We start from the raw sequence: 72,089 nt of genomic DNA, 5'->3' as shown, positions 1-72,089 counted from the left end.
GGCCACAAGAATATATCGTAAGAACTCAGCTGGTTATGGCAAAGTCACTACCTGATGTAGTTAGTGCCCTGAACTCCCAAGTTGGGTAACTGCCGTGTGCTTGCTTACCTTGACCTTGATGTACTCCCTAGGCTGATTCCCTGCCAGTCTCCACCCTCCTGAATGCTCACCAGAGATTCTTTGCTTGTGTTTCCTGCATTTGGTGTAAACAGCTTAGATGCAAGAATGTAGAACATTCAGTAGCAAACTTCTGTCCTCCGGGGTTCTTCCACTGTGCTGTAAGCCTGTATTTAAGATTTCCTCCCTTCTTCAATAAACAGCATTTGGCATCCTCTGGCACAAATGACTCGCTGTCTTTTGTCTTTGTTTTTTTGATCCACAGCCCCTCGTTCGGACATGGTAAACGGGTGGTGGTAGCGCAACAACCTGAAGGGATCAAGAAAGCCAAATTCCAAGGAGCTTTTGGTGTTACTTGGCTTGTTATATATCAGCAATCTTCTGTTATGAAAATCATGTGTGCCTTCATAGTTTTCCCAATTGACTTTTCCCTAAGAAGGGCAAACAGTATGTACTGATACTCTCTGGACATACACATTCCAGGTATTTGGAGAACAGCCTCAGGAAAGGCTTCCTCTGGAATCAGACATCTTCTTTAGCCACTTTCAATGACTAACAGTAATAACAGTGTTAGTTATTATGTGGTGCTCTTATCCCACAAGGAACACGTCCCGAACATGACAAATCCACAGAAGAGTTTTTATTAAAGAGGATATAAATGTGAATGTGACAGGCCTGTGTGAAACACACACGGGAGTGAGGAGAGAAGAAGAGGAGAGAAGAGAGACCTGTGCAAAATGGCGCCGGCTTTTTAAAGAGTGAGCTGCGCATGCGTACAGGACCGCATGTGGGTACTCCACACATGCGCGTAGATTACCTGGCCATGCGCGTGTGCTTTATGCAACCATGTAAAGCCACAGACTCCTAGTCACTCGAGATGTTCTCACCTGGAAATGGCTATTTTGAATCGGAAATAACTAGGCGGTCCACCGGGAAAGCCCAACCGTGTGGACATGTTGTGATTTCCTATCAAACAGTCCACATGCAAGTCTCCTGATTTAAGATAAATACCACCTATGCCAGGTGGACGCTAAGTAATAGTTTTATACAATTTAGCTCAGATCCTCCTTTCTTACAGCTTTAATAACTTTATAGACTTTTAATTCCTAACTAACCACTTCTAGGAATATATAGAGAACATTCTACGCTGACAGCTATGCTCAGCCAGAACCTCAGTTCAAACCTCCCTGTAATTATGGTCATTGGCAGCATCCGGCCAGGTGCATCCCCCAGACGGAGGAAAGTACCTTATCAGAGATACCTCTGTACTCTCTAAGAACAGACTTAAGCATCCAGACTACCCATTTGAGAAAGTCTTATTCCTTTATTCTGGCCTGAATGGCCTCCCCATGAACAGCCCTATAGGATCTGCTGATATATCTGGAGATGGCTGTTCATGGGGAGGCTGCTCTTCTTCCAATTGGTGTAGGTGGAGCTTGTACCTCTAAGTGCTGCTTGTTTTATGGGGGATGGGTGGCCAGGGGGAGGATGATGGTGTTGAAGCATTTTGATGAAAGAAGCATGCCTTTAATCCCAGCACTCGGGAGGCAGAGGCAGGCGGATCTCTGTGAGTTTGAGGCCAGCCTGGGCTACAGAGTGAGTTCCAGGAAAGGCGCAAAGCTACACAGAGAAACCCTGTTTTGAAAAACCAAAATAAATAAATAAATAAATTTTAAAAAAGTTTCTAGGAAAGGAGACAGTGTTAAAGGGGAATCTGCCTTTGCATTACTTTTAGAAAAAAGTCCCAGAAGATTAGAATGTGACCTACTATGGCCAAAATAAACTGGATTCTCTTGTGTTTGCAATTGCTATTGAATTAATTGTAATAAATCATGAATAGAGTTGCCTGATGAAGGGATCCACATTGTTTCTACAATGTGCATTGCTGAGACTGCATATTGTGAATCAGAATGTTAAGTCTAGAGATAACGTTGTAAGGCAATGTAAATCATGCATAATTCTAGCTATAATGTATGGAAGCACCCAGGTGAATAAAAATCAGTGAAGCATCTGCTGTGGATATCACTCTGTATAAATAAAATGCTGTTTGGCCAGTGGCCAGGCAGGAAGTATAGGCGGGACAAGAGAGAAGCAAATTCTGGGAGGTGGAAGGCTGGAGCGGAGAGGCTGGCAGCCGCCGCCATGACAAGGGAGATGTAAGGGAATGGTAAGCCACGAGCCATGTGGCAAAGTATAGATTAATAGAAATGAGTTAATTTAAGATAGAAGAAGTAGATAACAAGAAGCCAGCCACGGCCATACACTTTGTAAACAATGTAAGTTTCTGTGTGTTTACTTGGTTGGTTCTGAGCATCTATGGGCCTGGCGGATGAGAGAGATTTGTCCTGACTGTGGGCCAGGCAGGAAAACTCTAACTACAAGCATCTTTAAAAACCAGGGTGCCCTTACAATATTTTGTGGCATCTATAAATACTATTTGTGCAGAGGGCATCAGCTGAAGCCTGGCACTTCTAGGAAATAAAATAGCATGTTTTGATGCAAAAATCAATAAGTTTACTGGAAGGAAAATGATTACCAATTTGAAAGAGATATATAGCAAAATCCACTAAGTCATCTGAAGTATTTAATAAAATTTTATAACTTTTTTTGTCATAAGGAATACAAGTTTAAAGAGTTAATCCAATTTTAACTTTTGTAAATAGATCTTTCAGCATTTTCCAATTTTCAGAAGAAAGTAGAATATTACTCATAATTTATACTAATAGCAAGAGGTGTCCTAGACACAAAGTAATGGTTATGGATCCTGAGATAGAAGGCTAACGTCACCTCAGCCCACCTGAGAGTGAGAGCAGAGATCCTGAGGGTCCAGGACACAAAATAATGGTTAGAAAACTTTGTTAAAAACACAACTGCCACACACTCCGGAGTGAACGTAGAGATCCCGAGGGTCCTAGACACAAAGTGAAAGTTTTAGATCTGAAGCAAGAAGGGAAAGAGCCAACCTCCCAGAGTGGAAGTAGATTTCCTGAGGGTCCCCAATGCAAAGTTACAGATTGACATGGAACATTGGAATACCAGCCTCAGAGAGAAATATGAGATGACAAACTTTTTTAGAACAAACAGTTCAAGGGGATGGTGAGGGCTCCAGAGGCGGGAGTCTGCCAGGGGCCTCTGTGTTGGACTTTTTTTATAGACTCCTGGGATCCTCCTTGCTCAGACCCCTTCTCATCCTTGATTGGTCTTGTCCAGCATAGTCTCCCTTGGTTGGGCTCTTTTCTCCCTGCCCACCATTTTGTAGCACTTGCAATCTCCTAGGGGTAAGGCAACCCCCGGAGCAAGGAGTAGCCTTTTTTCAAAGGAGATAGATCTTGTTTCCCACACCAGCCCAAGTCCCTTTCATTACCACCTTTCAGAGACTGACACCCACTGACTGCTTTGACTACATCCTGCTGAGAGGCGGTGGTGTTTTAGGGTGCCAACCAGAAGGAAGACAGTCTTAGAGCTCACTTGGCTATATAGATTTGGGGTGCCAGAAAGCCATTCCTTCAGTGGCAGTATGCTGTGGGGGTCAGGTACCATGTATAACCCATAAGGAGTGAGACCATTAGACTGTTGTCACCTGCAGCTAAGAACATGATCAGAACAACACTGGGGACAGCTTTTCCCTTACTAGAGAACAGGCATGAAAAACATCTAGAAAACCCCTTTGTAGGCTTTGTTATAAGCATCTGATAGGCTCATGCTTTCCCTGCCATCTTTGTCCATTGCAAGGTTCACACAATGGAGAAGGCTATTACTGTAGATGAATTTCTAAATGGTCTTATTAAATAAAAACCATGGAGCCAGAAATTGGGGTTAAAGCCTTAGAGAGATCAGGGAAATACAGAAAGCCACCAGCTAACCTCACCTCACCAAGTCCATAGCTTCCAAGGAGCGCGACTTCCTGTCTACCCAGGCTTATATGCTTTGCTTTTCTGCTCTCTCATTGGCTCTTAGCCCAGATACCTCACTTCCTCTTCCTTCACAGCTCTGTCACTGTCTGTCTGGCGGGCTTGGGTGACAGAGTGGGTTTTGCAGGGTCCAATGGGTGGTAGGAGTGGTGGCATGGCCTGCCTGCAGGACTCTTACCTACTGGCTGCCTTCTGGGGCTGAGATGGGAGAGGGAGGAGACCAGGATGTGTCCTGGGGCCTAGGGCTTAAAGATTGAGGCAGTTCATCTGAGAGACCAGTCACTCACCTCTTTCTCCAAATGGTGCAGGTGGCACATGTGTCTCTAGGGGCTGCTGATTTTGAAAGGGATGGTTGGTGTTTTCCCCAATTTCTTTAAGAGAGTTTTTAAAAATTTCTTCTTTAAGGACTCCTGTCATCTTCATAAAGTTTTTTTAAGGTTGTTTTCTGATGCTTCAGCTGCATTGGAATATTCAGGGCTTGATGCAGTAGGTTAAGTAGGCTCTGGTGGTGACACATTGCTTTGGCTGTTGTTGATTGTGTTCTTATACTTAGATTTAGGCATCTGGATTTGGGGGTGATTATAGGTCTAGATCCTGATCTCTGAGTTTGTTTTTGTTGGATGTGTGTTTTGTTCCTTGATTTTTGTTTCCTTTTTGTCTTCTAGTCTTTGTGGCCTGGATTTCTAGTGGCCAGCTTGACCTCTGATCTAGTAGGTCTTTGCTTAAGTTGGTAGGTGGCCTTCTGGTGGTTATCTTGGCCTTTGGTGCAGCACAGCAGGTGGGGGTCTCTGTTCTGACTGTTCTTTGGAGCCACTGAAATATGTTCTTCAGACTGTGTGATCTACACCAAGCAGTGGGATTTCCTCTGAGTTGGGGACAGGGCCCTGCAGTGGTGCTGGTGATGAAGTAGGAGGCGGAGGGCCATAGGATGGGTCCTGGGGAACAGAATCTGGAAAGTGGTGTAAGTCGGCTGGCAAGCAGATCACTCACCTGTTCTTCTGACTGGTGTGCACTGTATCTGAACCAGTGACCTCTGCCAGAGTTAGGGAGAAGGGCTGGTAACAAGGAGAAGGATGAGCTGGGAGGGTTGGGCAGCGGAATGGGTCTTGGGGGAACAGAATCCAGGAAGTGGGTAGTCCAACTGGCAGGCAGGTCACTCACCCACTCCTCAGACTGTTTAGGTCTACTCCCTAGTAGTGGAATCTTACCAGTGTCAATGTTTGTCGCCGCATGGGTGGAGCCATGGAAAGAAGACTCAGAGGCATCTTAAGAATGAATCTAGCCTTTCATGGTTGCAGGGGGTCCAGCCTCAAAGGATTGAAGCCCTTTCCCTTCACCCAGGGCATTTTTATTTTTCTCTCTATTTACAGTTTAGCCAGTTGACTTCCCTGTGCTCAAAACAACCTGAAAGGAGCTCCCAAAGGTACAATGCCAAGTGCAAATTCCTCGATTTCTCAGGTACCCCGGTTTTCTGGGTTTCCTGAACCAAGTTTTGCATAGGCTTTGTATCCTTAAGAGACTCTCAGACAAGATTCACATAGAGTGGCTAGAGAAACAAAAGGCATTAGTTAAACAACGGATGGATTAGGGCTAGGTGCTATGTTCTGGAGCCAGGCCATGTGTTGCTCAGTAGGAATGCAGCCACATACCAGTGTAGTGGATAGCCATCCCAGCATTGGCCTGGAAGTTCCAACCCCCAATGAGGCTTCGGTAATGGTCACGCCCACAAGGCGGGGCAGAGGAGGAAGCAGAAGACCCAGGATCTGGAGGAGGTCTCTCTCTTGGTTCTGGGACCCTGGACGCTGGAGGTAGACTGAGCAGAGTTCTCCAGAGAACACCGCCGGACTGCGCCATACCTTTGCCAGACCCTGCAACCTACCCCTTCATTTGTAAGTTACCCCACAAAATAAACCTCCCTTTTAAGTACGTGGAGTGGCCTTAATAATTTCACCAATATCTGGTTATCAACATGGGACAAATTCCAAAGGCCCAGGCGGCTCCCTCCCTCAGCCTCCTCCCTAGCTGGCGGGCACCTAAACTCGCCTGCAAAGTTCCATTTAACCAGGGGACGCCTACATGGTTCCATTCCCGAAAAAGGAAGCAGCTAGTCCGGTCTTAGTTCCCTAGCTTAGCCCCTAGACCAGCGAAAACCGCTGTGAGTGAGGCCTTCCCACTCCTCCCTGAGTGCTGGCTCCCCGCCATCTTGGCTCCTGCCTTCAGCTGCCGCCAGCCAAGGTTGCCAGCAGGCCCTGCTTTGGAGCTATACCAATGCCTCCTGCTGGCTGAAAAGTGCTACTGCACCCCCCAAAACCACAGAAAGGTAAGCTTCTTTCAAGTAAAAGTACTTGATAATTTTACACCTTAAAACTGACTAACAAATTTTGAGTAATTCTTGTAATATGGCTGACAACATTACCTCACAAGAATTTAAAAACCTTTTTGCCTGTATGATGAATGACATTTTCCTGGAAATATACGACCTCCCTAAGACATATATGGCCTGTACCATTTTGACATTCATTGTAATGATTCACACAGTGTTCAAACACTGGTTTAATAATAAGAACAAAGATGAGTCATTATTGGGACTAATACAGGCTTTAAAAGATAGCAATGAAGGCTTACAGAAAAAAATTCTCTTTCTGGAATCTTCTAACCAGGATTTACAGGCTTTAAAAGTTAGCAATGAAGGCTTACAGAAAAAGATTCTGTCTATGGAATCTGCTGACCAGGACATACATAAAAAGATTCTCTTTCTGGAATCTGCTAACCAGGATTTACAGGCTTTAAAAGTTAGCAATGAAGGCTTACAGAAAAAGATTCTGTCTATGGAATCTGCTGACCAGGACTTACATAAAAAGATTCTCTTTCTGGAATCTGCTAACCAGGAATTACAGGTTTTAAAAGATAGCAATGAAGGCTTACATAAAAAGATTCTCTCTCTGGAATCTGCTAACCAGGATTTACAGGTTTTAAAAGATAGCAATGAAGGCTTACAGAAAAAGATTCTTTCTCTGGAATCTGCTGGCCAGAATTTATAAAACAAGCTTGTACCCAAAATTGCTTTTATTGATAATAAATATGAGTATTTAATGGATAGAACACTAACTCTCCAGAGTGAAGTTGTAGCTACTCAGACAATATATAAGGAAGAAAAATTATCATTACTTGATAAGATAAGGTCCATGGAATTATGTGTTTCAGAAGAACATAAAAACTTCCATGATTCCATGAAAAATCTGGAATCCCTTACAAGAGAGGAGGTTTACTCCCTGGAACAGACCCTAGGTGCTCATTTGCAAGCCCTGGAGGAAACTCTCAATAAACATGACAAGGGACCTAATAAGCAGAAGGGCAAGACCATACAGGTTGTAACATCTCCAAATGGCTCTCATACAATGGCTTATCTTGTTATCATCCATGAGAAGCCAGCAGATGACACACACCCCGGACCATATACGACATATACATTACAATTTCAACAAGGGACTTTAAAAATATAAAGGAAGCAGTAGTTACATATGGGATACACTCCACATATGTAAAACAGATGTTAAATTTGTGGTCTACCTCACATAGAATCATTCCAGATGACTGGCATCAGTTAATTTCAGCTGTTCTAGAATATAGCCAGCAGTTACAGTGGAAAGGCTGGTTGAGAGAAGAGGCAAGAAATTTAGAACAACAAGGTAAACTCAGAGGTTTTGAGATCTCCCAAGATCAAATACTTGGTGAGGGATGTTTCGCTGACAGGAATGTACAAGCCATTTATGATGAGCATACAATATCCCTATGCCTTACAGCAGCTCTAAATGCTTGGGAAAAAATTCCAGAACCTGGAAAAGCAACTGAGGTATACACAAAGATATTTCAGGGACCACATGAACCCTTCACTGATTTTTTACAAAGGCTAAACACAGCTATAACAAAAGCTGTATCAGATAAAGAATTAAGAAAAGTATTAACTGAGTTCTTGGCATTCGACAATGCTACTGCAGAATGCAAAGAATACTTCACCATTAAAGATCTTTAATGTAATCATTTACATTTTATTCAGTGAGATAAACTGTAACTGTGCAACAGGCTGAACTGTATGCCAAAACCCTGTAATACAGAGGAAATGCCTAGAAAGTTCATATGAAAGATCTGTGACAGTGTGTCATTAGCTATTTCCTCCCAACAGTAAGTGGCACCTCCCATGTATCAAATGTACTCTTTGATGGGAGGAGATACAAGAGGTCAGGTCTAAATGAAGTCAAGATTCCATTTTCTCTGCTGGCAAAACCAGATGTCATTCTCTAATTCAGTCTAAGAGGGAGATATAATCTAACTGGGTTCTGTTTTTTAAATCTTCCTAGCAATATCCCATGGTACAAGATGGATATTCTGACAGCTATACCTAAAACTGTGATTTTGACCACTGAGACCTTAATCACTTCATTCAGTTAGGGAACATGGGCAGTTAGAATTGAGGATGTGTTACAATTATGAGAGTCTATTTTCCATAAAGAAAGAGGTATTATAAGTGGCAAATACACAGACTTTGCCTCTGCATTCAGGAGAGTGGGGCATTGTCCCCTGGACATCTCAGCTCCCATCCAAATTAAGATATTCAAGCCTTGTCCTTATTGGGCTTAAATGCAATCTCTCTCACAAGTAGTAGTGGGGGGGATATACCTGGAAAATCCATTCTGCATTCCTTACCCATTCCCCTAACCCTGATTCTTCCTTCCTTAAGGCATTCTAAGGTTTTATCTCCTGAAATAATAGGCCGACTTTGTGTTCTATCCCAGATAGGGAGGCTTTTATAATGAAATATTTCTTGTCTGAAGTGACCCAATCTAGTTGCCCTAAAATCTCTAGGCTTTTACTGATTTCCTCTAGTAGGTCGTTACTATAAGTAAAGGCTATAATTGTGGGAGAATCTTAATCCACTGTTTCTCAGAGACAAGTCTGGGATACCTGTAGCTAAATGTTTTTCTGTGTCCTGCCTGGTCTGCAGCTGGCTCAGACCCAAGTAAACACACAGAGGTGTATATTAATTAAAACTGCTTGGCCATTAGCTCAGGCTTACCACTGACTACACTTTTACACTTAAATTCAGCCCATTTCTGTTAGTCTGTATGTTGCCACATGTTCTGTGACTTTACCTGTGTGCCATTACATGCTGCTCCCTGGACAGTGGGCTGGCATCTCCTGACTCAGCCTTCCTCTTCCCAGAATTCTCCTAGTCTGCTTATCCTACCTATACTTCCTGCCTGGCTACTAGCCGATCAGCATTTTATTAAACCAGTGTACAAAAGCATTATCCCACAGCAGATTTCTCTGGGACTGCTGAAAAACTGTCACTTGAGTACACTTAGGGTAAAATGATGGATCTAGAACCTAGAAATATTTCACTGAAGGGTAAATATGGTAGGTACTACTCCCAGGTAAACAAAGGTCTGGGTGTGCCAAAGAGGTTTCTAGAATTAAACTATTAGTCCTATGGTGCTTTTGGGTTCACTACTCAATCCATACTATAAGGTGAGATTGGTTTAGGGAGGTAGGTAGGCCTACAAGGCAACCCTCAGCAGTTGGGTTTATCTATTTGGAAATTCTATTCAAATCTCACAGGTGCAGGGCATAGTCTTGGGTCAGTGCTCCATATTACAATGGACCTTACATAGATGATCAGGTTCATGAACCCTACACATGGGTAAGTCTGACTGGAAGTGGAGTTTACAATCTGTTAAGTATTCCTGGCCAAGGGCACTTACCATATTGATGATAATACAGTTTTGGTTTCTAACATAAATATCTGATAGGGAAGGATTAAAAGGAAGGCTTTTATCTGGGCGTGGGACAAGATAATAGAGCATAACTGAGAAAGATTACCCTTTGTACAGGCTTAGGGTAGTTTCTGTCCCATTTCAGTCAGGAAATCCATACCAGCTGTCTTGATGGACACAGAAGTAGCCAGGAAGACAAGATAAGGATCCACCCAGTTTGGCTTTGAAGAAGGGGTCACCTTGAGGACTTTGATCAGGACAGAATTGGGGACAATCCATCTTTCTTCCTTCAAGGGCTCCCTGTCTAAGTCCTAGCAAAACTTGGTACAACTGGGTAAATGGGTGATGCAGGATACTAGCTGGGTAGTCTTGGGATCATGTAGAAGGTCCCTTGAAAGAAAAGACTTGACATACAAAGCCTCAAAACGAGTTAGTGCTAATGGGCCCAGGGTACTCCTCAGCCACACCAAAGCTAAGGGCAACAACTTTGTTCAGGGAATTTGGACCTTTTGCATTAATTGAGTGAGATGTGTTTTGAGTAGGCCACCCTCCACCTTCTCAGAAGACTGGGGATGCCAGGCACGGCGGGGAGGTTCACTTGTACCCCCAGAGCTCAAGAGACTCCTCTGGTGACTTTTGTTTTGACCCACTATCAGTCTATATGCTTCTAAGTATTGTGAGTCTAAGAATAATTTCATTTAAGACTGTCTTTGTCACCTTCTGTACCCTTTCAGTTTGGCAAGGGAAGTGAGAGGGCTTGCAGAGGAAGAGTACCTTGGTGATCCTGACTAAAGAAAGCCACAGAAATCACACCACACAACAGATATCACACAAGAATCTTATTGGGGGTGGGCAAAAGGGTGCCTCTGAGTGGGAATGTGTGTGTGTGTGTGTGTGTGTGTGTGTGTGTGTGTGTGTGTGTGACAGAGAGACAGAGAGAGAGAGAGAGAGAGAGAGAGAGAGAGAGAGAGAGAGAGAGAGAGAGAGAGAGAGAGAGACAGAGAGAGAGAGAGAGACAGAGAGAGAGAGAGAGAAAAGTGATGACACAGATTTTAGGGTATGGAGCATGCACATAGGGGAAAATATGCGACAGTGGTGATGGTGGAAATGTGTCCCCGAATCAAAGTGGGAGAATCAGAGCAGAAATAGAAGTGGGATGGGAAGGGATCCTTGGCCTTTAAAGAAAACACTTGTTGCACACATTACAATTAATAAACCAGAATCTAGCTTGTACTTCCTGGTTAATTTGGGGGTGGTCCTGAAGGTAGGAAAAGAGTTGCTCACAGGGTATCTGACAATTTTCCCCCCTTTATTATATTTGAAGGTCCCCTGGGAGACCATTTCTCATGATCTCCTCTGGGAGTCTTGAGGCTAAGCTTCCTTGTAGAAACAGATCAAATCCTTTTGTTTTAGAGTTTGGAGAAGGAAAGACAGAGAAGCCTTGGGTGGGGGTGACCCTTTTCCATGCACAATTCTCTAGCCTGGAGGAGAAACTCCGGTGTACAAAGGGAAACAGCTCGTGTCATCTAGTCTGTCCCAGAAGGATGCTGGACTGGGTAGTGAGACTTCCACACCTATCCACGACTCAACTAACATCTCACTTCTTTGATTATAGGTGCTCCTGCATCTCTATGCTCCATCTTACCTCCTTTAGAGATGTGTCCGCATATCCCAGCAGTCTCCAGGGAGCTCAGGCAAAGCTTCCTAGACTCCTCCAGAGGTACTAAGAATACTACATTTGCAAGGGGGAAATAGTCCTCCTATACAAGTCAACAGGTTGTCTCCATTTGCATACACACTCATGAGGCTCCTTGCTTGCAGGAGCCTGGGCCCACACTACTCCTCAAACCAAAACATTTGCCACCTGGAAGAAAAGGCTCCAAAAGAAAACAATAAAAAAAAAACTTCCTTTGGCTCCTGAAATGTCCATTTTAGAAAGGAAAACCCAGGGGCCATCAAACATAATCTCTCCCAGCCACTCCAGTGAATAACTACCAGAATGTGATAGCTACTATAATCCTCCAGACATCAGAATTCGGGTGCAGCATGTGATGGTTGAAGTAAAAAGGAGTCAGGAAGAGAAGAGACTAGTAATGGAGAGACTGAGCCAAGAGAAACAGGGACTGTGGAAAGGGCAGTTGGGTTTGTCTGGGTGGGATATCAGAAGGTATTTAATGAAAAGGTGTGTAACATTCATTGATCTTGCTCAGGTTTCCACAGTCATCCAAAAATCATGGAAACCAAGAGGTTGACTGGACCTTTTGGGGTGAGATAAACCTCTCCTACCTGAGGGGTGTGGCCTTCTGTATGGCAGGCAGGCAATACTTCTTAACTATAGCTAGTTGTGAGATGTAACAGAGGAAGATTTTGAGGATGCTGTTCTTATTCAGTCTAGGTTAGTAGAAGCCATGTACAAATATACTAATCTGTAAAACTCAAGAAGGCCAAGTTATAACGAGCTCTACCTTTTATAATCTAAGCCTCTCTAGAGAGACAAAAGCTTCAAAAATTAGACCAGAGACCCCCAAACTCTTTTCCCACATTATAAAGGTTATTTTCAAAAACTGGGAGAGACCTTGAGAGCCAAAAGGGCTAAACTGGAAGAAGAAAGAGAAACAGAGCTCAATACAGGGCATGTCAATTGCGTGATGGATTAATCTTAGGAAGTCCTACATCGCCATCTAGTGGCCATCTGCTTTAGTGTAAAGGAGCCAACACAGCTTCAGTCTCCTGCTATTGTCCTCAGTCAAGAAGACATTTCATTGAGATTGTCTGAAGCTCCTAGGTGATAAGCTTCCCCCAGGACCGTGTCTAATATGAAAAGTGAAGCACCATTGGAAGAGAGAATGTCCCTCTCTCCTCTGTGAGGGAAGACCAGTCTCCATCCAAGGACTTTACTCTTTGGTTAAACAAGAAAAGGAAAAATGCCCTTGACTTTGTTCCTGGACTATGAGGATCCTAGTGAAGCCAGAAGCCCTTCTCCCTTTGAGGACTAGTGAGTCCCCGAGGAGAGGCTCCTGTGTTGTCTATTTCTGTTCATAAGCCTTTGGTAGCCCTCAGTGTAGCTGGGACCAAAATGACATTCCTTGTTGACATGGGAGAGATTATTTCTTCCCTGACGACATTCTCTTGTTAGATAGATAGATAGATAGATAGATAGATAGATAGATGATAGATAGATAGATAGATAGATAGATAGATAGATAGATAGAGACTGAGATTGGTGTGGGCTTTTGCAACCTCAAAGCTTACTTCCAGTGACACACTTCCTACAACAAGGCCACACCTCCTAATCCTTCCCACACAGTTCCACTAACTGAGGAACAATCATTCAAACATATGAGACTATGGGACATTCTCATTCAAACCACATTTCCACTCCCTGGCCACATAGGCCCGTAGCCACATCATAAAGCAAAATGCCTACCTCAAAAGTCCCCAAAGTCTTTTCTGAGACTCAAGACTATTCTAAAATCAAATCAAAAGGCAGATCACCTACTTCCATCATGTGGAATCGCCACTACAAAAGGGAAAAAAGGGGACATGGTGAAGAAACACTGGACAAAGCAAAAACCAAAAACTGTCAGGACAAACTCCAAATCCTACAACTCCATATCTGATGTCAAAGGGTTTACTAGATGGCCCTTTGCTTCCAGTTTTGTTGACTATAACATACTTCTCTCTCTTAGGATGGTTTCACGCCCTGTCTGAAGCTCTCCTCAGCAGGTTTCCCATGACTCTGGCATTTCCAACATATTGGGGTCTCCTGTGCAATCCAGGCTTCACTGTTAAAGCGTCATGCCATGGCTTCTCCAGGCTTCTATGCAGGGACTCCCCTGTCATATTCATGGCCTTGGTGGCTTTCCTTAACTGTAGAGAAAGATTGTACAATTCCTTTCCTATGTCCTTCTTGAGTTATATCCAGAACCACATGGCCAAAGCTGCCAAGTTTTTCTGCTTGCTGGGGCTGGAACCTGGCTCCTTCCTTGATTTACATTTGTATCAGCTTTGTGTTGTTGATGGTTTCCTTTGCACTTAATCTTTCCTTTAATTCCTTTTCACAAGTTGGAAGCTTAGCTGGGTTAGGTCTTGACTTGAGGGCACTACTCCTTTTATTCCATTTGGAATCAGGCCTTTATTTAAATTTTTTTTTAAATCCTCTTGAGCACAGGATTTGGCTTCAACATTACATTACCTGGTGCTCTTTTTCTTCTCAAACTGTATATTTTATACGACTCTTTGTCCCACTTGCTCCTTTTCATTGTAGACCTGCATTAGAGTGATCACTAATATCAGTACTAGGCCATCTTGAGATCTCATCTGCCAATGACATTAGTCAGAAACTCTTCAATTTAGCCTCCATCAGATTTTTAGGACAAGAGAAAAAAAACAGCTATTTTTTTTTTTGCCAAAATATCACAAGAATGGTCTCTAGGCCACTTGCTAGTATCCTTTCTTCCTCTCTGAACCCTCTTGATCCAGGCCTATATAGTCCACTCATCCTCAGCACTGTTTTCCATGTTCCAACTAGGATGGTCCATGAAGCTTCACTTAAAGTGTCCAAGTTCTTTTCTAGTCCAAAGTGCCAGAGTCTTCCATATTCCTCCAACAAATAGCATGGTCATGGGAAGAGACACCATGACCAAGGCAACTCTTATAAATAAAAAAATTTAATTGGAGGTTTGCTTACACTTAGTTTTAGAAAGTGTCTTAGGGTTACTATTGCTGTGATGAAACATCATAACCAAAAGCAACTTGGGGAAGAAAGGGTTTATTTCATTCATAGTTTCATTGAGGGAAGGAACCCAAACATGGCAAGGACCTGGAGGCAGGAGCTGATGCTGAAGTCATGGAGGAGTGCTGCTCACTGGTTTCCTCAGCCTTCTTTCTTATAGAACCCAGGACCATCATCCCATCACCTGGGTCCACAATGTACACTGGACTTCCCCAATTAATCACTAATTAAGAAAATGTCCTACAGCTGGATTTTTTTGAGGGGTGGTGGTTGAGACAGGGTTTCTCTGTCCTGGAACTTGCTTTGTAGACCAGGTTGTCCTCAAACTCACAGAGATCCACCTGCCTCTGCCTCCTGAGTCTACAGCTGGATCTTATGGAGGTATTTTCTCAATGAGGCTCCTCCTTTCAGACAACTCTAGCTTGTGTCAAGTTGACATAAAACTTGCCAGGGCAGAAGGCAGAAGGTTAGTACATGATTATCGTGGTAGGAAACAGATAGCCATGGCACTGGAGCAGCAGTTGAGGGATTTACATCTTAATCCACAGATAAGTGTGTGGGGGGAGCACTCCAACAAGGCCATATCTCCTCCAATCAGTTCACACCCAATTGTTGTGGAATATTAATTTAAGATATGTTACATTTGTTTATTCTGTGGAGCATTTGTTTTAATGATGCTAAAATGTGTTGCATTCTTTTATGTTGCATTTGTTTAACTCTGTGAAGCTGTGTTACTTTGCCTGTCTAAAACACCTGATTGGTCTAATAAAGAGCTGAATGGCCAATAGCAAGGCAGGAGAAAGGATAGGTGGGCTTGGCAGGCAGAGAAAATAAATAGGAGGAGATATCTAGGAGAAAAAGAAAAAGAGGAGAAGGAGAGGACTCCAGGGGTCAGCCATCCAGCCTTACAGCAAGCCACAGAGTAAGAAAGAAAGATAGACAGAAATAGAAAAAGGCAAAGGCCTAGAAGCAAAAGATAGATGGGATAATTTAAGAAATGCTGGCAATAAACAAGCCAAGCTAAGGCCAGGCATTTACAAGAAAGAATAAGTCTTCATGTGTTTGGAAGCTAAAGAGCAAAAAGAGTCAAAGACTAAAAAACAGACAACACCCAATCCTTCCTAAACAGTTCCACTAACTGGGGACCAACCATTCAAATATATGAGATTATAGGGATCATTCTCATTCAAACCACCACACCCTATCTAAGGTCAGCATGGTTAAACTTCAGACTCACATTTGAAACCCTGAAGGCTTATATGACATTCTGAAAAGCAAATGTCCCAGTTCTGTACTACATGGAACCTCAAAGTCTCTGTTTATAGTCTTTACTATAGACTACTACACCACTCAAAATTTCTGCCAATGTCTGTGATAACTCTATTCCCGGATGTTCACAAATAACCACTTATATCACAGTTGCTTCTGGAACCCCAACAGATTTCATTGAAGGTCTTAATACCATTTAAAGCTCAAAGAATGATATGATATATACCATACTGATAAATCATCATGTTCTGTTTAAGGTGGCTCTGAAAGTGGACTAGACCTTCCCAGCATTTCAGACTCAAACTTGTTTATTTCAAATGTTTTCCAAAACACCCTATTCTGGGACAGGTTGGCTCTCTAACTCTGTAACAGGGAAAGGAAAACAGAAACCATCTAAGGGCATTAAAAACATTCAACACTTAGACAGCTTGGGAGAAAAACCCCTTTCAACGAAGATTACTATTGCTTATTCGTTCCATAGTATAAAAATGCCTGTGGTGGGAAACAGAAGCCAAAAGCTCATCCATGGAGAGATTGTCCTGTTCTACCCTGGGATTTCAGTCAGGAACACCAGCTGACTACTTGAATATGGTTTTCACAGTTGATTTCTGTTGGATGTATTAAGTGCTTAAGCTTGATTTAATAAGATTTTGCCTGCTATATGTTACTTGCTCCTTGTTCTTTTATTTTTGCTTGCTATATGCATAACAAATTCACTCATTTGAAACAAAGTTTGGATACCATAGGTCACCCTCTGGACTGTACAGAGTAAGTGGAAAGGAAGGTTTACAGCTTCTCATTGATCACTGAACTCCTGTAACTCCCTATGCCATGTGACTATCTTGGCAGTAAAGAAGTCAGATGGATCCTAAAAAATGTTCCATAACTTGAAGATCATGAATGAGACTATGGTCTTGGTATACCCCATAGTTTCCAATCCTTAACCTTCTTGAGACAGATATCCCCATATGCCCCCTGGTTCTTGATGTTAGGCTAGAAGGATACTTTCTTTTTATTTCTATCCAGCTAGACTCAAAGTTCCTACTTACCTTATAAAGGCAGGACCCTTCACTGAGCAATTTGCCTAGACTGTCTTACTTCAACACTTGTCTTACTTTAAATTCTGCCCAAACTAAGTAGCCTTCTTCAATACATAGATGATTTGCTAATCTGTAGCTCAGACCAAACAAAATGCTGTCTTAATTCTTCAAAAACTTACCCCATGTGTATGTGAGGCTTTGCCTTCAAAGGCCCCCCTCTTCTTCTGCTGCCCATTTAGCATAGAAAAAACTATGCCAGAAGAAGATTGGCAAATAAATTTTACTCATCTGTCCCAAGCAAAGGACCCACATATCTACTAGTTCTAGCAGATACCATCACCTAACAGCTACAGACATTTCAGATAACGCCAAAAGAATTTTAGAGGTGTTCCACATTTTTCATAGAACACATTACTTCTCATTTTGGGCTCCTCTAGTTCCTATGGTCTGATAACAGCCTGGCTTTCACTTCCAATATTAATAAGAGAGTAAATGAACCACATTTTCTTAATCCATTCTTCAGTTGATGGGCATCTAGGTTGTTTCCAGGTTCTGGCTATTATGGATAATGCTGATATGAACAATGTTGAACATATATCTTTGTTGTATGATGGAGCATTCCTTGGGTATATGCCCAAGAGTGGTATGGCTGGGTCTTGAGGTAGATCAATTCCCAATTTTCTGAGAAACCGCCATACTGATTTCCACGTGGTTGTACAAGTTTGCACTCCCACCAACAATGGAGGAGTGTTCCCTTTGCTCCACATCCTCTCCAACATAGACTGTCATTAGTGTTTTTGAACATGGCCATTCTGACAGGTGTAAGGTGTTATCTCAGAGTTGTTTTGATTTGCATTTCTCTGATGATTAAGGATGGTTAGCATTTCTTTAAATGTCTTTCAGCAAATTGAGATTCTTCTTTTGAAAATTCTCTGTTTAGCTTTTTAGCCCACTTTTTAATTGGATTGTTCAGTATTTTGATGTCTAGTTTCTTGAGTTCTTTATATACTTTGGAGATCAGTCCTCTGTCAGATGTGGGGTTGGTGAAGGTCTTTTCCCATCCTGTAGGCTGTCTTTTTGTCTTATTGACCGTGTCTTTTGCCCTATAAAAGCTTCTCAGTTTCAAGAGGTCCCATTTATTAATTGTTGTGCTCAGTTTCTGTGCTGCTGGGTGTTATTATTAGGAAGTGATCTTCTGTGCCAATGCATTCAAGAGTACTTCCTGCTTTCAATGAAAATGAATATACCACATACCCAAACTTATGGAACCCTATGAAAGCAGTGCCAAGAGGGAAATTCATAGCACTAAATGCCCACATAAAGAAGTTGGAGAAATATCACACTAGTGACTTAACAGCACACCTGAAAGCTCTAGAACAAGAAGAAGCAAAGTTACCCAGGAGGAATAGATGCCAGGAAATAATCAAATTGAGAGCTGAAATCAATAAAATAGAAACAAAGAGAACAATGCAAAGAATCAATGAAACAAAGAGTTGGTTCTTTGAGAAGATCAACAAGATAGACAAGCCCTTATCCAAACTAACCAAAAGGCAGAGAGAGAGCATCCAAATTAGCAAAATCAGAAATGAAAAGGGTGACATAACAACTAACACTGAGGAAATCCAGAAAATCATCAGGTCATACTTCAAAAACCTCTACTCCACAAAACTGGAAAATCAAAAAGAAATGAATAATATTCTGGATGGGTACCACATACCTAAGTAAAATAAAGACCAGATAAACTAAATAGACCAATAGCCCCTAAGGAAATAGAATCAGTCATTACAAGTTTCCCAACCAAAAAAAAAAAAAAAAAAAAAAAAGCCCAGGACCAGATGGTTTCAGTGCAGAATTCTACCAGATCTTCAAAGAAGTGATAATACCAATACTCTTTACATTGTTCCACAGAATAGAAATAGAAGTGACATTACCAAACTCCTTCTATGAGGCTACAATTACCATGAGTCCCAACCCAAGCAAAGATGCAACAAAGAAAGAGAACTACAGACCAATCTCCCTCATGAACATTGATGCAAAAATACTCAATAAAATACTGGCAAACAGACTCTAAGAACACATCAAAACAATTATCCACCATGATCAAGTAGGCTTCATCCCAGGGATGCAATGGTGGTTCAACATACAAAAGTCCGTCAATGTAATACACCATATACACAAACTCCAAGAATAAAACCACATGATCATCTCACTAGATGCTGAAAAGGCATTTGACAAAATCCAACACCCCTTCATGATAAAGGTCCTGGAGAGGTCAGGAATAAAAGAAACATACCTAAACATAATGAAGGCAATTTACAGCAATCCAACAGCCAACATCAAATTAAATGGAGAGAAACTCCAAGCGATTCCACTAAAATCAGAAACAAGGCAAGGCTGTTCCCTCTCCCCATACTTATTCAATATAGTATAGTACTTGAAGTTCTAGCCAGAGCAATAAAACAACATAAGGAGATCAAGGGGATACAAATTGGAAAGGAAGAAGTCAAGCCTTCACTATTTGCAGATGACATGATAGTATACATGAGTGACCCCAAAAATTCAACCAAGGAACTGATACAGCTTATAAACACCTTCAGCAACATAGCAGGATACAAGATCAACTCAAAAACATCAGTAGCCCTCCTATATACAATAGACAAACAGGCTGGGAAGGAAATCAGAGATATATCACACTTTACAATAGCCACAAATGATATAAAATACCCTGGGGTTACTCTAACTAATCATGTGAAGGACCTATATGACAAGAACTTTAAGTCCCTGAAAAAAGAAATTGAAGAAGATGTCAGAAAATGGAAAGATCTCCCATGCTCATGGATAGGCAGGATTAACATAGTAAAAATGGCAATCTTACCAAAAGCAATCTTGCTGTGGGATGTTCTGTATGTCAAATGTGTTGTTTTGATTGGTTAATAACTAAAACAATGATTGGCCAGTAGCCAGGCTGGAAGTATAGGCAGGACAAGGAGAGAGGAGAATTCTGGGAAGTGTAAGGCTGAGGCAGAGAGACACTGCTAGCCTCTGCCATGACAAGCGACATGTAAGGTACCAGCAAGCCACAAACCATGTGGCAACCTATAGACTAACAGAAATAGGTTAATTTAAGATAGAAGAACTAGATAGCAAGAAGCCTGAGCCATTAGGGCAAACAGTTTAAACAATATAAGCATCTGTGTGTTTATTTTATAAGTGGGCTGTTGGACTGCATGGCTTGTCAGGACCTGGAGAGAAAACTCCAGCTCCAAATGACGCCCAACGGCTTGAGTTTCCACCTTAAACCTGAGAATATTTAATAATCAATTCAAAACAAGCTAAAAACAGCTTCCTAATTGTCTCTCTCAAGTTGGCGGGTACCTGGCATGAATATTTGACCAGCAGTATGGCAGGAATGAGGCGTGCTCAAGAGGGAATGAGGCATCTGCAAGTGGCACATTACTCTTCATGGTGGATTTAGCCTTTCCTAGTACAAGAAAAAAAAGAGGTTTGTGGGCTACACACTGCTTTGATAAAAGCATGGCCTCACTGTTTCTAAGAGTCGATGGCTCCCTGAGCTGGTGATAAACATACCACCACCATGTTTGGAAGCTGAGGTGGGCGGAGCCACCAGCCATAGGGGCCATTTTGGTCTTCCACAATAAGGCAGATTCAGATGAAACAAGACTTTAAATGTTTTACAATGTGTGTGAAAATGTACATAGGCTTGGAAGAGAAAGAAAAAGGAGTATATACTGTTATATAAATAAATAGTTTTTAAAAATAGAGTCTTTAAACAGACAGTAAAGGTAGTATAAAAAATAAGCCACATAAAGATGGATATTACACCAAGAATCTGGATTGTGTTGTCTTTGGGATTTTTTAACCGGAGAGAGATATTTGATTGTAAAGGCAGCTGAGTTAAACCAATATGTATATTTTAAAGTTACCTTGACTTCAAAATCTGGCTGTAAGGATATGTTGCTTTGGAAAGGAGGCTCTGTTTTTGTTTCCACAGAAAGCAAAAGGCTATGGATTTGTTCCAGATTAAGATACATCAGGTTTGACCAACTAAGACCAACTGAAAGGTCTCTGATGACACCATGGCCCAGATGATCCAACATCCAGAGCAGTTTCAAGGCAACTGGCTCAGACGATACATTCTTGTGGACTACTCCATAATTCTAAAATTTTCTTTGTGTCCCCATAAGATATAGTGCCCCCATCCAGCAGGAAGTAGTAAGAGAAGCTATGCCCAAATTCCCCAATATTCCAAGGTGGCTTTGGAGATGTAATTGGCTCACTCCTTCTCTAAACCCAGGCATATTGCTAAAAGAAATGTTTAAGAGATTCTTGTGTCCCAAATCAGAAAAACCCTCTGGTGTGGGACAGAGAAAAAAACATTTTTATTTAAAACAGATTGATTATAAATGCAATCTCTTTCTAAAAAAGAAAAGGGGATAGTTTAGATATGATAGGATGAAAGGGTAGATTAATGAACCTACTTTAAAGAGCAACAACTTGTTTGAAATGTTTTACATTGGTATAGATTTTAGTTTATTGATAGAAGTTTAAACTTAATTTTGTTATACTGTATATATATTTCTACTCTCATTTGAGGTATTATGTTTATGTAACTCATTTAGATTGTAATGTATAATTAAGAAATACAGGTCAACTAGTCTTCTATGATAGTTAAACTTATAGTCATGTTAAGTGTTCTAGGTATACATAGACACATTTCAGATAGACAGGTAATCTTCAAACACTTCAAAGACCTACATTATATGGCATTTAAAATATTTTTAAAAATTTAGACTTTCTGGATAGTGAGACATGTCTTCTCCTGGAAGCACTGATTTACTTCAGAGAGGAGGATGGTCATCAACGATACTCTATATGGAGTTTATCTTCACCTTGGCAAAAATAGCCATTTGGGCAAGAAACTGTTCTTGCCTGGACTGCTTGATTGACTGGACATGCAGGACCCATAGAAAGGTGACCACTGAATTTTGCTTGGCAAAGTGGTCCTTCAGGTTCCTGCTTCACAGAGAAAACTGCCAGACATTCTACAGAACACTGAGAAAAGTGACTGAGAGACTCTAGACCTGTGAGGCTGAAGACAGATGCCCCAACTTTACAGAAGAACTTTGGATGACTGTCCAGGCTGCCAGCTGTCTCTGTCTACTTTTGCAAGACTCCGGAAAGTTGCTTGCATCCTTCTCCCATTTCTCAGGTAGTATTATATCCTTCTGAGGTCTTTGATGTAGTTGAAAACTAGAGATAGTTATAATTTTCCTTAGTTATGATAAAAGATAAGTTAGATATGAAACCTTAGACTCACAAATATAAGATAGATAGGATATCTTCTTTAATTTGCCAAATAGACTAGTTATTATAAATAGACTAGATAGTATAATTGTAATTCTTGCTTGATAATTGTTTTGTTATCTGTAATTTTACTATGTGAAAGCTAAATCCTTTGTTTTTTAAAAAAAGAAAAGGGGAAGTGCTGTGGGATGTTCTGTATGTCAAATGTGTTGCTCTGATTGGTTAATAAATAAAACACTGATTGGCCAGTAGCCAGGCAGGAAATATAGGCAGGACAAGGAGAGAGGAGAATTCTGGGAAGTGTAAGGCTGAGGCAGAGAGAGACATTGCTAGCCTCTGCCATGATAAGCGACATGTAAGGTACCAGCAAGCCACAAACCATGTGGCAACCTATAGACTAACAGAAATAGGTTAATTTAAGATAGAAGAACTAGATAGCAAGAAGCCTGAGCCATTGGGGCAAACAGTTTAAACAATATAAGCATCTGTGTGTTTATTTTGTAAGTGGGCTGTTGGACTGCATGGCTAGGCGGGACCCAGAGAGAAAACTCCAGGTACATAATCTACAGATTCAATGCAATCCCCATCAAAATCCCAACACAATTCTTCACAGACCTGGAAGGAACAATACTCAACTTCATATGGACAAACAAAAATCCCAGGATAGCCAAAGGAATCCTGTACAATAAAACAACCTTTGGAGGGATCATGATCCCTGACCTCAAGCTCTACTATAGAGCTACAGTAAGAAAAACATCTTGGTACTGGCATAAAAATTGACATGTGGACCGATAGAATTGAGTTGAAGACCGTGACATTAATCCGCACACCTATGAACATATAATTTATGACAAAGAAGCCAAAACTGTACAATGGAAAAAAGAAAGCATCTTCAACAAATGGTGCTGGCATAACTGGATGTCAATATATAAAAGATTACAAATAGACCCATATCTGTCACCATGCACAAAACTCAAGTCCAAGTGGATCAAAGACCTCAACATAAATCTAGTTACACTAAACTTAATAGAAGAGAAAGTAGGAAGTACTCTTGAATGAATTGGCACAGGAGATCACTTCCTAAATATAACACCAGCAGCACAGACACTGAGCACAACAATTAATAAATGGGACCTCTTGAAACTGAGAAGCTTTTGTAGGGCAAAGGACACAGTCAACAAGGCAAAGCAACAGCCAACAGAATGGGAAAAGACCTTCACCAGCCCCACATCTGACAGAGGGCTGATATCCAGAATATATAAAGAACTCAAGAAATTAGACATCAAAATGCCCAACACTCCAATTAAGAAATGGGATATAGAGCTAAACAAAGAATTCTCAACAGAGGAAGCACAAATGGCTGAAAGACATTTAAGGAATCGCTCAACATCCCTAATCATCAGGGAAATGAAAATTAAAACAACTCTGAGATATCATCTTACACCTGTCAGAATGGCTAAGATAAAAAACACTGAAGACAGCTTATGCTGGAGATGACACAGAGCAAGTGGAACACTTCTACACTGTTGGTGGGAATGCAAACTTGTACAGCCACTTTGGAAATCAATATGGTGCTTTCTTAGAATTTGGAATCCATCTCCCCCAAGACCCAGCTATACCACTCTTGGGAATATTCCTAAGGAATGCTTAATCATACCACAAGGACACATGCTCAGCTATGTTCATATCAGCATTATTTGTAATAGCCAGAGCATGGAAACAACCTAGATTCCCTTCAACAGAAGAATGGATAAATAAAATATGGTACATATACACAATGGAGTACTACTCAGCAGAGAAAAACAATGACATCATGAGGTTTGTAGGCAAATGGATGGATCTAGAAAAATATCCTGAGTGAGGTAACCCAGACTCAGAAAGATAAACATGTACTCACTCATAGGAGGATACTAGATGTAAAACAAAGGTTGACTAGACTGCTACTCACAGCTCCAGGGAGGCTACCTAGAAAACAGGACCCTAAGAAAGACACAGGGATCACCCAATGACAGAGAAATGGATGAGCAAACTGGATGTGAGGAGAGGTATTGAAAGGCAAGGGTCAGGGGAAAGAGAGCTTAGGGGAGCAGGAGATCCCAGCTGGATCAAGAACAGAGAGGGAGAACAAGGAATAAGAGACCATGATTAATGAAGACCCCATGGGAATAGGAAGAAGCAAAGTGCTAGAGAGGTCCCCAGAAATCCACAAAGATACCTCCACAATAGACTACTGGCAATGGTTGAGAGAAAGCCCAAACTGATCTACTCTGGTGATTGGATGGCTAAACACCCTGTCGTGCTAGAACTCTCATCCAATGACTGATGGAAGCAGATGCAGAGGTCCTTGGCCAGGCCCCAGGTGGAGCTCCAGGAGTCTAATTGTCAAGAAAGAGGAGGGATTGTATGAGCAAGAGATGTTGAGACCATGATTGGAAAAAGCACAGGGACAAATAGCCAAACAAGTGGAAACACATGAACTATGAACCAATGGCTGAGGAGCCCCCAACTGGGTCAGGCCCTCTGGATAAGCAAGACAGTTGATTAGCTTGAACTGTTTGGGAGGCCCCCAGGCAGTGGGACCAGGACCTGTCCTTAGTGCATGAGCTGGCTGTTTGGAACCTGAGGCCTATGCTGAGACACTTTGCTCAGCTTGGGGGAAGGGAAGAGGGGACTAGACCTGCCTCAATTGAATCTAGCAGCGTGAGCTGAATCCCCAGGGGAGTCTTTGCCCTGGAGGAGATGGGAATGGGGGGTGGGCTGGAGGAGGGAGGACAGGGGAATCCATGGCTGATATGTAAAATTAAATTAAATTATAAAATAAATAAAAAAAGATGACTGGAAAGGGGGTGCATTTCAGGGTCAGGTAGACACCTGATGCAGGGGAAACTCTCACAAATCTAAAAGGATGACCCTAGCTAAGACCCCTATCAATAGTGATCAGATTGGTGGCTACCCCAATTGTCATCAGAAAGCCTTTGTCCAGTAACTGATGGAATCAAATGCAGAGACCCACAGAGAAACATTAGGCTGAGCTTGGGAAATCCTTTTGAAGAAAGGAAGGAAATTTTAGGAGCCAAAGGGGTAGAGGACATCCCACGAAAACTCACAGAAACAACTAACCTGGTCTCATAGGAAGTCACAGAGTCTGAATCAATAACCAGGGAGCCTGAATGGGACTGATCTAGGCCCTCTGCATATATGTGACAGTTGTGTAGCTTGGTCCTCCTGTGTGACTCCAAACAGTGAGAACAGTGGCTGTCTCTGACTCTTTACTGGTTACTGGGACCCTACTCCTCATACTGGGTCGCCTTGTCCAGCTTTAATACAAGGGGAGGAGCTTAGTCTTACTGCAACTTGACATGCCATGCTTTGTTGATACTCATGGGAGGCTTGCCCCTTTCTGAACAGAAACAGGAGGAATGGGTTGAGAGGGGCATGGCAGAAGAGAGGTATGGGGAGGAAATGAGAGGAGAGAAAGGAGGGGAAACTAGAGTAAAAATAAATAAATAAAGTAAAAAAAGAAAGAAAAAAGAGTAAATTAATCTCTCAAAAAATAAATATTATTTTTATAACACCTGGAAACTTCAATTTTCTGCGAAGATCAAAAGGATCAACCCTTAAAAGATCTCCCTAAGTTCACACTTGAGACTAAACAGTTTTGGTCCATTCTCCTTCCCGTGTCACTTTTAAGATTCCACATCACCTCTAAGTCTATCACTTATCTTAGCCATTTTAGAAGCCATTATGTTAGGTTCTTCCTCCACAATGACCTATTGTTAGATCATAAGGCTCATAAGCTGTCTCAGCTTGTTATATCTTAGTGACAGCTAATCAAGGCTGTCACTGACTTCTAGGATAAGTACAGTCCCAAGTCTGACCTCACCTTTTCAGAATCACCTCCCATGTTAACTTGGAGGATTGTGCCTATCTGGAGACTTTCTCAAAGGATAAAAGACCACTCAAAGCTGTTATATTCAGACCACATCAAGTGTTGCTTGGACCTCCAACTTCAGTCAAGCCACAAAGCCTGTCATCATGAGTGATGGTTTGAATGAGAATGGCCTCCATAGGCTCATATCTTAGAATACTTGGTATTCAGTTTGTGCAACTGTTTGGGAAGGCTTAGGAGGTGTGGCCTTGTTGAAGGAGGTGTATCACTGGGGGTGGGCTTTGAGGTTTCAAAGACTTGTTAATTCTTAGTGTGCTCTCTCTTCCTTCTGATTTTGAATAAGGATGTGAGTGCTCAGCTGTTGTTGTTGCCATGCCTTTGCTCCACCACCATTGTGGACTCTAACCCTCTGAAACTGTAAGCCAATCAAATGCTCCCTTTATAAGTTGTCTTGGTCATAATGCTTTATCATATCAATAGAAAAGTAACTAAGGCAGACATTGATTCAGGAAGTGGGCTATTACTATTATAGACCTGACCATGCTGTTTGTTGGGAGAGTGTTGAAGACTTTGGGACTTGGACTAGGGAAGAGTTGAACACTATAACCAGGGCTTAACAGGCCATCCTAGTAGGAGCGTGGAAGACAGTGGTGTTGAGTGAAATATAAACTACAGAGACCCATATGAAGAGGTTTCAGAGGGGAACAATATTAGCAACTTGGCTGGAGACCATTCTTGTGATATTTTGGCAAAATGGAATAAAGGGAGAGGTGCCCTCAGGGCAAGCCCTCATCTAGCTAAGTTTCTAACTTTTATAAGGAAAGGACTGGGTAAGTTTATGATCCTAAAAAGCAGCAAAAAGGGAGAGTGTATGCACTTGTACATTCAAGGAGGAGCCAGGCTTCACCACAAGCAGACAGATGAATTTGACAGCATTGTCCATCTAGTTCTGGTTTTAGAGTCATGGAGGATATAAGAGTAAGGAGGTTGTGGAATCTTCCATCCCCCAATGCAAGTGGAGACCCTCTATTCAACCAAAGGCCACCATAACCAGAAGACCAGACAGGAAACAGAAACCAAGGAAGAAAATACCCATCCAACAAAGACAAATCTAGAAATCAGCACCTAGACCTGTAATCACTCCAAATCCAGATGCCTAAATCTAAGTGTAAGAACACAGTCAACAACAGCCAGGACAATATGGCACCACCAGAACCCAGCCATCCCACTACAGTAAGCCCTGTATATTGCAACACAGCTGAAGCACAAGAAAAAGACCTTTAAAACAATTTTATGAGGATGATAGAGGTTCTTAAAGAGGAAATTAATAAATCCCTTAAGGAAATTGAGGAAAAGACAATAAAAACATTGGAGGAAATGAATAAATCCCTTAAAGAATGTCAAGAAAGCCAAGAGAAAACAAACAGTTAAAGAAAATGAATAAAGCTATTTAAGACTTGAAAATGGAAATAAAAGCAATAAACACAAACTGAGGGAATTATGGAAATGGAAAATCTAGGTAAGCAAATAGGAACTACAGATGCAAGCATCACCAATAGAATACAAGAGAGAGAAGAGAGAATTTCAGGTGTTGAAGATACAATAGAAGAAATAGAGACACCAGTCAAAGAAAATGCTAAATCTAAAAAGTTCTTGACACAAAATATCCAGGAAATCTGGGACACTATGAAAAGTCCAAACCTAAAAATAATAGAAATAGAAGAAGGAGAGGATTCCTAGCTCAACGGCCCAGAAAATATTTTTAATAAAATCATGAAAGAAAATTTTCCTAACTTAAAGAAGGACATGCCTATAAAGGTACAAAAAGCTTACAGAATACCAAATATATTGGACAAGAAAAGAAAGATCCCTGGCTACATAATAATCAAAATACTAAACATAAAGAACAAAGAAAGAATATCATAAGCTGCAAGGGTCATGTAACATATAATGGGAGACCTATTAGAATTACACACAACTTCTCAATGGAAACTCTAAAAGCCAAAAGGGACTGGACAGATGTGTTGCAGACTCTTAGAGACCACAGATGCCAGCTCAGACTACTATACCCAGCAAACTTTCAATCACCATAGATGGAGAAAACAGGATGACAATGTTAAACTTAAACAATATCTATCCACAAATCCACCCCTACAGAAGATATTAGAAGGAAAACTTCAAGCCAAGGAGGTTATATATACCCATGAAAACAGAGGCAATAAATAATTTCACACTAGCATAACGCAAATAAGGACACACACACACACACACATGAACACTACCACAACCAACAACTACAATAAAACAACAGGAATTAACAATCATTGGTCATTGTTATCTTTCAATATCAATGGATTCAATTCCCCAATAAAAAGACAGAGGCTAACAGAATAGATGTGAAAACAAGATCCATCCTTCGGCTGCATATGAGAAACACACCTCAGCATCAAAGAAAGATATTACCTTAGAGTAAAGGCTTGGAAAAATATTTTCCAAACAAATGGCTGCAAGAAGCAAGTGTAGCCATTCTAATATCTAACAAAATAGGCTTCAAACCAAAATTAATCTAAAGAGATGGGGAAGTATACTTCATACTCATGAAAGGAAAAATCCACTAAAATGACATGGCAATTCTCATCATCTATGCTTCAAACACAAGAACACCCACATGCAGAAGAAACACTACTAAAGCTTAAATTGTACATCAACCCTCATGCACTGATAGAGGAAGACATCCACACACCACTCTCACCAATGGACAGATCATTCAGAAAAAACTAAACGGAGAAATAATGGAGCTAATAGACATTATGAACCAAATGGATCTAACAGATATCTACAGAACATTTCACCCCAATACAAAAGAATACACATTCTTCTTAGCATCTCACAGAACATTCTCCAGAGTTTACCACATACTTGGTCACAAAGCAAGTCTCAACAGACACAAGAAAACTGAAATAATTCCCTGTATTCTATCAGACCACCACAGATTAAAGCTATATTTCAACAACAATAGAAACAACAGAAAGCCTACAAACTCATGTAATAGGATGCAGGTAAAGTCACAGAACACATGGTAATACATAAATGAATAGTTATGGGTTGAGTTAAGTTATAAGAGCTAGCTAGTAAGAAGCCTGAGCCATAGGTCATATAATTTAAGCCTCTGAATAATTATTTTATAAGTGGCTGAGGGACTGTGGGGCCAGATGAAACCTGAGAAAACTTACGGCTACATTCGGCTGCCCAACGTGTTGGCTCAAGTTTCCACCTAAAACCCAAGAGAACTTAATAAGAGATTCTAAAACTGAGCCCAAAACAGCTTCCTACTTCATGTCTCACGTGGGCCTGGAGACGCTGCAGCATTCGGTCATGGCGGACTCCTGTCTTGGTACACAGAGCTGTCTCCAAGCTGCACAGCATGGTGCATGGTGGATTTAGCCTTGACTCATACAGACAAAAAGGGTTGATGGGCCAGCTGCACACTACCTGGTGGCAGCGTGGACCCCAGAGTTGCCAGGGTAAGCATGAATTTCCTGGGTACCTCCACCATGTTGGGAAGCTGAAATGGGCACAGCCTGGACTGCTGTTTCAATCTTAGCCATGCTGCAGTTTGCAATGATCAGGAAAAGATTACAAATACACAAAAGACAGATTCAGATGGATTAAATCTCTAAACGGTTTACATTATGTGCAAAAATGTGTGTAGGCTTGAAAGAGAGAAAAAGGACACACAGTTATACAAAGAAATAGATAACAAAAAAGTCTTTAAAGGGACAGTAAACGTAATATAATAAGCCATGTAAAGATGGTGACCACACAGAGAGTCTGGATTATATTGTCTTTGGGATTTTTAACTGCAGAAAGACATTTGATTATAAAGACTGCTGAGTTAAACCAATATATTCATTTTAAAGGTATCTTGACTTCAAAATTTGTGTCTAAGGATGCATTGCTTTAGAAAAGAGGTTCCACTTTTGTTTCCATAGACAATGAGAACCTGTAGATTGCTTCCAGGCTAATTAGGTTTGATTAACCAAGACCCCCTGAAAGGTCTCTGATGACACCATGGCCCAGATGATCCAACATCCAAAATCAGCTTCAATGCAACTGGCTGAGATTATCTGTCCTCAAAGAATGCTACAGCCAAGATTTAACTATAATTTTTAATTTTCTCAGTATCCCTATACGATTACCAGCACCCCCAGTGAGCAGGAAATAAGTAGTAGGAGAAGCTTTGCCCCAATTCCCAAAATACTGTTTATAGATGCTTATTTTTATTTAAAGGGGGTTGATTATAAATGCAATCTCTTTCTAAACAAGAAAAGGTGGTATTATAGATATGATAGGATGAAGGGTAGATTATTGAATCCACTTTTAAGAACAATAACTTGTTTGAAATGTTTTACATTGCTATAGATTTTAGTTTATTATAAATTTAAAGTTAATTTTGTTGTACTGTATGTATATTTCTACTCTTGTTTAAGATATTATGTTTATGCAGCTCATTTAAAATTGTAATATATAATTAAGAAATACAGATTAATAGTCATCTAGGATAATCAAATTTGTAGTCATGTTAGTTAAGATTTTTAGATATATAAAGATATATTTCAATTAGATAGATAATCTTCCCAACACTTCAAAGACTTATGGGAATATGGCGTTTAAAATGTTTTAAAAATTCAGACTTTCTGGACAATGAGACACATCTGCTCCTGGCAGCACCAATTTACTTCAAAGAAGATGATGGGCATTGAAGAAACTCCATATGGAGTTTGCTTTCCTTATGGCAAAAGTTAGCCATTTGGGCAAGAAACTGTTCTTGCCTGGACTGCTTAAAAAATGTTATATTGACTGTACATGCAGGACCCATGGAAAAATGACCACTAAATTTTGTCAAAACAAGGTGAGATGGTCTTTCAGGTTCCTGCTTCACAGAGGATATTGCCAGATACTCTACAGGACATGGGGAGAAGTGACTAAAAACCTCCAGATCTATAGGCTGAAGATGGATGCTCTAATGTTGTACAGGAACATTGGGTGACTGTTCAGGCAGCCAGCTGTCTCTGTCATTCTAGATTTATGGAAGTTGCTTGTGATACACTTCCTGTTTACTTAGGTAATATATCCTTCTGGGGTCTTTGATGGAGTTGAAGACTAGATAGTTATAATTGTATTTTTCCTTGGTTACAATGAAAGATAAATTAGATATAAAAATTTAGATTCACAGAAATAAAATGGATGATAGTGTTTTTCTTTAATTTTGCCAAATAAAAATAGACTAGATATTGTAACTGTAATTCCTGCTTGATAACTGTTCTATTATATGTAATTTTACTCTGTTAAAGTTAAAACTTTCGTTTTTGATTAGACAGAAAAGGGGAAGTGCTGTGGGATGACTTTCTGTATGCTATGAATATGTATTGCTCCCATTGGCTAATAAATAAAGCTGCATTGGCCTATGGTAGGGCAAGATAGAGCCAGGTGGGAAATTCCAATGGAGAAAGTGGGAGGAGAAAGGCAGAGTGGGAGATGTGAGCCAGCTGTCCAAGGAGCAACATGTAGTGGGATGCAGGCAAAGCCACGAACATGTGGCAATACATGGCTTAATAGTTATAGGTTGAGTTAAGTTATAAGAGCTAGCTAGCAAGAAGCCTGAGCCATAGGCCGTATAATTTATAATTAATATTAAGCTTCTGAGTGATTATTTTATAAGTGGCCAAGGGACTGTGGGGCCAGGTGGAACCTGAGAAAACTTATGGCTACACCTGCCCTTTTCTGAATCAAAACAGAGGAGGTGTGGATGGGGTGGGGGGAACCAACAGGGAAGTTGGAGTGAGACTAGGAAGAGTGGAGGGAGGGGAAAGTGTGGTTGGGATATAAAGGAAAGAAAGAAAGAAAGAAAGAAAGAAAGAAAGAAAGAAAGAAAGAAAGAAAGAAAGAAAGAAAACCACCCAGGTGGTGGTAGCACACACCTTTAATCCAAGTACTAGGGAGGCAAAGACAGGTGGATCTCTGTGAGTTCAACACCAGCCTGGTCTACAGAGGGAGTTCCAGGACAGCCAAGGCTACATAAAGAAACCCTGACTTGAGAAAGCAAAACAAAGAAAAGAAAAGAAAACCAAATCAGTAGGTTCTCCTCTAGGGCTTATGACTTCACTAGCCATGGGTTTTGGCCATATTTACAATACCAGGCATGAATTCCATCCTATGGAGAAGGCCTCAAATATAATCAAGAGAGCAGTTGGTTACCCCCATAGACAGTTTTGCCACTATTGCAGCAACGGGCACATCTTCTAGGGCACACCTCATAAAGTAACTATTACTTCCCAGTGGTGTCATAGGCTAGAGGACAAACCTTGAACACACGAGCTATTGGGAGGACATTTTATATCTAGACTATAGTACTCTCCACATATTATGTACATATGAAAACAGAGAAATTATTTAGGTGGGATTTATGGAAACTGAGTTTGGAAATTTCTCAGTTTGTCCATGTAAAGAATAAAATGTGTTGAGGGAACAAAAACAGGGACATGGCCAAGAGATCTTTTGGTAAGAATATTGGACTGAATAAAAGGCAGATAACTGCTTTTCATTATGACAATGGAAAGTGCCACACACATCGCAGGCCCAGGTCTTGATACCTGGGGCTGGAGAAAAAAATGCTTTAAAAAGGAAGATCCCAGACCACTAGAAAGTGAAGGGTTGGGGCAAGATGCCTCAATGCTTATTGACTTACTGCCCAAGGCTACTTCATGTCTCTAGTTAACCACATTGGGTTGTATTCTTTGGTTACTCTACCTGTGGCTTTAACAGACCCAAGTGCAGCTTAAGCTATTACTCCAGAGGGCATAGATCATAGTTTTTAACTCTGCAGGCACACAGGATGCGTAAGATATGTAGGTGCTGATACTTTCATCTACATTTCTAAGAATGTCTCAGAAACCCACAGTAATCAGGTAGAGAATGCTATAGGAGTGATACTACACCAGAGAACTCTCATAAGGACAATACAAGAGGAGACCCTGGATCAGGGCCACTACATAAAGACCACATAAAGGACTACTGGGTTCATGGAAATAGAGCCATATCCAAGAAACCAGAAATTCAGAACCACAGTGTGCTGAAACAATTACAGGTATGATATCTCCCAATTTGTGAGACATGTGGCATAGGCTCTTCCTAGAAAACTCATAGGAGTAAAGCCTCCTGGAAGTTTGGGAATCTAATTTTATTCCCATGTGTTCAAAAGGAAGGCATGAAATCAAAGAAGATTGATTCCCAGCCTGAAGTCTTAATACTGTTTGTCCTACTGGACTCACCAGGGACCTGCTATTTTTATCTTGCTCCTATTGTTCCTTCTTGGAGTGGGAACATCTCCCTGATGCCTATCCTACCATTGTATTTTGAAAGCACATAATTGTGGTGGTATTGTGTTCCTCGAAATATTGTGCATGCTAATAAATTTATCTGGGGTCAGAGAACAGGACAGCAACAAAATTAAACATAGAGGATAGGCAGTGGTAGCACACGCCTTTAATCCTAGCATTTCATAGTCAGAAATCCATCTGTTCAAGGATACAGCCAGGCATGGTGACACATACCTTTAATCCCAGAGAGCGAGCCTTTAATCCCAGGGAGTGATGTTAGAAAACAGAAAGGTATATAAGGCATGAGGAGCAGAAACTAGAAGCATTCGGCTGGTTAAGCTTTTAGGCTTTGAGCAGCACAGTTCAGCTGAGATTCATTCAGATGAGGACTGAGAGGCTTCCAATCTGAGGAAACAGGATCAGCTGAGGAACTGTTGAAGTGAGGTAGCTGTGGTTTGTTCTGTCTCTCTGATCTTCCAGCATTCACCCCAATAACTGGCCTCAGGTTTGATTTTATTAATAAGACCTATTAAGATTCATGCTACACATAATTGATTTCACAGGCTCACATGGGAGGGGAATTTGCCTTAATATTGTAAACATAATCATATGTTGAAGTGAGGAGAGGAGAGATTCTAAAGAAAGATACTCATGCCTATGCCTATGGCTATGGCTATGAGACTGTCACAAGTATTTTTAAACTTGCAAAATTATTGCTCTTAATAGGAATGAAATAGTTGGAGCAGCTGAAGCTGACCTCCACAAAAAGATAGCAAAAACTTCCATTCTACATACCTATCAAAGGAATGAACATAAGGACAAATAACTCTGCCATAACAGGACTTGGTGGGAACTGTACATCCTACAAAACCCAACCCTTTTCTTTTTCAAAAAGGGGAATAATTAAGACCCCCATTTTCTTAGCTAGGGCAACTAAAAAACTGTCTCTGCAATAGCAAACTGCAATAAATAGGCCTATATTCTCTTTCACTGAGGAAAGGACTGGGAAACCTGCCCCACACTTGAGTTTATATACTTCTACCCTTTGTTCCATGATTTTCTAGCAATTATAAGACAGTTCCAGTCATGTGAGGGGGGAAATTAGGTTTCTTGCTCTCTCTGGTTTGGCCAGATTATAAATAAATCCATTTCCCTTCACCAATTTCTGTTTCATATTTTTCAATACAGTGGAACCAAGACAGCATGCACCTAAATTGGTGATATTTTATCTGTGTCCCCCAATAAAATTTATCTGAGGATCCGAGGAAAAAGCCAGCCACTATATTAGACATAGAAGTCAGGCAATGGTAGCACATGCTTTTAATTCTATCATTTTGGAGGCAGGGCTCTGTCTGTATCTCTGTAATTTCAAGGCCACATGCCTTAAATTCCAACACTAGTTAACCATAAAGGTCTGGAGGTCTGTACAGACAGATAGGAAGTGACATAGCTGGACAGGAAAAGGAAGTGATGTAGTTGGACAGAGAGAGCAAATGAGATAGCAGAACAGAAAGGTATATAGGCATGGGTATACAGGAAGTAGGTCTTTTGGGAAGCTGAGGTGTTGGTGAGGTGAGGTTAGCCTGTGGCTTTTCCTATTCCTTTGATCTTTCAGGTTTTCTCCCCAATATCTGGCTCTGGGTTTTTTATTATAAGACTGTTTAGCAATTTGTCTACACCTAAATATCTGGCAACAATATGCAAATCATTATAAAAATCTGAAAGAAAGAAACGAAGACCATCTTTAGAAAGCACTGCTTATTTGCGAGGCAGAGGCAGGTGGGTCTTTGAGTTTGAGGCCAGCCTGTTCTACAGAGTTCCAGGACAGCTAGGGCTGCGCAGAGAAACCCTGTCTCAAAAAGTCAACCAACCAACCAACTAAACAAACAAACAAACAACTGAAGCTGAGCCACATAAAGATGCCAATGGTACAATGATACCATAATCACTCATTTTTTATAGCAGAGAACTGAGCTTCTCGCAATAGGCTGGTACAAATACCAGCTCTTCTCTGACCTGATAAAGCGTAAAAAAACCCAGAGTTTAAAACTAGAATAATGCTTGATTTTAAACTATGTTGCTATTCTCACTTCCCTATCTTAAGCAGCATTAAGGTTACAAGAGCAAGAAACCTCACAGTAGGGATTATGATGTCAGACATTCTATAACCTCTAAACTCTGCTTCTAGACTATTAGAGTTGCTGTTGCCTTGAGACTTCCACAACACATCTCTTGATAGTTGAGCCAAAATGAAGGCTGTACTTTGGCTTTACTGTGTTTTGTGTTTTGTTTCCTACTGCAGTGCAGGTAAGTCAGATACCTGGACATCCTTATCTATTCTTCCTTCCCTTCTATGTCCAAAGACCATTCTCCTGCCTGTCTCATCCCTATTTTACTTCTCATCCTTTTCTGAACTAGTTTAACTCCCTTCTTTGGTGCCTCCTCTCATTCTCTTCTCCCTCATCTACATTTACATATCCTCCTCCATACGTTTTACTCCCTTCTCCTATCTAGCTCTACTTCCTACCCCACCTTCTAAATTTCACCTTATTAGATAGAACATCTTTGCCTATCTTTTCTTGTACAAACGTTATTTTCATTTGGTTTAAATGTACAAAGAAGAAGAGACAAAGTATCAGGTTGTGTTCATAGTGGAAATATCACACATCTGTGATGGGGGAATGTCTTTCTGTATGCTGTGAATATGTGTTTCTCTGTTTGGTTGATCAATAGAGCCCTTTGGCCTATGGCAAGACAGCTTAGAGGCAGGTGGGAAATTCAAAGGGAGAGACAGTTAGAAGGCGGGGGGTGGTGGTGGGGAGGGAGATGCCAGGAAGCCACCTAAGGAACATCATGTAATGGGATGCAGGTAAAGCCATGGAACATATGTTGATACATAGATTAATAGTTATGGGCTAATTTAAGACACAGAGCTAGCTTGTGAAAAGCTTGAGTCATAGCCATGCAGTTATAATTACTCTAAGTCTCTGTGTGTTTACTTGGGTCTGAGTGGCTGTGGAGTGGGTGGGGCACAGGAAAACTTCAGCTACAAATGGTGTCTTTGATGTAGTTGAAGACTAGATAGTTTTAATTATAATTTTCATTGGTTATGATAAAAGATAAATTAGATATGAAACCTTAGACTCACAAATACAGGATAGATAAAATTTTTTCTTTAATTTAACAAAATACAAATAGACTAGATATTATAACTGTAATTCTTGCTTGATAACTTTTGTTATATATAATTTTAATAAGTTAAAGTTAAAACTTTCCTTTTGTTTAGACAGAAAAGGGGACATGGTGGGGGAATGTCTTTCTGTATGCTGTGAATATGTGTTTCTCTGATTGGTTGATCAATAGAGCCCTTTGGCCTATGGCAAGGCAGCTTAGAGGCAGGTGGGAAATTCAAAGGGAGAGACAGTTAGAAGGTGGGGGGGGGAGGGAGATGGCAGGAAGCCACCTAAGGAGCATCATGTAATGGGATTCAGGTAAAGCCATGGAACATATGTTGATACATAGATTAATAGTTATGGGCTAATTTAAGATACAGAGCTAGCTTGTGAAAAGCTTGAGTCTTAGCCATGCAGTTATAATTACTATAAGTCTCTGTGTGTTTACTTGGGTCTGAGTGGCTGTGGAGTGGGTGGGGCACAGGAAAACTTCAGCTACAAATGGTGTCTTTGATGTAGTTGAAGACTAGATAGTTTTAATTATAATTTTCATTGGTTATGATAAAAGATAAATTAGATATGAAACCTTAGACTCACAAATATAGGATAGATAAAATTTTTTCTTTAATTTAACAAAATACAAATAGACTAGATATTGTAACTGTAATTCTTGCTTGATAACTTTTGTTATATGTAATTTTAATAAGTTAAAGTTAAAACTTTCCTTTTGTTTAGACAGAAAAGGGGACATGGTGGGGGAATGTCTTTCTGTATGCTGTGAATATGTGTTTCTCTGATTGGTTGATCAATAGAGCCCTTTGGCCTATGGCAAGGCAGCTTAGAGGCAGGTGGGAAATTCAAAGGGAGAGACAGTTAGAAGGCGGGGGGTGGTGGTGGGGAGGAGATGCCAGGAAGCCACCTAAGGACATCATGTAATGGGATTCAAGTAAAGCCATGGAACATATGTTGATACATAGATTAATAGTTATGGGCTAATTTAAGATACAGAGCTAGCTAGTGAAAAGCTTGAGTCTTAGCCATGCAGTTATAATTACTCTAAGTCTCTGTGTGTTTACTTGGGTCTGAGTGGCTGTGGAGTGGGTGGGGCACAGGAAAACTTCAGCTACAAATGGTGTCTTTGATGTAGTTGAAGACTAGATAGTTTTAATTATAATTTTCATTGGTTATGATAAAATTAAATTAGATATGAAACCTTAGACTCACAAATATAGGATAGATAAAATTTTTTCTTTAACAAAATACAAATAGACTAGATATTGTAACTGTAATTCTTGCCTGATAACTTTTGTTATATGTAATTTTAATAAGTTAAAGTTAAAACTTTCCTTTTGTTTAGACAGAAAAGGGGACATGGTGGGGGAATGTCTTTCTGTATGCTGTGAATATGTGTTTCTCTGATTGGTTGATCAATAGAGCCCTTTGGCCTATGGCAAGGCAGCTTAGAGGCAGGTGGGAAATTCAAAGGGAGAGACAGTTAGAAGGTGGGGGGGGGAGGGAGATGGCAGGAAGCCACCTAAGGAACATCATGTAATGGGATTCAGGTAAAGCCATGGAACATACGTTGATACATAGATTAATAGTTATGGGCTAATTTAAGATACAGAGCTAGCTTGTGAAAAGCTTGAGTCTTAGCCATGCAGTTATAATTACTATAAGTCTCTGTGTGTTTACTTGGGTCTGAGTGGCTGTGGAGTGGGTGGGGCACAGGGAAACTTCAGCTACAAGTGGTGTCTTTGATGTAGTTGAAGACTAGTTTTAATTATAATTTTCATTGGTTATATTAAAGTTAAATTAGATATGAAACCTTAGACTCACAAATATAGGACAGATAAATTTTTTCTTTAATTTAACAAAATACAAATAGACTAGATATTATAACTGTAATTCTTGCTTGATAACTTTTGTTATATATAATTTTAATAAGTTAAAGTTAAAACTTTCCTTTTGTTTAGACAGAAAAGGGGACATGATGGGGGAATGTCTTTCTGTATGCTGTGAATATGTGTTTCTCTGATTGGTTGATCAATAGAGCCCTTTGGCCTATGGCAAGGCAGCTTAGAGGCAGGTGGGAAATTCAAAGGGAGAGACAGTTAGAAGGCGGGGGGTGGTGGTGGGGAGGAGATACCAGGAAGCCATCTAAGGACAACATGTAATGGGATGCAGGTAAAGCCATGGAACATATGTTGATACATAGATTAAAAGTTATGGGCTAATTTAAGATACAGAGCTAGCTAGTGAAAAGCTTGAGTCTTAGCCATGCAGTTATAATTACTATAAGTCTCTGTGTGTTTACTTGGGTCTGAGTGGCTGTGGAGTGGGTGGGGCACAGGAAAACTTCAGCTACAAATGGTGTCTTTGATGTAGTTGAAGACTAGATAGTTTTAATTATAATTTTCATTGGTTATGATAAAAGATAAATTAGATATGAAACCTTAGACTCACAAATATAGGACAGATAAATTTTTTCTTTAATTTAACAAAATACAAATAGACTAGATATTATAACTGTAATTCTTGCTTGATAACTTTTGTTATATATAATTTTAATAAGTTAAAGTTAAAACTTTCCTTTTGTTTAGACAGAAAAGGGGACATGGTGGGGGAATGTCTTTCTGTATGCTGTGAATATGTGTTTCTCTGATTGGTTGATCAATAGAGCCCTTTGGCCTATGGCAAGGCAGCTTAGAGGCAGGTGGGAAATTCAAAGGGAGAGACAGTTAGAAGGCGGGGGGGGGGGAGGAGATGCCAGGAAGCCACCTAAGGACAACATGTAATGGGATTCAGGTAAAGCCATGGAACATACGTTGATACATAGATTAATAGTTATGGGCTAATTTAAGATACAGAGCTAGCTAGTGAAAAGCTTGCGTCAAAGCCATGCAGTTATAATTACTCTAAGTCTCTGTGTGTTTACTTGGGAGACGCAAGTGGGAGAGATTTGTCCTGACTGCCAGCAGGCCAGGACACAGAAAATCTCCAACCACACATCTAGTCACACAGAAGAAATCACACACATGAAGGTAGTTAGGCCACACTGAATATGCAACAGAGACTTTCTAGCTCAATTTGAGTAGATTAACTAAAAAATTAGAAAGTTCATTAGCATTAAAAATGTTTTTAATATTGTCTTCATCCACCTCTATTCCTATGCTATGTCTTTTCAGTGCCCCAAATATGGAGTCTGAATTCAGATTCATTGACTGAAAATCTACCATCATCAGATGCCTCCATTGAAATACCATGGCTGGCATCTATGCCTGAAAATTGTCAGGGTATTGTCCTGACTCCATGGCTGATTCTTTCTACAGCCAACTGTCTGAAGAAATCGTGAGTAGGGGAAGAAAGAATGTTCTTGGGTGTTGGATATGGTTAAATCAGTTTTTCTTTTTAGGACTCTTGCTGGTGGATTATTCCAGAGAAGCTCAATGAAGAAGATACTGATAAGAATCACTTTTACATACTGAAATCACGTAACTGGCTTGTTATTGTTAACTAGCCAACATCTTTTCTGTCTTCTCATACTTTATTTCTTCATTTCTTTCTCCTTCATTCATTCTATTGAAAATTAATTGACTATTCATCTTTTTAATGCTCAAAACTAAGTTCGAGGAGTCATAGACAAAAGATCTAGTATCTAAGGAGGGAGCGATATCTCAGTGGTTAAAACATGCATGTCACCAAGGCTGATGACCTGACCTTGAATGACTCCTGCAAGCTACCCTTTTAGTGCCATGTACTTGCTGTAGCATGTACATAAAAATAAATGAATATGTAAAAATAAATGAATACATAAAATAAATGAATTAACACAAAATAAATTTTTAAAAGAAAAGATACATCTCTATTCTTGAAGACATGTTATTCTTTCATCAAAGATAGAGGAAGGTCTTTTGTGTCATCTGAAGAGATTGGATCTTATCACAAATACAAGAAACAAATTGTTGTTTTGGGAATGGAAATATTACTAAGGTTATAACTAGAATTTGTCCATAATTATTTAATCTTATATCAATTCAGTTATAAAGTCTGATTCATTTTTTCCTCTTTAATTCACTTAGTCCTTTATCTTCATTCCCTATGGCCATTGCTTTAGTTCAGGTATTCATGGTGTAGATTATGGAATAATTTTATACTCTTCTTGAATATATCCTCTATATTCTTTTTAAAATAATATTTTAATTATTTTTTGAGAATTTCATACAATATATTTCAACCATATCACCCTATCTATTTCCAGGTTCACCCCCACTTCCCTACCCATCCAGATTTATGTACCTTTTCTCTCTCTCTCTCGTCATAAGATTCATGGAGTCCAAATTGTTTTGTTCAACTACTTCTGGACATGGGGCCTACCCCTGGGTATGGTCATTTTACCATTTAAGAAAATTGACACTCCTCCCAGGAGCTATGAAATATCATTAGTTCCTCAGCTAAGGGTGAGACTTCATGCCAACCTTTCCTCTTCTGTGCTAGGACTTTTGTCTGGCTTGAGCTTGCAAAGGTCCTATGCATGCTGTCACAATTGCTGTGACTTTATATATGTGACTTTGCTGTTGTGCCAGGAAAACATGATTTCTTTGAAGTCACCCACCACCTCTGGCTCTTATGATCTTTTTGCCTCCTCTTCTGTGAAGATCTCTGACCCTTGGGATAGAGGTATGAAATAGATGTCACATTAATACTGAGTACTCTGCAGTTTCTTATCCTCTACATGCTGACCAGTTGTGGTTCATTGTTAAATGCCATCTTCACAAGAAGAAGCTTCTCTGATGAGAGTTTAGAGATGCACTGATATATGGATACATCAATAAATTACTAGGAGAAGTTTTAGTATTATGCCCATTTTAGCAGAATAATAGTAGTAGGTTTGTCCCTTGGGCCTGTTAATGGCATCAGGTATGGGTTCCATCTCATGGAACAGGCCTTACATATGATCAGAAAGTGGTTGGTTATCTTCATAACAATGAGTGGTGGGCATACCTTGCCAGAACAGTCATTGTTATAGCTTAACAGGTTCACATCTGGGTGAGACTGATGATTACTTTCCTTCTCTGGTAGTGTGCATAGTAGCACCTTCCAGCACTATGAAAGATAGCCAGTAGGGATGGAGCTTCCAGGTGAGGTGAGTATCAGCTCAATTTCTCCATGTTTATGACTCAAGTATGTGGTATTTCCTACAATAGGATCATATTATCAACTTCTGGGGGGTAACCAAGATCAATAGCAATAACTTGTAATATTTGGGGAACTATGGGACACAATTGGTCAACAACTCAAAAACAGGTTACCAATTCCTGGTCCTGGGATTTTCTAATTTATAACATATGGTGCCTAGTTGGAATATTGTCTCCCCTATTATAGGGTAACTCAATTTAAGCTTTTTTTTATATGCACATAAGTATTTATTTTAGGAAGCTTCTCTAGTAGCAAGTTTCCTATGATTTTTCCAAAAATACCTTTAGTATTAGTTATCCATCCCTATATCCTGTCATCCATCCTGCTTGTCCATCCCCAAGCCTATTTAACACTTCCTGTTCCATTATTTTCCTTTCCCCCTTTATAACATTATATTTATACTCCTTCCCTCAAAAGATTCCCTCCTCCTACCCCCCGGTCCTCTACTAGTTTCCTAACTTCTATGGATATTCCAAACAAAACACACATGCCTAAAAATTCAAAGCTAAGATCCACATATAAGAGAAAACATGCAGTGTTTGTGTTTTTGGATCTGTGCGACCTCATCCAAGATGATGGTTTCCAGTTCCGATCCATTTACCTAAAAATTTTATAATTTAATTTCTCTTAACATCTGAATAACATTCCATTGTATAAATGTACCACATTTTATTATCCATTCACCAGTTGATGGACATTTAGGCTATTACCATTTCCTGGCTATTGTGAATAACAATGAACATGGATGAGTAAGTATCTCTTTAGTAAGATATGCAGTCCCTTGGGTATATATTAAGGAGTGATGAAAATGGATTGGTGGTAGATCTATTTTCAATTTTTTGAGGAATCACCATACTGATTTCCATGGTGACTGCAGGAGTCTGTACTCCCACCAATAATGAATAAGCATTCTCCTTTTCCACATCCACACCAGCATCTACTGTCATTGTTTTGAACTTGACCATTCTATCTACAGCAATATGAAATCTCATAATATTTTTTATTCTTCTCTTATATATTACATCCTGATTAAAGTTTCCACCTCCCTCAACTCCTACCAGTCCCTCCCCTATCTCCCTTCTTCCCTCAGATCCACTCCTCCTTCATTTACCTTTAAAAAAAAGAGCAGGCCTCCCAGAGATATCCACTGAACATGGCATAACAAGATTCAATAAGACTAGGCACAAACCCTCATAGTAAGGCTGGGTGAGGCAACCAGAAGGAGGGAAAGAGTCCCAAGCTCAAGCCAAAGAGTCAGAGACACCCCCTGGACTACCACTGTTGGGAATCTCACAAGAATACCAAACTACACAACCATAACGTATATGCAGAGGACATAACTCAGACTCATATAGGGTCCATGTTTGTCACTTCAGTCTCTGTGAGCTCCTGAATTCTGCTTAGTTGATTCTGTGGAATGTATTCCTGTGGTGTCCACTACCCCTTCCTCCCCTTCTTCTGCAGAGTTCCCTGGTGTTTGGCTGTGAGTCTCTGCATCTGCTGCCATCAGTTGCTGGATGATGCCTCTCTGATGACGATTGGTATAGGCACTAATCAATAACTATAGCAGAATACAATTAAAAGTCATTTCATTGACTTTTTTGCCAGTTTGGTTCTATCCTGGGTCTCTGGGCTGTCCTGCCTCTGGGTCCTGGCCATCCAGGCAATATCAGGCATGGGGTCCCTTGCATGGCATGGGCCTCAAGTTGGACCAGTCATTTGTTGGCCACTCCCACAAGTTCTATGCCACCATTACCCCAGTACATCTTGCAGGCAGGACAGATTGTAGGTCAAAGGTTTTGTGGCTGGGTTGGTGTCCTAGACTGACTGCTAGGAGCCTTGCTTGGTTATGGAAGATGGCCAGTTCAGGTTCTGTATCCCTCATTACTAGGAGACTTTGCTAGGGTCATGCTCATAGATTCCAGGGCATTTCCACTGCAGTAGGTCTCTACATTGCCCTCCAGATGCCCCCAGTTCCAGTTGACTTTCCCAGTACTCTCTCCCTCCATCACCCCCACCCCACCTGATCCCCATCCATTTGCCTGAAAATTTCATGATGCCATTGTTTTTAATAGCTGAGTAATACTCTATACTGTGTAAATGTACCACATTTTCTTTATCCATTCTTCAGTTGAGGAGCATCTAGGTTTTTTCCAGTTCCTGGATATTATAAATAAAGCTGCAATGAACATAGTTCAGCAAGTGTCCTTGTGGTAGGATGGAACATCCTTTGTTTATATGCCCAAGAGTGGTATAGCTGAGTCTTGAGGTAAATCCATTCCCAATTTTCTGAGGAACCATCATATTGCTTTCCATAGTAGTTATACAAGTTTTCATGCCCACTAGAAATGGAGGCATGTTCCCCTTGCTTTACATTCTTACCAGCATGAGCTGCTACTTGTGTTTTTTATCTCAGCCATTCTGACAGGTGTAAAATAGAATCTCAAAGTAGTTTCGATCTGAATTTCCCTGATATTGGACATTTCTTTGTTTCTCAGCCATTTGAGATTCCTCAGTTGAGAATTCTCTGTTTAGATCTGTACTACAATTTTTAATTGGATTATTTGTTTTTTTTATGTCTAGTTTCTTTATATATTTTGAATATTAACCTTCTTCCAGATATAGAGTTGGTGAAAATATTTTACCATTCTATAGGCTGTCATTTTGTACTATTGACAGTATCCTTTGCCTTACAGAAGGTTTTCAGTTTAATGTGGTTCCATTTATTGATTGTTGTTCTTAGTGCCTTTGTTATCAGTGTTCTGTTTAGGAAATAAAACAAACAAACAAAAACATTTCACTGATCCCTCTGGCCAATGAACTGCTCCTCTATTAACCCTAGTATTTTCTCACACCCCTCAAAGCTGTCTCATCTTCAGTTCCACTGTGTTTGTAGCACTTTGCTCTTCCTTCTTTTCCACCTCTCCATCACATATTTGTTCATTGTAGTAGCATTGGGAGCTATGGTATGTTACACATTTTACCTTCTTGCCCAAACAGCTTTCTTTGCAAATGTTCATTTCAGTGGTCATTGGTCTGGTTCAAGGCCTCTGACTTCTGTGACATAATCAATACTGGACTCTCACCAACACTCCTTTCTGCTATGCTGCTGTTGCCCCAAGTCATGGGAATCTTATGGTTATGGTTCTGCCACACCCATGCCACCGGAGTCAGCTCTCCTGCATCCATGCCATTAAAGACAGCTCTCCTGTGCCACCAGGGCCAGTTCTCACATGCCCACGCCATTGTAGGTTCCACCCTGTGGCAGGTGGGGAGGGGTGGGGTCAGCTCTCTGGCACACAAGCTGTATCAGTGCCCCATGTGGCTGTTAGTGAGCAGCCAGGTCAGCTCAACACTGCCCTTCAACATCAACCTGGCCTCGTGTGGCAGCCCAGATCACAGATATCAGCATGACCTTTGGTGTTAATATGGACCACGGACATCAACACAGATCCTGCTGCAGTAGGGCCATGAATTCAGCCATGGCCCTCAAGTACAGCCAAAGCCCAGACATCATATGGCCTGAGGTGGCAGCACAGGCTACTCATATCAGACTGTCCCTCACTGATGCAAGTGGCAACTGCTTGCCCTTGCCACGTGTAGGCAGGGGCTCTGGCTGTCTTCTGCCTGATTTAGGATGCAGGGCAGTGGCTGGAGATCCTGGTATTTTTCTTTTGAGGCTATTGTGAAAGGCATTATTTCTCTGTGTCTTAGGGTTTCTATTGCTGTGAGGAGACACCAGAACCACGGCAACTCTTACAAAGGAGAAACATTTCATTGGAATGGTGGCTTACACTTCAGAGGTTTAGTCCATTATCATCATGGCAGGGAACATAGCAGCATGCAAGCAGACATAGTGCTGGAGAAGGAGCCGAAAGTCCTCCATCTTGTGGGCAACAGGAAATGGTCTGACAGTCACACTGAGCAAAGCTTGAGCAAAAGAGACCTAAAGGTCCACCTCCAAAGTGACATACTTCATTCAATAAAGCCACACCTACACCAACAAGGCCACACCTCCTAATAGTATAACTCCCTGTGAGCTTATGGGAGCCAATTACATTCAAACTACCACAACCCTGGTTTCTTAGTCTTTTTGCCATTTGTATATAGGAAGGCTATTGATTTCTGTATGTTAGTTTTGTACCCTGCTACTTTGCTGAAATGTTTATCAGCTGTGGAAGTTTCTTGGTGGAGTTTTGGAGTCTTTAACACATAAAATAATATCATCTGCAAATAAAGATACTTTGACTTCTTGCTTTCCAAATTTGTATCCCCTTGATCTTCAGTTGTCTTATTGCTCTAGCATAGACTTCAAGTACTATATTGAATAGATATGAAGAAAGTAGAAAACCTTCTCTTGTTCCTGATTTTGGTGGAATTGCTTTGAGCTTCTCTCCATTTAATTTGATGTTGGCTATAGGATTGTTTTAATTTGCTTTTATTATGTTTATATATGTCCTTTGTATCCTTAAGCTCTCCAGGGCTTTTATCATGAAAGGGTGTTGGATTTTATCAAAGGCATTTTATGCATTTAATGACATGATCATGTAGTTTTTGTATTTCAGCCTATTTGTATGTGGATTACATTGATCAATTTACATATGTTGAACCATTCCTGTACCTCTGAGATGAAAACCTACTTGATCATGGTGGATGATCTTTTTGAGGTATTCTTGTATTTAGTTTGCCAGTATTTTTGTTGAGTATTGTTGCATCTGTGTTCATGAGGGAAATTGGTCTGTAATTCTCTTTCTTTCTTGAGTCTTTATGTTGTTTGGGTATCAGGATCATTGTGCTCTCATAAGAAGAATTAGGCAATGTTCCTTATGTTTCTATTTTGCAGAATAATTTGAGGAGAATTGGTATTAATTCTTCTTAGAAAGTCTCTTAGAATCCTGTTCTGGATCCATCTAGCCAACCAAATTTTTTGGTTGGGAGACTTAATTACTATACCTATTTCACTAGGGGTTTTGGATCAGTCTAAATAGATTGTCTGATCTTGATTTAACTTTGCTAGGTAGTATATATAAAGAAATTATTCATGTCTTTCGGGTTTCCCAGTTTGGGGGAGCACAGATTTTGAAGTGTGTTCTTATGATTCTCTGGATTTCCTCACTATTTTTTGTGATGTCCCCATTTTGGTCTCTAATTTCACTAATTTGTATCCTCTCTCACCATCTTTTTATTAATTTGTCTAAGAGTTTATTATCAGCCTTACTGATTTTCTCAAAGAACAAACTCCACACTTCATTGATTCTTTGTATTATTCTTTTGGATTGATTGATTTCAACCCTCAGTTTGATTATTTACTGCCATCTACTCCTCTTGGGTGTGATTTCTTCTTTTTCTTCTAGAGTTTCATGTATATGATTAAGTTGCTAATATGAGATCTCTCAATTTTTTATTTAGGCACTTGGTGCTATGAACCTGCCTCTTAGGACTGCCTTCATAGTGTCCGCAGGTTTGGGTCTGATGTGTTTTCATTCTCATTCAGTTCTAAAAAGTCTTTAATCCCTCTTGATACCTCTCTTGACACATTTTTTAATTCAGTAGTGATTTGCTCAGTTTTCATGAGTTTGTACACTTGCTGTTGTTTCCATGGTTGATAATCAGTTTTAATCCATAGTGGTCAGAGAGGATGTAGGGTCCTATTTCAATGTTCATAAATCTGTTGAGATTTGTTTTGTGTCCAAGTACATGGTCAATTTTGAAGAAAGTTCTAAGAAGAATGTATTTTCTTCTGTGTTTGGGTGAAATGTTTTGTAAATATATATTAGGTCCATTTTGTTTATAATGTCAGTTAGTGCCAGCATTTCTCTTATTAGTATTTTTCTGGATGACCTGTCTATTGGTGAAAGTGGGGTATTGAAGTCACCCACTATCCCTCTGTGAGGGTCAATATGTGATTTTAGCTGAAACTGTTTCTTTTATAAATTTTGTTGCCCTTGTGTTTAGTGCATAAATGTTTAGAATTGTAGTATTCTCTTAGTGGATTTTTCTCTTGATAAGTATATAGTATCCTTCCCTATCTCTTCTGATTAGTTTTGGTTTGAAGTCTGTTTTGTCATATTTTAAAACAACTACACCTGCTCGCTTCTTGAAGTGTTCATTTCCTTGGAATATCTTTTCCATCTTTTTATCCTAAGGTGATGTCTATCATAGATGTAAAGATGTGTTTCTTGGATGCAGCAGAAGGATAGATATTATTTTCTAATCCAATCTGTTGGTCTATGTCTTTCTATTGGGGAATTGAGACCACTGATGTTGAGAATTATCAACAATCAGTGTTTATTGATTCCTGTTATTTTTTGTTATTGTATGAGTTTTTCTTCCTTTTCATTTACTGTTCTAGGATTATTTATTCTTTGTGTTTTCTTGGTGTGGTTAACCTCTTCAGACTGAAGTTTTCTTTCTAGCACATTTTGTAGGACTAAATTTGTAGACAGATACTACATAAATTTGGTTTTAATGTGGAATATTTTTCTTTCTCCATCTACTGTGATTGATTGTTTTGCTGGGTACAGTAATCTATTCTGGCATCTGTGGCCTCTTAAAGTTTGTAGAACATTGTTTCAGGCCCCTTTGGCCTTTAGAGTCTCCATTGAGAAGTTGTGTGTTATTCTAACAGGCCTACCTTTATAAGTTACTTGGTTTTTCCCCCTTGAAGCTTTTTTTTTTTTTAAATTTTTTAAAAAATTTATTATGTATCCAGTGTTCTGCCTACATGTATGCCTGCAGGCCAGAAGAGGGCACCAGATCTCATTCTAGATGGTTGTTAGCCACCATGTGGTTGCTGGGAATTGAACTCAGGACCTTTGGAAGAGCAGCCAGTGCTCTTAACCCCTGAGCCATCTCTACAGACCCCCCCTTGAAGCTTTTAATAGTCTTCAATTTTTCTGTACATTTAGTGTTTTGATTATTATGTGTCATGGGGGATTTCTTTTCTCATCCTGTCTATCTAGTGTCCTGTATGCGTCTTGTACTTTGATATATATTTAATTCTATTATTTTGTTAAAATATTTTCTGTACCTTTGAACAGGGTTTCTGACCTACTATTCACAGATTTGGTCTTTTCCTAGTGTCTCAGATTTCCTGGTTTTGTGTGTGGAATTTTTAGATTTAACATTTTATTTGACTGAGGTATATATTTATTCTATCTTCTCTTCAATGCCTGAGATTCTCTCTTCCAGAGATTCTCTGTTGTACTATTTTGGTGAGGTTTATATCTGAAGTTTTTGTTTTCACTTCCTAAGTTTCTCATTTCCAGTTTTGTAGTCAGACTTTTTCGTTGAGACTATCAGCTCCCCAATAATGACATGGAGATACATTATTAATTATGAAAACTTAGCCAATAGCTTAGGCTTGTCTCTAAGTAGCTCTTATAACTGAAATTAACCCATCTTTTTAAATCTATTTTCTTTTATGTGGCTCAGTTACCTTTACTCTGTATTGCCTATGCTGCTTCTTCTGCTTCTCTGTGTCTCCACCCTTCTTCTTCCCAGCATCCTCTGTGCCTGAAAATCCTGCCTAGTTATTGGCCATTCAGCTTTTTATTAAACCAACCAGAGTGACACATCTTTACAATGTACAAAAGGTTATTCCACAACATTTCCCCCATTTTGTCTAAATAAAAAAGGGGAGTTTTTTTTAAACTCTAACAAAGTAAAACTGTATACAATAAGAACAATTATTAGGTAAGATTTACATTCACAATGTCCAGTCCATTTGTATTTTGCAAATTTGGAGAAAATACTATATTATCTATCCTATTTTAGTACAAAGTTTTATACCTAAACAATTTTCTATATTAACTTGTATTATCATTTCAAAATTATCTTTTTAGACCAGAAAACATTCCCCTAGATAAACAATTTAAGATTTTATGTTTTTAAACCCCATACCTCCTTGTGAGTTTCTTTTCTGAATTTGGTAACAAAAAAAACTGTAACTATAACTATCTCGTCTTCAACTCCATCAGAGACCAAAGAAGGACATACTATTACTTGAGTAAGCAAGTTCCAAAACTTTAGAAATGACAGAAACAGCTGGATGCCTAGACAGGTACCCAAGGTTCCTCTGTAATGTTGGGGCATCCATCTTCAGCCAACAGGACTAGCATATATGACAGACTTTTCTGTGAAGCAGGAATTTTGAAGGACTGTCCCCCTTGTCTTGGCAAAGTTTGGCAGATACTATCTTTTGTTTCCTCCTTGTCCAATTTGGACAGCTTACTGTCAGCAGTTGAGGCAAGGGCAGTTTCTTTGCCCAGTGGCTAGCTTTTGCCATAAAGAAAGCAAACTCCATATTGACGTTCTTTGATGCCTATCATCCTTTTTTGAAATAAATTGGTGCTTCCAGGAGCAGACATATCTCACTGTCATAAAAAGCCTTATGTTATTAAACTATTTTAAATGCCATGTTCTGTAGGTCTTTGAAATGTTTGAAGATCACCTACCTATCTAAAACATATCTTTGTATGACCTTGAAAACATACCTAACAAGTGTGATTGTTATACATGGCTAACTATTAACCTGTATTTCTTTATTATCCTAAATAGCTTTCTTTTATTTTTTAAAAATATTTTTATTTTATAATTAACTTAATTTCACATATCAGCCATGAATTCCCCCATCCTCCCTCCTCTAACCTCCAGCCCACTCCCCATTCCTACCTCCTCCAGGGCAAAGACTCCCCCGAGGAGTCAGCCCATCCTGGTAGACTCAGCCCAGGCAGGTCCAGCCCCCTCCTTCCTTCACCCAGGCTGAGCAAAGTATCTCAGCATAGGTCCTAGGCTCCAAAAAGCCAGCCCATGCACCAAGGACAGGTCCCAGCTCCACTTCCTGGGGGCCTCCCAAACAGTTCAAGCTAATCAACTGTCTCACTTATCCAGAGGGCCAGGTCCAGTTCCATGGGGGTTCCTCTGCCATTGGTTCATAGTTCATGTTTTTCCACTAGTTTGGCTATTTGTCCCTGTGCTTTTTCCAATCATGGTCTCAATATTTCTTGCTCATACAATCCCTCCTCTCTCTCACCGATTGGACTCCTGGAGCTCCACCTGGGGGCTGGCCGTGGATCTCTGCATCCACTTCCATCAGACACTGGATGAGAGTTTTATCATGACAGCCAGGGGGTTTGGCCATCCAATCACCAGAGCAGGTCAGCTCAGGCACTCTCTCAACCATTGCCAGTAGTCTAGGATGGAGTCATCATTGTGGATTTCTGGGGACCTCTTTAGCACTCTGCTTCTTCCTATTCCCATGAGGTCTTCATTCATCACAGTATCTCCCTCCCCATTCTCCCACTCTGCTCCTGATTCAGCTGGGACCCCCATTCCCCTAAGTTCTCTTAACCCCATCCCTTGCCACCTATTACCCAGCCCAATCCCCAGTTTTCTCATATAGACCTCATCCATTTCTCTGTTGTTGGGCAATCCCTGTGTCTTTCTTAGGGTCATCCTTATTAGGTAGCCTCCCTGGAGTTGTGAGTTACAGTCTGGTTATCCTTTGCTTTACATCTAGTATCCACTTATGAGTAAGTACATACCATATTTGTCCTTCTGAATCTGGGTTACATCACTCAGGATGATTTTCTCGTTCCATCCATTTGCCTGCAAACCTCATGATGTCATTGTTTTTCTCTGCTGAGTAGTACTCCATTGTGTATATGTACCACATTTTCTTTATCCATTCTTCAGTTGAAGGGCATCTAGGTTGTTTCCAGGTTCTGGCTATTACAAATAATACTGCTATGAACATAGTTGAGCATGTGCCCTTGTGCTATGATTGAGCATTCCTTGGATATAAGCCCAGGATTGGTATAGCTGGGTCTTGAGGAAGGTTGATTCCCAATTTTCTAAGAAAATGCCATATTGATTTCCAAAGTGGCTGTAAAAGTTTGCAACAGTGGAGGAGTGTTCCCCTTGCTCCACATCCTCTCCAACATAGGCTATCTTCAGTGTTTTTGATCTTAGTCATTCTGACAGGTGTAAGATGGTATCTCAGAGTCATTTTGATTTGCATTTCCCTGATGACTAAGGATGTTGAGCAATTACTTAAATGTCTTTCAGCCATTTGAGCTTCTTCTGTTGAGAATTCTTTGTTTAGCTCTATAGCCCATTTTTAAATTGGACTGTTGGGTATTTTGCTATCTAATTTTTTGAGTTCTTTATATGTTCTGGATATCAGCCCTGTCAGATGTGGACTTGGTGAAGATCTTTTCCCATTCTGTAGGCTATTGTTTTGTCTTGTTGACTGTGTCCTTTGCCTGACAAAAGCTTCTCAGTCAAGAGGTCCCATTTATTAATTGTTTCTCTCAATGTTTGTGATACTGGTGTTATATTTAGGAAGTGATCTGCTGTGCCAATGCATTCAAGACTATTACCTTCTTTCTCTTCTATCAGGTTCAGAGTAACTGGATTTATGTTGAGGTCTCTGATCCACTTGAACTTAAGTTTTGTGCACGGTGACAGATATGGAGTCTTCTACATGTTGACATCCAGTTATGCCAGCACTATTTGTTGAAGATGCTTTCTTTTTTTCCATTGTATAGTTTTGGCTTCTTTGTCAAAAATCATGTGTGCGGATTAATGTCAGGGTCTTCAGTTCAGTTCCATTGGTCAACATGTCATTTTTTATGTCAATACCAAGCTATTTTTATTACTGTAGCTCTTTAGTAGAGCTTGAAGTCAGGGATTGTGATGCCTCCAGAGGTTGTTTTATTGTACAGGATTCTTTTGGCTATCCTGGGTTTTTTGTTTTTCCATATGAAGTTGAGTATTGTTCTTTCCATGTCGGTGAAGAATTGTGTTGGGATTTTGATGGGGATTGCATTGAATCTGTAGATTGCTTTTGGTATGATTGCCATTTTTAGTATGTTAGTCCTACCTATCCATGAACATGGAAGATCTTTGAATTTTCTGATGTCTTCTTTAGTTTCTTTCTTCAGGGACTTAAAGTTCTTGTCATACAGGTCCTTTGCTTGTTTAGTTAGAGTTACCCCAAGGTATTTTATATCATTTGTGGCTATTGTAAAGGATGATATATCTCTGATTTCTTCCTCAGCCCATTTGTCATTTGTATATAGGAGGGCTACTGATTTTTTTGAGTTAATCTTGTATCCTGCTACATTGCTGAAGGTGTTTATAAGCTGTTCTTTGGTCGAATTTTTGGGGTCACTTATGTATACTATCATGTTATCTGCAAATAGTGAAAGCTTGACTTTTTCCTTTCCAATTTGTATCCCCTTAATCTTCTTATGTTGTCTTATTGCTCTGGCTAGAACTTCAAGTACTATATTGAATAAGTATGGGGAGAGCGGACAGCCTTGTCTTGTTTCTGATTTTAGTGGAATTGCTTTGAGTTTCTCTCCATTTAATTTGATGTTGGCTGTTGGCTTGCTGCAAATTGCCTTTATTATGTTTAGGTATGTTCCCTGTATTCCTGATCTCTCTAAGGTCTTTATCATGAAGAGGTGTTGGATTTTGTCAAAGGCCCTTTCAGCATCTAGTGAGATGATCATTTGTTTTTTTCTTTCAGTTTGTTTATATGGTGTATTACATTGACAGACTTTTGTATGTTGAACCACCATTGCATCCCTGGGATGAAGCCTACTTGTCATGGTGGATAATTGTTTTGATGTGTTCTTAGTGTCTGTTTGCCAATATTTTTTTGAGTATTTTTGCATCAATGTTCATGAGGGAGATCAATCTGTAGTTCTCTTTCTTTGTTGCATTTTTGTTTGGCTTAGGAATCAGGGTAATTGTAACCTCATAGAAGGAGTTTAGTAATGTTACTTCTGTTTCTTTTGTGTGGAACAATTTAAAGAGTATTGGTATTATCTCTTCTTTGAAGATGTGGTAGAATTCTACGCTGAAACCATCTGGTCCTAGGCTTTTGTTGTTGTTGTTGTTGTTGTTGTTGTTGAGAGACTCTTAATGACTGCTTCTATTTCCTTAGGTGTTATTGGTCTATTTAAATAGTTTATCTGGTCTTTATTTTACTTAGGTATGTGGTACCTATTCAGAAAATTATCCATTTATTTTTGATTTTCCAGTTTTGTGGAGTAGAGGTTTTTGAAGTATGACCTGATGATTTTCTGGATTTCTTCAGTGTTAGTTGTTATGTCTCCCTTTTCATTTCTGATTTTGCTAATTTGGATGCTCTCTCTCTGCCTTTTAGTTAGTTTGGATAAGAGCTAGTCTATCTTGTTGATTTTCTCAAAGAACCAACTCTTCGTTTCATTGATTCTTTGTATTGTTCTCTTTGTTTCTATTTTATTGATTTCAGCTCTCAATTTGATTATTTCCTGGCATCTATTCCTACTGGGTGACTTTGCTTCTTCTTGTTCTAGAGCTTTCAGGTGTGTTGTTAAGTCACTGGTGTGAGATTTCTCCAACTTCTTTATGTGGGCATTTGGTGCTATGAATTTCCCTCTTAGCACTGTTTTCATAATGTCCCATAAGTTTGGGTATATGGTATATTCATTTTCATTGATCTCTAGGAAGTCTTTAATTTCTTTCTTTACTTCTTCCTTGACCCATTGGTGATTCAGTTGAGTATTATTAAGTTTCCATGAGATTTTAGGCTTTTTGTAATTTTTGTTGTTGTTAAAATCTAACTTTAAACCATAGAACACAGGAGGGTATTCTAAATTTTTTGTATCTGTTGAGATTTTCTTTGTGGCCAAGGATGTGGCCGATTTTAGAGAAGGTTCCATGGGGTGCCATGAAGAAGGTATATTCTTTTTTGTTAAGATGGAATGTTCTGTAGATATTAAGTACATTTGAGTCATAACATCAGTTAAGTCTATTATGTCTCTGTTAAGTTTCAATTTGGCCAATCTGTCCAGTGGTGAGAGTGAGGTGTTGAAGTCTCCCACTATTAATGTGTGGGGTTTTATATGTGATTTAAGCTTTAGTAATGTTTCTTTTACATATGTGGGTGCCCTTGTATTTGGGGCATAAATATTCAGAATGGAAACTTCATCTTGGTAGATCTTTCTTGTGATGAGTATGTAATGTCCTTCTTGATCTCTTTTGATTTTAGTTTGAAGTCAATTTTTCTGGGTATTAGGATGGCTACACCAGCATGCTTCTTAAGACCATTTGATTGGAAAGACTTTCCCAGCCTTTTATTCTTAGGTAGTGTCTATATTTGAAATTGAGGTGTGTTTCTTGTATGCAGCAGAAATATGGGTCCTGCTTTTGTATCCATTTTGTTAGCCTGTGTCTTTTTATAGGTGAATTAAGTCCATTGATATTGAGGGATATTAATGACAAATGATTGTTAGTTCCTGTTATCTTTTGGTGGTAGTATGTGTGTACTTCTCTTCTTTGGGGTTTACTTCTGTGAGGTTATCTATTGCCTGTGTTTTCTTGGGTGTATCTGACTTTCTTAGGTTGGAATTTTTCTTCTAGTGCTTTCTGTAGGGCTGGCTGGATTTGTGGATAGGTATTGTTTAAATCTGGTTTTGTCTTGGAATGTCTTGTTCACTTTGTTTATGATGATTGAAAGTTTTGCTGGGTATATTAGTCTAGGCTGGCATCCATGATCTCCTAGTGTGTGCATTACATCTTTCCAGATCCTTCTGTCTTTTCAAGTCTCCATTGAGAAACTGGGTGTTATTCTGATGGGTTTGTCTTTTAAGTCACTTGGCCTTTTTCCTTTGCTGCTCTTAATATTCTTTCTTTATTCTGTAGGTATAGTTGTTTATTATATAAAAAGGGGGCTTTTGGGGGGATCTAATCTGTTTGGTGTTCTATATGCTTCTTGTATCTTCATTGGCATTTCCTCCTTTACGTTGGGAAAGTTGTTTTCTATGATCTTGTTGAATATATTTTCTGTGCCTTTGAGTTGGTATTCTTCTCCATCCTCTATCCCTATTATTCTTAGGTTTGATCTTTTCATGGTGTCCCAGATTTCTTGGACATTTGTGTTATGACTTTTTTGGCTTTGCTATTTTCTTTGACAAATGAATCCATTTCCTCTATTGTATCCTCTACACAAGAGTTCCTCTCTTCCATCTCTTTTATTCTGTTGGTTATGCTTACATCTGTGTTTCCTGTTTGTTTACTCAGATTTTCTATTTCCAGCATTCTCTCTGTTTGTGTCTTCTTCATTATTTCTATTTCCCTTTTCAGGTCTTGAACTGTTTCCCTCACCTGTTTCATTGCTTTATCATGGTTTTCTTTAAGGGATTTATTGCTTTCTTCCAATTTTTTTATTTGTGTTTTCCTCTATTAGCAAGCATTCTACCACTGAGCTAAATCCCCAACCTCTCGTGATACTATTCTTAAGGTTGCTTTCTTTTGTTTCTTTTACCTTGTGATGTTCAGGTCTTGCTGTTGTAGGAGGGCTAGGTTCTGGTGATGCTGTATTGCTCTTTATGTTGTTGTATGCATTTCTGTCTTGATGTCTGTCTGAGTGAGTTGCTGTTGGTCCACTCTGTGCTTTTGTCTGTGTCTCAGGGGGCCCTTCTGGGTCTAATCTTAGCTCTTGGTCTAATTGGAGCAGGCAGATTCTGTGTCTCAGGGAGCTGCTCTTGGGTCAACCCAAGGTAGTTGATTCTGTGAGTCATAGATCCTTTCTTGGTCTTATCAAAGCTGACTGATTCTATGTTTCAGGTATATTCTCTTGGTCCAATGAGAGGTAGCAGATTCTACTTCTCAGAAAGCCACTCTTGGTCTTATGAGGGCTGGCAGATTACCTGTCTGCTGAGGTTACTCCTGGTACAATGACAGCTCTTTCTCCAATGAGAGCTCACTCTCTAGGCTAGATGAGAGCTGGGGGTTGGTTTCCAAGCCTCAGGAAGTGGCTGGAGTTGAATTTGATGTATGATGCCAAACAATGCCTTTCAAAAAAATATATGGATGATCATTTATTGCCATCAATTAAATTGTTGCACATCCTTCTCTTACCCTAGGAAACTGTCACACCTGGATATTTCAGGAGTGAATGACCCAGAAAGCATCCCACATGGCCAAAAAATCTGTCTCCATCCAAAGTTTGATCCTCAGGATGAAAACGACCCACTAAAAGCAGATATTGGCCTGGTCATTCTGGAAGAGCCTCTCTATGGGGATGAAATACCACTGTCTCAGTCCCCTAATATATCCCTGAAGGGCTGTTCAAAGTGCCAATACAGAAACTGTGACGTGTATCAATACCAAAGTAAGTAAAAGGAGTCAAGGGACACTATTTTGTAATTTTGGCTCTGGTCCTGTGACTTATTTTCTAAAGAAATTCAGTCTCTGACATGGGAAGATTAATCTAGAGGAAACAGTGGGGATCCTTAAGTCCATATCACCTCAGTCCAGTGGGACATAAACTTGAAATTTATGGAAGGAATGGAATATGCCTGGGTTTGTCTCAACTCTTGTTACAGAACTATGTCTATATCCAGGTATTTTGACTACTTTTCTTGTTGCTGTGAAAGATCTAACAGAGATTATTTGAGACAGGATAGATTTCTTTTGACTAATGCTTGTCCCCATGTACTGGGCAGAGCACTAGCAATTGGAGCATGTGGTGGAGGCTGGTCTTCACTTCTTGGTGTTCAACTAGAGAGAAGGGAGGAGTATAGGAAGGGACAAAGGTATGTCCCCAGTGAACTACCACTCCAACTAGGGTTCACTTCATATCTTTAACCATATCTCAACACTTCTATCATATTCAAGTGATTAATTCATTGTTTTGTTAAGAGTGGTCATTAGTGAGATGTTTGAAAATTCTATAAGACATATCCAGAGTTGGGCTTTACTTAGGTACTCCAAAGTGTTTCTTTTGTTGTTGTTTTCTGAGACAGGCATTCTCAGAAAACAGATGCGTAATGTGTAACAGGCCTGGCTGTCCTAGACCTCATTTTGGCAACCAAGCTGGCCTCTGACTCACGGATATCTGCCTGCCTCTGCCTCCTGAGTGCTAAGATTAAAGGTGTGCGCCACCACCCTGCAATCCAAAGTGCTTCTTAATCCAAACAAATTGATAATCAAGACTAATCATCACAGTAGGTTAAGAAATGTGGGAATGGTTCAGAAAATCCAAGGTAAGGAAATGTCTAAAGAGAGGAGAGAAAGGAAAGGGGAAATGGGAGGAAAGAAAGGAAGAGAAAGGAGAATGTCTTGGGAAGATTATGTGACTGAATTGAGAATGGTGACAAACTAAAGTCGGAGAGCGGGTGTTTTGGAGCTCAGCATTATTCCTTATGTCTACCTTTAGGTAGCAAGAAGCTTGGAACCACCAGAGTAAAGAAGATAGCTGTGCAGCTTCTGGACTTCTCAACATGTCACCATCAGCATTCATATCTAGAGAAGAGTGAGGGCATGTGCATTCAGAGTCAACCACGGGAAGATTGCTGGGTAATCATACACCAGAGCGATATTAAGAACAGGAAGGAAACGTAAAAATGTAGAACTCTGTAGCTATGCAAGGAAATGCTCGATAACAGGACATAAGGAAGTTGGTGCCAGACAAATACACAAATCTGGGACATTCCATTGTATATTTGAGAGGCATAGAGTTTACCACAAGGAAGGCTTTAGATACAAATGAGAAATACAAAAAAAGAATCAATGAACACACAAATACATTTTGTCTTTCTGTTTCTAATTTTATTATAGTTTCTCAGTAGATACCATAATGAACACAGTATGGCTCAGACTTAACTGTGGAGAGGTTTAAAAGGTACAGACGCAACTCACTCCACCTATTCATGTAGAAAAGCTCTATAAAATGAAGCCTCATGCAGGATAAGTTTTAGGTACCAATATATCTTGGACAACTTGAAATCACATACACAAATACTGGTGAATAGACTTCAAGGGAAGCAATAACTTGAACTGTGGAGATCTGGACTGAGTTACTGAATGATATGATCATCCTTGAATGCTAAGTCTTGAGAAATGAGAAGTAATTTAAGCAAGAACAGATGCAACATTGTTCAAAATTATTTCAAATTGAGATGAGAAAATAGACATGAAAAGTTACAGAGTTAGTAGCTAGGTTTCATGGTGGATAATTGCAAGGGATGAGATGAATACCAGTACTATTTCTGGAAATACATATTGATAAATATCAGGCCTCATGTTAGTTTCTAGAAACACATGGTTACAAAAGAACTTCAGGTAAGCAGTTAGGGGACTGCTGTTTATTTGGTGAGATAGAAAAGAAACATCTGAGACCGGTCCTTCAAATGCTAGTCTGATAACATCTGAGACCAGTCCTTAGAATGTCAGTCTCATAGGGGAGATAACATCTGAGATCAGTCTGTAGAATGTCATTCTCATAGGGGAGATAAAGGAGCCAGAGTGCTCACAAACATCAGAGGGCTTACAATAGAATGGAGGTTTGCTAGAAAAAAAATTATCCATGGTCCCAGCACCAGAGCTCACGTTCTTATACAGAAGGCAGAGAATAGTAGCCCAGGAGGACAAGTATAATAGATACCTGCACAGTATGAAATTAGCACTGAGAGTAAAAGGAAGGTTAATTTAAAGTGTGTTGAAGTTAATATTTCAAGTACTATTTAAAGATAAGTAGCCATTTATCAAATTGGATAAGAAGTAGAAAATGAAGTGATGGCATTTAGGTCATAGGGAGCAGAATATGACAAGTCTGGAAAATGTAAAAAATGCCTTGATTTGGGGGGAAAAGTGGAGTACAAGGGAGGAGAGAAGTGAAAGACAAATAATCACTGACAGATTATGTGTTATTACCTTATTAACATAAGCATACTGTATTATTTAGAGAATGGGGGGCCATGTAAAGATTTTGACAAGAGAAATGGCATGACAAAGTTTATATTCTGAAGTTTACTCATAGCGGGTATGAAAATGCCCTAAAAGGAAAGGCTTGTTGAAGAAATGCAAAACAACAGTTATGAGATGAGTATTTATGCACCCTTCATTCTTACATAGTAACTATTGGTGAAATTATTAAGGCCACTCCACGTAGTTAAAAGGGAGGTTTATTTTGTGGGGTAACTTACAAATGAAGGGATAGGTTGCAGGGTCTGGCAAAGGTATGGCACAGTCTGGCGGTGTTCTCTGGAGAACTCTGCTCGGTCTACCTCCTGTGTCCAGGGTCCCAGAACCAAGAGAGCCCTTCTCTCGATCCTGGGTCTTCCATTTCCTCCTCTGCCCCGCCTTGTGGGCGTGACCGTTACCGAAGCCTCAGTGGGGGTTGGAACTTCCAGGCCAAGGCTGGGATGGCTACTCACTATAAGTAACCTTATCTGAACTAGGGTAATGGCAGTGAGGATAGGGTGGTTCATGTTCTCATGAGTTTATCTGTTTTTTAATGGTGATCAATAAGTAAATAATACAAGTGCTATTTAAATATTTTGAGTAAAATACACCAGGACAATAAATGTAGAACAGGGCTTATTATACCCTTTAATTCTGCATGGAATCTGAAACAACTGTATGGACTCTAAAGACCGTATTAGCCTAAAATACTTGCAACACAAGTTAGAAGTAAGAATTTTTGTTTATATAATCCTGTTCAATAGGATTAGGTAATCAGGAAAGACATTTGTTTTAAAAAAAAAAGTGTTTGAAAGGAGTTGTGGAAGAAGTGATGAAGGAAGTCATTTGGATATCAGACCAATGTTACAAGTATAGGCTAGAGGAAAAGCCAGTACAATGATTTTGATGTGGAAATATGTAACAGAGAGGAGAGGCCAGGGAGTTATAGTATCCTAGTCAAGGCAACAGCAGTAGGTGATATCAAGGTAGGTAACAAGGGTTTCAAAGGTCTTATAAGCTATCATAAAAACTAATCTTTTAACATTGTTAAGACTTGAAAGCACTCACTGGAGGTTTTTTTTTTTTTTTAACACTGGAGGGTTTTTAAGCAGAAAGATATACTGGCATTTTTTAGATTTTAAGAGGATAAGTTTGGGTGTTGAATTAAAATCAGATGTAAGAAGGACAAGAGCATTCATTTTCATAAGGATACTATATGTTTTATCAACAATAGTAGCATCCCTAGATAAGAAAATTATTTAATTATTAAAATACATTTTGGGGAAATTATTTAAAATATCATAATCATTATTTGTTGATAGACTAGTAAGATATGTGGAAGAAGAAGAGGCACTGAGAATGATTTTAAAGTTTTTTTTAATTTTAAAACTTGAACGTTGGAAAAGCAGTTTTAACTGTTACTAGGAAAACAGCATAGGGAAGATTTTGTATGAAAAAGGTAATTGGTTCTTTTTTTTTTTGTTTTTTGTTTTGTTTTTTTTGTTTTTCGAGACAGGGTTTCTCTGTAGCTTTGGAGGCTGTCCTGGACTAGCTCTGTAGACCAGGCTGGCCTTGAATTCACAGAGATCCACTTGCTTCTGCCTCCCGAGTGCTGGGATTACAGGCGTGCGCCAACGCCGCCCGGCGATATTGGCTCTTTTCTGACTTAACATTAAGTTTGGTATAACTTTCAGAAATCCAAATTCAGTACTGATAAAGTGGTTGGTTCTAGGAGTCTGAAAATTTGTAATTAGTACCAATACTTGCTATATTCTCTTATCATATACTTCAACTGTATGTGACCAAGTCTTACATTGACAATTTCTGGGAGCTGCTTAATAATGAAATTATTTGAATTTTCCCTTTTTCCTCATATAGTATATGAATTCTATGCACAGTAGACTGCATAAGTGACACATATTTCTTGGTTTTCTTATTCAGATACAAAGAGCCAGTCCTGTTCTATGTTTCCTAAAGAACCACTGGGAACTCATGGGCCTCGTACATAAGACATCAAGGATATGTCAAAATCCCACAGTCATCGTTAGAACAGCTCATTACTTTGCCTGGATAAAACGATTCATCAAGGCATCTAAAAAGCTACTGAATCCTACTTCCTCCTTACGCTGTAGAACATTGCAGGAAAATGAGCATGTTCCCCAAATCAAACACAGCCATAATTATATTCCAACTCTGGCCTCACCTAATACCTCCTTGATGTCCTTGCAAGAAAATTTAGGCATTTCTCCACAAACCAAACATATCAACAATCTCCCTCAAATCTTTAATTTTAGTGATGTGAATTATTTTACTGATGGCCATAAATTGTTCCTTGATAAAAGCCAGACCCCCCAAGCTGTCAGATTTGTAGCTGAGCAATTGAAGCCGTTTCCTGTTGCCAGACTTCCAGAAAATTATGGACAGAATTCAATTCAGGTTACCCCTCCACCTAATACAGGCAGTTTTCATAAATACCCGCTATCTCAGTTTATTTCTGACACAGTTATGCCATATACTTCTCCTAAGACTGATAATGCTAAACCCTTGGGTCTTGCAGACAATAATCCTGATAAATCTTTTGATAAAATCATGGCAGATGTAATTAAACAATGGAGTCCATCTGTAAATGATGAAGCGGAGACCATGCATTTCCATGATACTGGTGCTACTGATGAATCTTGGACAGAAAATACTGATTTAGATGTATACAAAAACATTTTGAAAGACATGACAAATGGATCTCAGAATCAAAACATGACTCAGGACAACTCAGCTCAAAATTTTCATTTATCTGATAAAAAGGGACCCTGGGAATTCCTTCCTATTAATCAAACAAGTCTGCCCATAGAGCCTTTTGAAAATAGAAGTATTCTCCATCCAAGTGGTACAATTAAGGCTTGGAATTCTTCCTCTGACTATAATGCAAATTCTCATGATCAATCAGTTATTGACTCACTAAAAGCTCAGAATCATTCTGTGTCTGATGCAGATGGACTCCAGATTGTACCACTGGCTAACATAGGTATACCCCCAACTTCTACAGCGGTTACCAATGCATCTTTACCTGCTGATCTTGAGACTACAAACCCTCCACACCAAATTCCATTTAGTACACTACCAACACAAGATCAGTCTTCCTTTAAGGATGTGATACAGCCAATAGCTGAAATTCAACCCTAACTAAAAGCTGAATCTGAAAGAACTGGACATCAGAGCATTCTTAAAGTATCAGTAATGTGAAACAACGTAGCAGAATTTCTTGTCTGTATTGAAAATCATATATTTATTGAAACAAGTTACCTTTATTCCCTTGGAACAACTGATAACCTCATTTGAAATGTCACTTGTCCTAATGGAAAATTATGTAACACTCATCTCTTTTCAAAATACTCAAATAAAAACAAATTAAGAAGCAAACACATTTCTTGTTAATGAGTTCTTGTTTTGTGCTGGAGTTTGTAATTTTTAAGAGGATTAGTCTTTTTACATGTGGATCAATTTGATGTTTTGAAGGCTTACAAGTTGAAAAAAATTATTCCAAGATAATTGAAGAGTTATACTATTTAAAAACACCATAAAAAGAAGTTACGAGTGCTACAGTTTCCTAAATTGTAAAAATTTTGTGGAGCTGTAGCACAACATCATAATAAGAATATTAGCATAGATACAATTTATCCACCTTAGTTCATAATTTTATGTTTTATTTGTACTCAACTGTATGTTTGTTATGTAATTTTCAATGCATATAATTTCATGAATACATCTCCATAGTCATGAGATATAATAGTTCTGTTACCATAAAAATTCCTCATGTTACCATTTTATAGTCATATCTACCGCTTTCTCACAAGAACCTTGTCACTAATCCTTAGTAGGCATTAATATGTTCTCTATCACAAGAATTCTCATTTTGAGAATGTTATGGTAGGAGCCATATGGTATGTAATATTTTGTAACTGACTTTTTTCATTCATTATAACTTCCTTACTATTAACTTATATAAATATATGTAAGTTAATGCTTGTACCAGTAATTATTTTAAATCATGTCATTATATTAGAAGGTGTGGGTGTATCACTATTTCTCTATCCAATCACTGAAGGTATCTGCATTATTTCTGGTTTTTATTATTGAAAATGTTTTCTATGGACATTAATGTGCAGTATTTGAGTGAACACAAAACTTATTTTTTCTAGGATCAAGATTCCCGGTTGACTTATATTAGTTTCTTTTCCTGTTGCTGTGATAAAAGCACTCTGATAAGAACAACTTAAGGGAGAAGGGTTTATTCTAGATCATAGTTCAGATTATAGGTCATTGTGGTGAAGTCAGAGCTGTAGGATCTTGAAGGAACTTGTCATATTCCATCCACAACCAGAAAAAAATGCATGCTAGTGCTCAGCACACTTTCTCCATTGTATACAATCCATATCCCTTGCCAGGAAATGGTCTCACCAACAAGTTAGATGGTTCTTCCCACAATAATACAATCAAAATATTCTTCCACTGGCATACCCAGATGCCCATCTCTCAGGTGATTTCAGATGCTGTCAAACTGACAACTAATACTAACCATCACAACCAGTGATTACACATTGGAATTTTGATTTATCTAATAATAGATTCATGTACAATTATAAAAAATAATAGAGAGATACCATGAAAAGTTTCCTCACTGTCCCTCAATAGTAATACTTTGTAATATTATAACATAGATAACAACCAGGATGTGGCCACAACCCTATGATGATTCTGTTAAGTTAATATATCCTAAAAGAGGATCTTGTGGTTTGAATAGGAATGGCCTCCATAGGCTCATATACTTGAATACTTACTCATTAGGGAGTGGACCTATTTGATAGGATTAGAAGGACTAGGAGGTGTGGCCCTGTTGGAGGAAGTGTGTCATTGAAGTTTCAAAATCTGATTCTAAGCCTAATCTCTCTCCATGCTGCCTACAGGGAGATCAGGGTGTAGAACTTTCAGTTACTTCTCCACCACTGTGTCTGCTTGTGTACCTCCATACTTCCTGCCATAATGATAAAGGATTAAGACTCTGAAACTGTAAGCAAGCCCCCAATGAAATGCTTTCTTTTATAAGAGTTGCCTTGGTCATGGTGTCTCTTCACAGCGATAGAACAGTAGCCAAGAAGAGGGCTTTAAAACTTGTTATACTGTAGTAATATATGGCATGTACATACATAATGTGTTTAACAATTTAGTTGTTGAATAGATATAAAAATTATGTCAAGTTCTTGCTTATATGTGCTAAACTGCTAAAAATTCATTCATAGGGTTATGTGTAAATATAACTTTATTCCCCCTGGGAAAATCCAAAACTGAAATTTGAGTCATATGGCAATAATAAAACAGTGATAAATTTAGTATTGTAAGAAACTGCCTAAGTGCTAAGGAAAAAAATAACCCAAATTATATATCAAAGGAAATGGCAAGGTCAGTAAACTGACAAGATGGGGAATATCTAGGATGACCAACAGATAGCCTACGAAATGAAACACTAAGAATGCCAAACATTAAAACCAATTAAATTATCTAGTTAAGAGGGAAAGATGGGAAAATTTTAAAAAAGAAAAACAAAACCACTGCATCTGTAAGATGAACTTGAGTCCAGTTAGAAAGCTGTTGGCTACCCACAAGGTATGCATGGTACTGCTGCACCCTTAGGGTAATTGTGCCATTCTGGTCATTGATGGGGTTCATAGGTGTCATAGCTGAGTAAGGCTGTTTGTTGCTTCCCTTCTTGTACCATGAAAGCTAGTCCTCACGGATGGGCATTCAGGTCATTTCCTGCTCAGGGGGTCTCTGGGCCCTGTGTCTGAAGTGCATGGTGTCTTTAGCAATCTGAGGTGTAACCAAAGGCAACAGCAATAGGCTGTATGCTTTGGGAATCTCTTGAATAGCTCTGGCCAACAACTCAAAAGTGGGCTTCTTGTGCCTGGTATATATATCTAGTTAGGTAGTCTTTGGAGGGAGCTCTATCAGGCAAGATAAGAAAATTTCACTGGGAGGTGGTGGCGCATGCCTTTAATCCCAGCACTCTGGAGGCAGAGGCAGGTGGATCTCTGTGAGTTCGAGGCCAGCCTGGTCTACAGAGCGAGATCCAGGACAGGAACCAAAACTACACAGAGAAACCCTGTCTCGATAAACCAAAAACAAAACAACAACAAAAAACAAAAACAAAAAACAGGAAAAGTTCATTAAAACTATATATGTATGTTTATAAACAGAATCACATGTATTAAAGGGTTTTTTGGTAAATAGTTAATAGTATGATTCCTTGTGGCTTTTTTCAGATATATTTATTGTATTTTACCCATCTCCCGACTTCCCATGTGTTTACCACCTTTCCCCTTTCCTACAGAGCCTCTCCTTTCCCATTTCCCTGATCAGATCACTTGTGTCCTGCTTCCCCTCTCTAGTGCTCCCCAGCCCACCTACCTTGGCAACAATCCTATTTAACTTTTCTGGTTTCTGTAGTTACTTCAGGCTATGTACTTCCATCTGAAGATTTAGAGCTAGGAGCCTCCAATAAGAGAGACCATGTGCTATTTGTCTTTCAGGGTCTGGGGTACTTCACTCAATACAACCTTTTCTAGTTCCATCCATTTACTTGCAAAGTTCACTATTTTATTTCTCTTTACAACTGGGTAGTATTCCATGATACATATGTACCACATTTTCTTTTCTTTTTTTTCATTTTTCTTAAGAAATTTTCTACTCACTCAACATACCACCCACAGGTTCCCCCCTTCCTCCTTCCTCCCACCCTCCAGCCCTCTCTCCCAAGCCACCCTGCATCCCCACATCCTTGGTTGTTGAACATTCAGGTTGTTTCCATCTCCTATTAAGAAAAGAACAGCAGTGAACATGGCTGAACAAGTATCTGTGGAGGAAATGACAAGGAGCAGTATACTGCCTTTTGGTAGATTTATTTTTAGTTTTTGAGAGTTCTCCACACTGATTTCCATAGTGGCTGTGCCAATCTGCAATCCAACAACAGTAAATGAGTGAAGGGTCCTTTCTCCTTGCATCCCCTCCAGCGATTGTTGATCAGTTGTTCTGATGATCTTTGACACCCTGGCTTGGCTAAGATGAAATCTCAAGGTTGTTTGACTTGTGTTTCCCTAATTTCTAGGGATGATGATTTTTTTTGAGATATCTCTTAGCCATTTTGTTTTGTTTTGTCTTTTTTTTTTTTTTTTTTTTTTTTTTAAAGAACTTTCTATTCAAATCCCAGGCTTATTTTTGGAAGGGGGTCACAGTTTTTGGCCCTTTGATTTTTGAATTCTTTGTAGATTCTGGTTATTAAACCTTTGTCAAGTGTATAGCTGGCAAAGATTCTCTCCCATTCTGTGGGCTTCCCCTTCCCCTAGGTGATTGTTCCTTTAGCTGTGCAGAAGCTTTATAGTGTCCTGAAGTCTCAAATGACAATTGTTGGCCTTAATTCTTGGGCCAAAGGAGTCCTTTTCTACACTTAATCATATGGATACTGCCTGTGCTGTCTTTTTAGCAGTTTCAGTGGTTGAGGATTTTAGGTTTAGGTCATTGATCTACTTTGAGTTAGTTTTTGTGCAAGGTGATAGATACGGTCTAATTCCATTCTCTTGCATGTGGGCATCCAGTTTTCCCAGTGACATTTGTTGGAGATTCTTTCTTTTTTCCAGTGTATGTTTTTGGGCATCTTTGTCAAATAGTAAGTGGCTGGAGTTATGTGTGCTCATGTTTAGGTCTTTGATTTTGTTCCATTGGTCTATATGTCTGTTTTTGTGCCAACAACATACTGTTTATTACTATGGGTCTGTAATATATCTTAAGATCTGGAATTGTAATTCCTCCAGCATTGTGTTTATCTTCCAGGATTGTTTTGTCTATATGGGGTCTTTTGTGGTTCCATAGGAATTTTAGGACAGTTTTTTCTTCTATTTTTGTGAAGAACAAGATGGGGATTTTGATCAGGATTGCATCGAATCAGTAAATAGATTTTAGTAGAGTTAACATTTTTACAAATATTAATTCTACTAATCCATGAGCATGGAATGTCTTTCCACTTTCTAGTGCCTTTCTGTATCTCATTTATTTGGAGGTTTAAAGTTTTCATTGTAGATGTCATTCACTTCCTTGGGTAGGTTCATTCCTAGATACTTTGTTTTCTTTGTAGCTGTTGTGAGTGGAAGTGTTCCCACAATCTCCTTCTCGGCATGTTTGTTGGTGGTGTATAGAAAAGCTATGCTTTTTGTAAGTTAATTCTATATCCTGCTACATTGTTGAACTTGCTTGTCATTTCTATAAGTTTTCTAGTAGAATTGTTCTGATCTCTAGTATATAATATCATATCATCTGCAAATGGGGATAGTCTAACTTTTTCCTTGTTTATATATCCCATTTAATTTCTTTCTCATACCTTTCTCTTGCCTTGTTCCAATGAGTGCTTTGAGCACAATGTTGTAAAGGAACAGAGATAGTGGACAGCCCTGTCTCATTCTTGACATCAATGGGATTTCTTTAAGCTTCTCCCCATTTAGGATGATGTTGGCTGTGAGTTTCTTGTATATAGATTTTACTGTGTTCCCTCTAGCCCTAAAGTCTTTAGGATTTTAATCATGAAGGCATGGTGAATTTTTATGAAAGGCTTTCTCTGAATCTATTGAGATAATCATGTGATTTCATCTTTAAGTTCATTTGTATGGTTTACTACATTTATTGACTTGCATATATTAAACCCTCCTTGCATTTCAGGGATAAAGCCAACTTGTTCACTGTGTATAATATTTTTGATGTACAATTGCATTGTTTGCAAGTATTTTTATTGAGTATTTTTAATTCTATGTTCATCAGGGATATTGTTTTCCTTTTGTTCTGGTTTGGATAATAGAATGATACTGGCTTCATAGAAGGAATGCTCCTTCTGTTTCTATTTTTTAAAATAGTTTAAGAAGAACTGGCTGTAGATATTCTTTGAATGTTTGGTAGAATTCTGCCATGAATCTGTCTGGTCCTGGACATTTGTTTTTTGAGACAAGCTTTCTCTGTATAATAGCTCTGGCATTTCTAGAACTTTCTGTAGACCATTCCGGCCTTAAACTCACAGAGATCCATCTCCTTCTGCCTCCCCGAGTGCTGGGATTAAAGGTGTATGCCACCACACTGGGCTGGACATTTGTTTTAAAGCTGGGAAGCTCTTTATTACTATTTTATTTACTTTTTCTTGCCTAAATTTTGGTAGTTTGTTGGAATCAAGAAATCCATTTCTTTTAGGTTCCTAGCTTAATGGAGTACAGTTTTGTTTTTTGTTTTTGTTTTTGTTTTTTCGAGACAGGGTTTCTCTGTGTAGCTTTGCACCTTTCCTGGAACTCACTCTGTAGTCCAGGCTGGCCTCAAACTCACAGAGATCCGCCTGCCTCTGCCTCCCGAGTGCTGGGATTAAAGGCGTGTGCCACCAACACCCGGCTGGAGTACAGGTTTTTAAAATATTCCCTTATAATATTCAGATTTTCTTTGGTATCTGTTCTAATGTTTCCTCTTTTATTTCTGATTATGCTAATTTAGTTCCTCTCTTCCTTTTGATTAGTTGGGCCAAGAGTCTGTCAATTTTGTTCATTTTTTCAAAGAACAAGCTCTTAGATTGGTTGATTCTTTGTAATATTTTCTTTAGTTGTATTTTATTGATATCTGCTCTGATTTCATTTTTATTATTTCTTGCTGTTTACTGGTGAATTTGGTTTATTCTTGGTTTTCCAACTTTTTGAGTTGCATCATTAAGCCATTTATTTGTACACTTTCTAACTTTTTAAATGTAGTCACTTAGAGCTACAAATCTCTAGTGTAAATCTGTTTTCTGTGTGTCCCAGAGGTTTTGTGGTATATTTTCATTTTCATTTAGCTCAGGAATATTTAAATTTAAATTTCTTTCTTGATTTCTTTTTTTGACTCATTTATCATTTAGTAATGAATTGTTTAATATCCATGTGTTTGTTTATTTACTAGATAATTGTTCAGTTCAGTTTTAATTTTCATTATATTATGGTCAAATAGGATATAAAAATGATCTCATTTTTTTGAATTTGTAAAGATTCTTTTTATATGTGCTCCAAAATGTGGTCTACTTTAGAAAAGCTTCTGTGTGCTGCTGAGTAGAATATATATTTTGTGTAACATTTTGTAAATATCTGCTAAGTCCATTTGATCTATGATGTCCTTTTTAAAATCTTTTTAGGGGTTGGGGATTTAGCTCAGTGGTAGAGCACTTGCCTAGCAAGCACAAGGCCCTGGGTTCGATCCTCAGCTCAAAAAAAAACTTTTTAGAAATTGTTTTTATTCTTCTCTCATATATATCCTGACCACAGTTTCATTTCCCTCCTCTCCTCCCAGTTATCCTCTCCTCACCCCCCCCAGATTCTCTCCTCCTCAGTTTCTTTTCAGGGGCATCAATCTATCATATCATAACAAGTTACAAAGAGACCAGGCACATCCTTTTATATTAAGACAATGACATGTGGTGATATTGTGTTCCCCAAAATATTGTGCACCCTAATAAACTTATCTGGGGTCAGAGAACAGAACAGCCACTAGATACAGAGGCCAGAAAATGGTAGCACACACACCTTTAATCCTAGCATTCCAGAGGCAGAGATCCGCCTGGATCTCTGTGAGTTTAAAGCCATACTGGAATCAGCCAGGCATGGAGACATGAGCCTTTAATCCCAGGAAGTGATGTCAAGAAGCAGAAAGGTATTTAAGGTGTGGGGACCAGGAACAAGAGCTGGTTAAGCTTTTAGGCTTTCAAGAAGCAGTTCAACTGAGATGAGATTTTATTAATAAGACCGTCTAAGATTCATGCTACAATGACATCAGGAAATTTATAGACAAATGGATGAAACTTGAAAAAAATCATACTGAGTGAGGTAACACAGACCCCCAAATACAAATATGGTATGTATTCACTGTGTGTGGATATTAGCCATTAAATAAATCCACAGACCCATAAAGTTTAGGTATAGAGGAAGGGACTAGGGGGCCACACAGATATCTCTGAGAGAAAGAAATAGATTAGATTTTATGGATGGACTGGAAATGAAGGGGAGATTGGAATGGCAGGATCCAGTAGGGAAGGAGAAAGGAATTGGGGTTGAGGGAGAAGTTGTGGAGAGAGATTGCTAGAAATGACTGGTGTTTGAGGGATGGTATGGAAACCTAGACTGATGGAAACCTAAACTTCTTAAAATATATAGAGATTCTAATGAAGCCTCTAAAGAATGAAGAAGACAGAGTCTCAAATATTCATCTCTTGTCATCAAACAAAATGTCCAGTACTGGGACTAGGCTACATCTAATTGAAGTGTTGTCCATGGAAATCTCTAAATCTAGCTGTTGCCAAGACATTAGGTTGCTCTCCACAAAGTGACAGCAAGGCCACATTGCTGAAGACAACACTCACACAACTCATGGAATATGGAGAGGTCAAGCTGGTACTAGATAGAATCTTTACCCCCATATTCTAGTGTCTTTGGTATAGGAAGGTACTCTGTAGCCTACCAAAAGAGAACTAGTAACACTGACCCAGCCACAAACCCTTTGGATCTACATTCTGTCCTACCTGTAAAATATGCTAGGGCAATGGTGGCACAAAGTTTGTGAGAGTAGCCAACCAATGTCTGATTTGCCTTAAGGCCCATGCCATGAGATGGGACCTGACACTGCTTGGGAAGAGACTAAATAGCCCAGAGACATAGAGACCTGGGGTTAAACCAAATAATACTGTTCTTAAAAAAGACAGAGTAAAAGTAAAATGACTCCTAATGATATTCTGGTATACTCATAGATCAGTGCCTTGTTCAGCCATCAGAGAGGCTTCCTCCTGCGGCAGAAGGGAACAAATGTAGTGACCATAGCCAGATATTATGCAGAGGGAGAGAGAGAGAGAGAGAGAGAGAGAGAGAGAGAGAGAGAGAGATCGCTTAGCACACTCAGCTCTAACTGGGATGTCCCTTCCCTCAGAACTTGGGGAACCCCTTGGAAGAGGAGGCAGGAAAACAAGGAGAACAGGTTCCTCTAATCAACTGAGTAAAGCTCATATGAACTCACAGAGACTGAAGCAGCAAGCATAGGTCCTACATGGGTCTGCACCAGGTTTTCTGTGTATATATTATAGCTTTCAGTTTAATGATTTTATGGGATTTCTGAGTGTGTGAATGAGTGGGTCTCTGATTCTTGGTGTTCTTTTTCTTCTGTTGGTTTGCCTTGTCCAACTTCAGTGTGACGCATCCATTCTGTTAGTCTGTTTGTTGTTGTTGTTGTTGTTGTTTTGGTCGGGTAATTGAATCCATTAATATTGAAAGATATCAATTACCAATGATTGTTGACTCCCATTATTTTTGTAGTAGTTGTTGTTGGTGGTGGTGGTAGTAGTGGTGGTGGTGGTGGTGGTGGTGGTGTGTGTGTGTGTTTCCCTTCTTTGGGCTTTGTTAATGTGAGTTTATTTATTGCCTGTGTTCTTATGGGTGTAATTAACCTCCTTAGGTTGG

General features: G+C 39.5%; 1 protein-coding gene across 1 annotated transcript; it reads left to right on the top strand.

Annotated features, from left to right (window-relative positions):
- Positions 1 to 35,685: 35,685 nt before the first annotated feature.
- LOC118573708 lies at positions 35,686 to 62,149 on the top strand. Its single transcript, XM_036174031.1, has 6 exons — positions 35,686 to 35,743; positions 39,795 to 39,957; positions 56,727 to 56,974; positions 58,022 to 58,161; positions 61,489 to 61,635; positions 62,105 to 62,149. The coding sequence occupies exons 1-6, from the start codon at positions 35,686 to 35,688 to the stop codon at positions 62,147 to 62,149; spliced, it is 801 nt and encodes a 266-aa protein (XP_036029924.1).
- Positions 62,150 to 72,089: the final 9,940 nt, after the last annotated feature.

The sequence above is a fragment of the Onychomys torridus genome, chromosome X, assembly GCF_903995425.1.
Source record: "Onychomys torridus chromosome X, mOncTor1.1, whole genome shotgun sequence".
In the NCBI taxonomy this organism is placed as follows: Eukaryota; Metazoa; Chordata; class Mammalia; order Rodentia; family Cricetidae; genus Onychomys; species Onychomys torridus.
Note: the sequence above shows the minus strand (reverse complement) of the source record. Positions and strands in the feature narration are given on the sequence as shown.

What these genes read in the sequence shown, in the direction of transcription:
- LOC118573708 (XM_036174031.1), top strand. Translation starts at nt 35,686, where the DNA reads ATGAAGGCTGTACTTTGGCTTTACTGTGTTTTGTGTTTTGTTTCCTAC. An exon ending in TGACGTGTATCAATACCAAA is followed by an intron (nt 56,975 to 58,021) that starts GTAAGTAAAAGG and finishes GTCTACCTTTAG; the next exon opens with GTAGCAAGAAGCTTGGAACC. An exon ending in GGATAAAACGATTCATCAAG is followed by an intron (nt 61,636 to 62,104) that starts GCATCTAAAAAG and finishes TGGGTCTTGCAG; the next exon opens with ACAATAATCCTGATAAATCT.